This window comes from Tyto alba, unplaced genomic scaffold (assembly GCF_018691265.1).
Source record: "Tyto alba isolate M040663 unplaced genomic scaffold, T.alba_DEE_v4.0 Super-Scaffold_9, whole genome shotgun sequence".
Classification (NCBI taxonomy): Eukaryota; Metazoa; Chordata; class Aves; order Strigiformes; family Tytonidae; genus Tyto; species Tyto alba.
Window position 1 is genome coordinate 27,916,366 of NW_024881330.1, and position 71,810 is coordinate 27,988,175.

The 71,810-nt window shown below is 38.1% G+C and overlaps 3 protein-coding genes across 4 annotated transcripts in view; 1 reads left to right on the top strand and 2 right to left on the bottom strand.

The window, feature by feature from the left end:
* Window positions 1–2,060: 2,060 nt before the first annotated feature.
* DECR1 (2,4-dienoyl-CoA reductase 1) lies at window positions 2,061–16,487 on the bottom strand. Its single transcript, XM_042785870.1, has 10 exons — window positions 16,341–16,487; window positions 13,208–13,407; window positions 12,199–12,256; window positions 11,965–12,051; window positions 9,340–9,487; window positions 6,677–6,776; window positions 5,019–5,091; window positions 2,727–2,873; window positions 2,349–2,411; window positions 2,061–2,251 (listed from the first exon to the last, which is right to left on the bottom strand). The coding sequence occupies exons 1-10, from the start codon at window positions 16,413–16,415 to the stop codon at window positions 2,192–2,194; spliced, it is 1,011 nt and encodes a 336-aa protein (XP_042641804.1). The 5' UTR covers window positions 16,416–16,487; the 3' UTR covers window positions 2,061–2,191.
* Window positions 16,488–20,303: 3,816 nt separating this feature from the next.
* Window positions 20,304–45,430, top strand: NBN (nibrin). The gene is made up of 16 exons (XM_042785869.1): window positions 20,304–20,507; window positions 22,165–22,298; window positions 23,447–23,592; window positions 24,994–25,153; window positions 25,578–25,681; window positions 30,158–30,275; window positions 30,542–30,732; window positions 31,841–31,941; window positions 34,128–34,266; window positions 34,713–34,976; window positions 35,243–35,708; window positions 38,317–38,388; window positions 39,652–39,807; window positions 40,812–40,925; window positions 41,989–42,038; window positions 45,237–45,430. Exons 1-16 carry the CDS (start codon window positions 20,477–20,479, stop codon window positions 45,265–45,267), a joined length of 2,277 nt encoding a protein of 758 aa, XP_042641803.1. The 5' UTR covers window positions 20,304–20,476; the 3' UTR covers window positions 45,268–45,430.
* A 3,925-nt stretch (window positions 45,431–49,355) lies between these two features.
* Window positions 49,356–71,810, bottom strand: part of OSGIN2 (oxidative stress induced growth inhibitor family member 2) — a 24,936-nt gene continuing 2,481 nt past the window's right edge. The window contains exons 1-6 of one of the 2 annotated variants that reach the window (XM_042785998.1): window positions 71,551–71,810; window positions 68,389–68,543; window positions 62,569–62,705; window positions 60,373–60,564; window positions 59,663–59,754; window positions 49,356–57,640 (exon numbers count right to left, since the gene is read on the bottom strand). The exon at window positions 71,551–71,810 is cut by the window's right edge and continues 2,481 nt beyond it. In XM_042785998.1, the coding sequence (XP_042641932.1) occupies window positions 56,593–57,640; window positions 59,663–59,754; window positions 60,373–60,564; window positions 62,569–62,705; window positions 68,389–68,543; window positions 71,551–71,594 (1,668 nt within the window). In that variant the 5' untranslated portion in view covers window positions 71,595–71,810 and the 3' untranslated portion in view covers window positions 49,356–56,592. Of the gene's footprint in view, window positions 57,641–59,662; window positions 59,755–60,372; window positions 60,565–62,568; window positions 62,706–66,082; window positions 66,263–68,388; window positions 68,544–71,550 lie in introns of those variants that run through there. The other variant, XM_033005882.2, reaches the window with a different exon arrangement.

Consider the following 71,810-nt stretch of genomic DNA (forward strand, 5'->3'; position numbering starts at 1 on the left):
ATGGACCGTCTGGAACTTGGGTTAAACAATTTGAAAAGGCATGGATTTGGGGATGTAAAGGCCAGAACCTGTTGATTTATTTGAAGAACATCATTGTCCTGGGTTGAGTGAGTGGTGGAGTTTTTTGGTAGCAGGGGAGGGGGCTATCGGGGCGGCCCCCTGTGAGAAGCTTCTCGAAGCTCCCCCAGCTCCACGTCAGCTCCACTTCTGTTTGGGAAATTGAGCCAATCGGCTGCGCCTCTGCGATAACGTATTTAAGAAGGGACGTGGTGACGGGCAGTGGGACTTGTGAGGAGGAGTTGCTGCAGCTGCATGAACACCAAGGTCAGTGGAGGAACGGAGGAAGAAAGGAGGGGGGAGGTGTGCCGGAGCAGAGACCCCCCTGTATCCTGTGGGGAGACGGCAGGGCAGCCCCCCCGCCACCCATGAAGATCTACGGTGGAGCAGACATTGATTTACAGCCTGTCGTTCCTGCTCGACTGATCAAGGTTCTGTGCCCGAAGAAGGCCGGGGTCTCATGGAAAAAGGTAGCCCCACTGCTGTAATTCAGATCTGGGGGGATTGCAGCATGCGGGGGAGTCCCACGCCGGAGCAGCTCGGGAAGGGCTGCAGCCGTGGGAGGGAATCCAGTCAGAGGAAGTTAGTGACCCATGACGGAGCAGTGTGGGGAACGCTGCGGCCCGTGGGAGGAATTCAAGTCAGAGAAAGTTTGTGGAGGACTGTCTCCTGTGAGAGGGGGACCACGATGGAGCAGGGGGTAATAAGTTTTGGACACTCCCCTCACCGAAGATGAAGGAAGTGGCAGCACTGACTGCACCCCCCATTCCCTGCCCCTGCGCCACTGGGGGAGGAGGTAGAGATATCGGGAGCAGAGCTGAGCCCGGGAAGAAGGGAGGGGTGGGGGGAAGGTGTTCTCAAGATGTGGCAATGCTTCTCACTGTCCTACTCTGGTATGTGTTGTTAGTGTCTGTAATAAATGTATGTTCTTTTTTTTCCTTCCCCTAACGAGTCTGCCTTTTGCTCATGATCATAAAAGGGGGATTTTCCCCCATCCCAGTCCTATCTTGGACCCCAAGCCTGGCTCTCTGTCCCTTCTCATTGCCGGAGGGGAAGGGAGAGAGAGGTGCTGCATTGTGGTTGGCTGCCAACCAGGCCTAAACGACGACAATCATCTGTTGTTTGAAGCGGGGGGACAAACAACTGGCAACTCCCTAAACTGGAAAATGTAATAGTACTGAAAGAGGGACAGCAATAAACATTGTTTGTTTGGTTGTGTTTGTTTGTTTTGGCGGTTTTCTTAATCACCTGCTTATTTGGGATGGATAAACTGACTAGATTCAGAGGTAATGCCATCTTAAAGCTTCTTTAGTACCAGTCTGTGAATGCAAATGGAACCTACTGATTTCTGTAAATCTCAACCAATGAGTTTTCAAAGCTTTCAGTTCACATTTACTGATGTCTTTTACTAGTCTTAAGTAAAGCATTTTTTATGGAGATACTCCCCTAGTCACACACATGTTAATAGCAAATGATTTTTAGTTTCCCATTTTCAAGAACATTAACTTAATCATGACAAAGAGCGAGCCCCTTAGGAAGCCATTTCTAGTCCTTAAATGCCATTTTTAAAGTTCAGCATAAGATAATTAACAGACTGAAAATGTCAGCAAAAGACAAGACCAAGATGGTTGTGTATTTCAAGATTTTGTAAGTAACCAAGGGAGTTATATCCTATCCCACTGTACATAGTCCTGCTGATAATGAAACTTTGGTATTTGCAAGTTTAGGACAGTACTGCAGTATGAAGATTAGGACTTAATTTCTTAGTTTTTCCTCAGATTAACAATTATATTCAGTTATGACAGTCCTGAAGTGCTACTGGAATTACAGTATTGAGAGACACAAAAAAATCCTTTGAAATATTATTAAAAAAAGCTAACTGTAGACTGCAGAACGGCTATGTAAGACAACCTAAAGAAAACAAAATTTCAGTGAATAACTGTTGTTCACTATTGACAACAGATTAGATTGTAGATGGGAAAAATATATCTTATACTCAAAATACAATTTCAAAATATTTTATTGAAATTAGTATACAAAATATTTTGAAGGCTATTTCTCAATTGGTTATTTCTAAATATTCATGAAAAGTAGTGGTTCATTTCTGAAATTCTTCACCATACTGTTACACAGTTTAAGAGCCTTTTGTTTTTCTAATAATTGCTTCCATCACATCCCACTGCTCTTTGGTAACCTAATAAAAGAAAAGAGTTTTTTATTGGAATCCCATATAATAATTACATATCTAAGTATCTGTTTGAATGTAAAATAGCAAGCAAAGAATTTAATACCTTCCTCAATTCATTGAATTCTCCTGCCATAGAAACATACTCTCCACCATCCATTCTAATAACCTAGAAAAAGCAAAACCAGTACATTTAATAATAGTGGGTTTTCTGTAGCATTCCCTTGTTACGAACTGTGAAAGTAATTTTTATTGATTTGGATCAGAAAAACCCATGCTTAAAATAATGTAATTCAATCACTTTTAGAATTTCTTTTTAAAGGTACTAACTACCAAGCATAACAATCAAAAGGTTAATAATGCTTGTAAATAAATTCAAAATAACAGTTTTTGTTTAATTTCTGAAACCAAGGCTTTAAGAAATATCAGTGAAACTCAGACCAGCATCAAGTTAATTGTATGAACAAGAACAAACAAAACTCACTGCTCCATTAACCCAGCTTGCATAGTCACTGCAGAAATAGGCAGCCAGATTTGCAATTTCTTCTACAGTTCCCAGACGACCACAGGGAATCCTCTCAATCATTTTGCTCTCAAATGAGCCTGTTGGGTCAAGGCGGCTAAATGCACCCTGAGAATTAAGAGAAACATTTTAAAAATGTTATATCAGGAATTAAAATCCAAGAGAGATATGACTCTGTATAAACAATATGGAAGTTAACATTTGTGAGTAAACAGTCTACACCCTCTCTGTCACCAGGATGAAAAAGAAGAAGGTAGGTAACAGAAAACAATTTATCCCTGTTGCACTGATACGCATCTATTGAGAAGGATAAGCTGGAATTTAACATGTTTGGGATAGTCACCCAACATCTACCTATGAAAACCAAAAGTGGTAATCATTGTTTCCCAAACACCCTTGAGGAAATAAGCAAGACCAGGGAGAGGAGTAAGGGGAGGAGCTGGAAAGTGACAGAAATAAATTATACATAGTATCGAGTGAGTAAAACTGAACAGAAAAAAAAAGAAAAAAAAAAAGTTCAGTTAAATTACAACAATGGCTAGAACTAAACTAAGTCACTGGAAGTTTTAGTATTTGAATAGCTTAGAATGGCATGGGAAACAGAAGAGGTTTTTTTGTTCTTCCTGGCTCCTCCACAAGGAAACAACCTCCTCAGGCAAAATCATAAATGTATTACTAACAGTTATGTTAAGTTAGGGAAGTTATAAGAGTTGAAGTACATTCTAATTGATGTAATCATGGTTGCACTCACACCATTTAAGTCTTCTACTGCCATGTTTTTAAATGCCAGTTTATAAGATTAATGGTATTGCACTTGTACACTTTTTTCTTTTCCTATCATGACTTACAACAGTGTTTTTTAAAGACATGGATGTAGCCCCCTAAGGAAGAAAGACTTGATTTTGCAATATGCTGTTTTAAGTAAAGCCAGTCTGCCTTTTCATGCTTTCAGGGAAATTTTAACTTGGAACCAGTATGACAAATGTAGTACTTTATTAAGAACACACAGTACCTCAGGTGGGATATACACTATTAGTTTATATCAGAAACATTAATGGGAGGTAGAAATATTGACATTTAAGGATGTTAACTTGCCAAAAATTATAAGAATCTATAAATCAAAGTGATCTTGCCATGTGATAGAGTGGATGCCAAAACTTTATATGGATTCAGAGAGGAACAGGACAAACTAATGGAAATAAAAATCCAACAAGATTATTACAGTATGAAGATATCAAGTGTATCAAGCTCCCTGAGCCACAGATCAACAGAGGTTGGAGACATAAAGAAGTAGTATCATTAAATGTTTTTCTTCTACTCTTGCCTAGAAATCCACCAGATACAAGGACTGGAGGACTTCTGGTCTGATCCTGTAATGTTGTTTCAACATTCTTATAACCCTGCTGATACTGTCACTTATCTTTCTTTATAGTCAGAAAAGGTAAAACTGGAGTTGTCCAGTTGTCCAGTCTAATAATGACTAAAAAAAAAAAAAAAACAACAAAACCCAACCCCCCCAAAAAACAGCAACCCTGCACCCCTACCCCTGAAACAACAGCAAAACCAAGCATGAAACATTTTACAGGTATTAGTATTACCATTATTAGCTGTTACTGCTCATAATTATAATATTTTGATTCAATGTGAAACATCCCCTCCTCTTGCAAGACTGCTTTCTTTTTTCTTCTTGTTCCTGCTGCTCTGGATTACTTCCTTCAAATCCTCCAGTCCTCCTTTTCACTCATATCAAAGCTTCTCATTTCCTCACTGACTTTGTTTTTCTCTAATTTTGTGATTTTCAACAGAACTAGTGAGATTCTATTCTGATTTACCTAATAGAGATTCTGAAATTTTGGAATTGATTAAATGTTTTGTTTAAAACTTAGGAGTTCAGGCAGAAATAGGCACTTTTACTCCACCAAATGTAAGAATACGCTTCACTTGACAAACTAAGTATGTACAGTTGATAAGAATCAACATTAAATATTTTGATATATAATTTCTTTGAAAGACTAAAAAAAGGTTTCATTTATATTAGTGTAGTAGAAGAGACAGTGGCAGGTTTCAGAAGTTCAAGAAATTCTGTTTTACAGAAGAACTGAGAGATAGTGTGTTTTTAATATTCCAGCACAGTCTTGGCTCCCAAGGAACTAATACTTGAATTTAGCAATTACAGAAAAGGTTAGACTATCTTAAAGTTAAGTCTGTGCTACAAAGCATATTCAAAGCTGTGTTTCACTTCATGCTATGTACCTTTGTTTTTATTGGACCTGGTTGAATCACATTGAATCTCATGCCATATTTACCCCATTCAGCTGCAAGAGACCTAAAAATTCATTAACAGAATACATCAATATTTTTAACACAGTATTTTAATAAAGCTGTTCAGCAAAATAAAAATAATTAAAATTGAATCAAACATGGAAATACTAACATTTTCCTGAAACAGGCATTTCTACTCCAGAGGCTTTTTTGTTCTTAGCAAAAACATTTCAGAGAAGAAAAAAAAAAAATATTCACAAACAGAGGAATATTGATTTAATAGATGCATCATTGATATAGCAACATTAAGGAGCAATTCTTTCCCCCTCACAAATCTTACAGATGGTTTTGGCACTTAATCTCCTTGACAAACAACTATTAGGCCACCATCCTTCTCTGGTAATTTAGACTATCCCACAAGTATACATTTCTAACATTTTCAACATAGCTCTCACATTAGATGTTTTGAAAAAACACAAAACAGAGGTTACATTCTAAAATTGGACCAGCAGAATAATTTTGCTTGATGGCAACGTCTTCTCTGCATAAGCAGTAATTCAGATAGATCATCTCCTACGGTGAATGAGTTAGCTGGGTCAAAGTCTCTGAAAAGTACACACTGCACTTACAGATCTACAGAACAGAAATCACCATCATCACTCATTCCCTCTTTTTTTTTCCTTCTGCCTAAGTGCACTGGAGGCTCTATTTGCTATGAAGGACTGCCCTATAGTTAATAACAAATAGAAATCCTTCTGTTTGCTGAGTAACATGGATACGTCACATGATACTGTTGTGAATTAAGTACAACTACAGAACTTAAAAGTGACAGGAAACACATTTCTTTGTTAAACTAGAGAGATGAAGCTACAGTATGCTCCACCTAAATACATCTTTTCCTGAGACAAAAGAAAGTGGAACGCACCACAGACCTTGAAGAGTTCCCCTAATAGCTGGTTTTAAGTGCTGCTTCACCTATGAGAATGCAAGAGAATTTGATTATCGAAACTCTGTAAATGAAACTTTAGAACTTGCTATGACCAAAAGAAGTATAAAATCATAGCACACCAGGTTCGAAGGGACCTCCAAGGACCATCTGGTCCAACCTTTCTTGGAAAAAGCACAGTCTAGACAAAATGACCCAGCACCCTGTCCAGCCAAATCTTTAAAATGTCCAATGTTGGGATATCCACCACTTTCTTGGGGAGATTATTCCAGTGGCTGATCGTCCTCATTGTGAAAAACTTTCCTCTTGTGTCCAATCAGAATCTCCCCAGGAGTAACTTGTATCCATTATCCCTCATCTTTCCTATGTGACTCCTTGTAAGAAAGGGAGTCTCCATCTTCCTTGTAGCCATCCTTTAGATACCAGAACATGGTAGTACTGGAACAAGTAGTTCCACTTGTCCTTATGATAAAAATAATCCATCCCTCCTTGTGATAAAAATCACCATAACAATAGCAGATAAAACTTCCTTCTATAAGAAGCTGTCAGCATACTATTTTCTTCCTAGGATACTGGAGGCTGGAAGGTTCTCTTATGATACAATGGAATAGGATGCCTATACCAACTAGCTCCATTTTTATAGATCAATTACCCTATATCAAGGATGTGAAAAGCAAACCACACATTTTGCTGTATTACTTACTTGCTCATTGCTTCTACACCAGCTTTGGCAGAGGCACTCGGCAACACAAATCCTGAACCACTCTCTGCATAAATTGTTGTAATAGCAAGGAATGCAGCTCCTGGATGTTGCAAAAACATTTGAAAAAAACCCACATCAAACAAACAAAAAATGCATGAAGATCAAACTCTGAGCTTGAGGTAAAAGCAACCTCAGTGGTACAGAAATTTGCAGCCCAAGTGTTAGGGATGCCTTTTTACTCTGGGTTGTAAAGGTATTTTCAAAATCTGGTTTTGGAAGATTTGCCTTCAAGCCTTTTTATTTCGGTTCCCTCTTCCATGACTGTTAAGAGTAGTTCCATATAAGTGTAAATAGCTATTGATTAGACACCAAAGGTCTAAACCCTCAGACTTCTACTGATAATGAATTTCATGTATAAATCTGTCTATCCAGAGAGAAGGCCTAATATCTTACAGTGCCTTTTTAGCCTAGTAGTCACTAACAAGGTAATTTGTCTTAATTTTATCAATTCCTGGCTGAAAAAAAAAAAAAAAAAAATCAGCATTAAGAATTAGGTTTGCCATAACCTTAAAATTACACAGGTTAGGACTTGAATTATCATGCAGAAAAAAAATAAGGGTTTTTTTAAGAAATTTTTAAGTTTTTTCTGCAGTAGCACTTGTGACAAAGTTAGCCTGCACAACTTTTTTCCATTATTATCACAACAAACTGTATTATAAAAAGTCCACTTTCTTTTATCTATTTTATAACAGATTTAGCGAAAACATTATGGAAAATAATGGAAATTGCAACTGTTTATGTAATCTTTCTTTTACAGAAGCCTTCAAATTCTAATTGTCTAATCAATAATTAGCATGAACTTACTGTAACTGCAAAATGGAGGACAAGGGACGACAGTTCACTACTTATGCCACAGTAACTAAAATAACTGTTCTACTTACTGTATTTTAAAAATAAGTTAATTGGAATAGCTACCCAAGGGATGTTTCTAAAACAATATACATTACTGATAGAATGTATGACAAAGTGGAAACGTAGTTAAAAAAAAATACAGTAATATTATACAACAGAAACTAAAGAAAACCATAAATAAGCACTGACAGAAATGCTAGCAGATACTCAGAAACCATGGACCCTATTTCTAAAAACGTAATCTACAGTGAGAGACTTCAAAAAGAAAAAGCAACACAGGCAAAAAACACAGAACAACTTTGAAGTTACCTAGAGTTGACTGTTAATTATATATTTTACAGAATTAAACCACAGAATTTTTAAAATACAGGTTAAATAGAGGTAAGTTGGGTGAGCCTAACACAGAAGCAAAAATGACTGACAAGTTTACAGCTCTGAAGTTTAAAGTACGCTTCACTTCATACACAATTTTTATTTCAAGAGCCTATATTCATAAAATGGACAGTATCTAACCAATTAACTCCTCTCATTTTGAAAAACTTTAGTGCATAACTAACTAATGCACTAGTAGATTACAAACTCCTTTTAAATACCAGTACAAACATAAGAGTCTAAAGGCAGAACACTTTTATTGTTTACTAAATTAGGTTTAACATAGGTCACGCTGCAGACCTTAAGGATGTGCCAGTGTTCTAGTAACTGGCAAATGTATAGCATCCTCACAGACTCTTCTAAACTACTTGCACTGGATAGCATCTCCATCACTTCAGAAACGAAGGTCTCTGCTCAAACTTAAAAAAACAAGCAAGGAAAATGAAGGTGGAGAATGAGAGGGCAAACAGGTACACTTGATTTACTTGCAGGAACATATCTTAAAGAAAGCCTTAAATAAAAAGCCTTTCCTACAAATGGAATCCTCTAGAAAGAAGGCATGCATGTAAAAGCAGAAGAAAATCACATGTTTTGGAAGTTTAGATGTGAAAGGAAGAGAGACAACATGAAGGTAAATGACATCTGAATTTTGCAGAATTTGAGGGTGGAAGCAAGGAAAGTAGTTCTTCATTCAACAGCAGCAGAGACAAAGGCATTTTTAAAGCTATATTTCATAGGGAGACACTGCATGCATCCTGAAGGTCATGAAGCAAACTATTACAATAATTTGCTATAATGATATATTAAGTCAGAGTTTGGGATGGGTTTTTAATGTGAGAATATTAGCGCCAGAATAGTGAAAGGGATTTTTTCATGTGCTGTTAAAATGTATGTGGGAAATACCTCATCAACTGACCAAAACTGTTACAGACTTAATGAAACAACATTAACTTCACACTGTTACCATTAAACAGCATAAGCCCACTCAGCACTTTCTGGAGAGGAGTTTTGAAGAAATTCAACTAATTCAAGAGTTAGAGATACAGTGCATACAGTAAGAGCATATGTTTTAAACAAAGCCTTATTTTAAAAATTTTAGAAACACTTTACAGCTAGCACAAACTCTGCAATCAGATTTTTATATTCAACCTCATGGTCTATGGGTCCAATTTTAAGGGCAGATTCTACAATGAAGTAATTGATAGTCCTACTGTGTGGTATTTAAGTATGGTTTTACTGAAAATGAAGCTTCTTTCTAGAAAAGATGTAGAATGTTAAAACTTGTTTTTCAAACTCTCAAAACTGGCTATAATTCCAGTAAGGTGAGGAAAACAAGTAACAATACTATGTCACAATGCTTAGCTACCATCTAAAGATACCTTTTTGTGCTTTAATGAGCTCCTTTCCGATTTCCAGAGTTACAAAAGCAGTACCATTAAGTACAATATCAGTTATCGTTTTCCATGCGTTAGCAGAAAGTCGTTCAGAAGGGGAAATAAAGTTTCCAGCTGCGTTGTTTATCACAACCTGAAACACATGAAGGAAAACTTAACTAAAAATAACTCTTCCTGAGAAGAGCAAAGAAATTACAAGGAACTTCCTAGTGTTTCCAGGTAGAAAAGTAAAAATATCCTCATCAAATGAGGTACAGGGTGAAGGGTGGTGAGAGAGAGAAAATAATCCATCAGAAATTATAACATCTGCAGCATAGATATTTATCAGTAACAGAAAATGAGCTGTACTTCCAAAGTGCTGTAGTTACTAGTCCAGTACTGAGGAGCTGTAAATGGAGAGGATGAGTTACGTCGCTCTTTTCCATAGTGTCTGAAGTGCATTGTAACAGAAAAATCTGTCCCGACCACGTTCCAAGGTCACATACCATATCTGATGTAATGGATACATGGGACTAAAAGCAAAAGGCGTTCAGGTAACCTGATGACTCCAGTCTGGAGTAAAGACTGTTGCATAAGAAGAAGTGTAAGCAGTCATGACAGAGAGAATATTATGATTTAGCGAACTGCAAGCAACTAGTACAAAAGATTTTTCAAATAGATGTATATCTGTCACTTGTTGCCTTTCTTACAAACAATAATTATGCAGAGGATAGCTTTCATATATCATCTCCTTAGCCCCTCAAGCTAGCAAGTTAGATACACTTTTTTACGGGCACTAAGCATCACATAAGCAGTTTTTAAACAAAAAGTTATGTGGCCAGATCATGTGTATATAAAATAACACAATGTGCTGAAGCAGTAAAATGGTGTATTACTTATGAAACAGCACCTAGATTCACGTAGATTTGCACATAAAACAAAGTCTTCATCCTAAAGAACTTCTGGGCTAAAATAAGACATTAAAATCTTCTGTAATAAAACACAGCACATATTGCATGAATATAATACAAATAAAATACAACAGCCAGAAATCATACATATAGACGGCAAATACAATTTAAAGGCCTCCTTACAGTTTGAAGATAAAAAAAAAAAAAACAAAACAAAACCCAAATACCTCAAGATACTGAGTAGGTTACTTGAATCATCAAATAAATACAGCAAAGACACAAAAATAAAACTAGTGAACCAAGGACTGCATGAGATGATCTTTAAGGTATGCAGATATATATGACTGCCAAAACAATCCATCTGACAAAAGAACGATTGCTTTCTAATTGGAAGTAACAGTCTAGGGGACAGAATGAACAAAACAAAACTAGAAGGAATACAATACTGCCATTAACTTCCATCTTTGAGATCTCACCTCACACACACAATGGCAGTGATACCCAGGCTTGCAGTATTCATAAACTTACATGTCATGTCTATCACTAAGAGAAAAACTAGACAAAATGAACTGAATATTCAGTTTACTCTGCAGTCTCTCTTACACACACAGAATATGTGAAATTAAAGAGAAAGGAAATGCTTGTAAAGAACAAGTCATGGGAAGTATTTATTCATAAAACTACTGGTGCACTTAAAATGTAATATATAGGGAGAAAGCTCCTCCCTCTCTGCACACACTTAAAACCCGGTGATGTGCTTTGGCCAAAAACTGCAGTAACTAGTAGTCAAATTAATATCCAGAGTATCTCATCTACAAATCAGGCCAGTGATCCGTTGTATTTTATAGCACTGTTACAGCATACAGCTGTGAGAAATAGTTTCTCCACTTCTTACCACATTTAGAATTCAGTAGGTTCTCTTCCATGTCTACAGGAAGCTACTGGTGAACGCAAAGTGCCTACAATACACAGATGACAGTTTTAAATCCACAGTAGACAGTTTAAATCTCACCGACTAGCCTTTTCATTGATGTTAACACCCTCATCACACTTCCTATCAGCTAGCAGACACTGAGTTGTTTCTCTCATGATCAAATCGGGAGTTTGGTGCCTTATCATTGTTCAGACTCCACCAGACCACCCTTCTCAAAGCAACAGTCTGATGTAAAGTGCTCTGTGTTTTGTGACAAACTATTAAAAAACAGATGCTTAGTTTGACTGAAGATTTTTTTTCTTGATTTTATGACAACTTAACCAGAACCTTGGCTATTTTAATAAGCTAAACAAGGACCAAAGAAGATGTTTATGATTACCTTCATTTCTTATTTGTGAAACATTCTGTTAATAAGCAACAGGTGTAATTCTGTACCAACTCAGGTAAATCACCTTTTCAGGAGGATTTAAGGGCAATATTTTGTTCACTCAATGAATTCAAAGAGTCCCACTGTAACTGTCCCATGGTTTATAAATAAACTGTTAGTCCTTAGAGTAAGGACAACAACATTTCATCTGTTTGGCTGCTAAGTATTTTAAGAAGCACAGGAATAGAGTAATCAGTCTAACTGTGAATGTTAGCTTTATCTTGAAGTACGACCACCTTCTGTCGAGTGTCTCTGTAGATTCCATTAACTTTCTGTCATAGTAATTTTCTTCATACCTACCATGCAGAGTATTGTTAGCAATGAAGACTGAAGTTCTTTCCTTTTACTCGAACACTTACATCAGGATGTCCTGCCACTTGGATTACTTCGGCAACAGCATTCTTAACTGCAATCGGATCTTTTACATCACACTGGACGGCATGAACCTGTATGATAATGGAAAAGGCAGATGTAAGATTTCAAAACCTTATCACTCAAATTAAACAAGCCCACAGAAGCATATGAATGCATAAGAATCCTATCACCATTTAAAGTATAATAACTAACATATTCACAGTTCTGTAAAAATTTACCTTATTCCCTGTTTTAGAAGAAATTTCTTCTGCTGACCCTTTCAAAACATCAAGATTCCTAGAAATAAGTATAGAATGTCAATAATTTCAATTTAATTCAATTACAATTCAGATTAATAAAATTTGGTGGTTTTTATTGAGCAAATATGAGCTAAACCTTAAAACATAATTTATAATGTGTGTATGTGCATGTATGTTACCGATTTTCGTGAAAATTGAGCTTTAAGATAAAAACTGTATTTAGCCGCTAACTTTCTGAAAGAAAACTTTGTATCTAAGTAATCTCTGGCTATTACTACTTCAAAACAACTCAGAAGTGACTAAGCTAATCAAATACGGTAAGCTAGAAAAAATATTCTAAGTACTTAATCATAACAATCTTAGTTTTAGCTACTACTCCACTAGTATTTTAGAAGGGACATGCACATTCAGATTTAAAACTAAGTATCTAAACCACTACTTGGATGAATGTCACAACACTTTTGTTTAGCTTGATGAAAAATTAAATTGTTTTTCTAGTTTTTACTGTAGTGCTACTTAAGAGAACTGTATAAAGATCATCTTCACCAAGAGAAAATCAGGGCTGCTTTTAAAGTCATAAGAATTAAGAGGAATGGCTTTAATTCTTTACTGCAATTCAAATCTGTATCAGAACACGTGCATTCAAAATGTTCAAACAGCTATTTAAGTTTTGTGTTCTTTTTCAGGCTGTGGTTCAATTTAAGTCTAACATTCTGGGTTGTTTATTTTGTTGCTGCATTTCACGGAAACTCACTTAGTTTATTTCTCCCTGCTGGTCGTTACACCATTACACACTTGGAGGCAGATCTGCAAGTTTCTGGTATTTACAGTATGATATTATAATTTAAAAGCGCACTAAAATAGAGGAAGTATAATAAATCTATCTATTTTATTAAGAAGAAAACAAGATCCATTACGAAGAAGAAAACATATCTATTCAGCATTCAGTACCACATGAAAGTTCTGAAATGTCTTCGTTAGTATTTACCGGCTTGCTATAACACACTTGGCACCCAAACTGGATAAAGTTGTCGTCATCCCTTTGCCAAGCCCAGTACCTCCACCAGTTATAAAGGCCACTTTCCCTTGAAAGCTATTTGGTGGCAACATCACTTTTCGAAGAGGTGAAAAGAATGCTTGTGGTTCACTGTTGTCCTGATGCAGCACATTTGGCCCACGGCTGAAAAGCTGAAAGAAAAAAAGAGGAAAGTTATTTTTTTCTCATTTCTGCATACAGGACTGTTACACAAGATTAGATTTTCTCATGACAGTGAAGGTAACAATCATTACTGCTTTATTATAAGCTGAACGTAAGAACGATTAGATTGCATTACACTAAAACACACAAACCTTCACACAAATGCTAATACTAGATTAGGAAAGCAACTGAGCTATTTTTAGATGTTTAGATTTTTACAAGCAGCTAGAGAACTAATGAAAAAATACTTTAATAATGATTTTTATTATTTTGAAAGTCAGTTATTCTTATGTCTGTCTCTTTTACTAAATTGCGTGTAAAACCATTACCAATTAATTACAGACTCAGAGCAGGATTTGGGTTTCAGGTTCATATATGTACTGTAATTTATTCATAAGGAGTTTAGCCCTAACAAATCCATGTGATTTTGAGATTACATGTGTGTATATTCACAAATTCAAAAGTTTCATTAGTAGCTTCAAGGGTTTGATGCTTTACTACTGTAGTCAACAAAACATTCTTCTTTACTTGAGAATGAGGTAGAATCAAACTCCGTGACACCTGTCCCAATCATTACTGGAGCTGCTAAGCAAACCAATGCCATACCCCAGACAAAATTCCACAGTTTGGTTATCAGCATTACACTTTGTCCCAGCAGAAATACCATTCACAGTAAAACAGCCCTCAATGAACTGGTCCTTGCAAACAACACATGGTTCATGTACGTTTTTAAACACATACCAAAAGAGAAGAAAATTCAGTATTACGTCTAGTGATCCACATTAATAAGAAAACATCCCATTAATGCAATGAAAAATTTGTGATGTCGCCAAGAAAATCACAGCAAAACCAGCCAAGAGGATATTTCTAGCATGCTAAGACACTAAACTAACTCAAGCCCTAACCTAAATACAGAATTAAATACTTTCAGACAGCAGCATCACAGCAATAATTCAGAAATTCCCGAATTATTTAGAATACAAAAGTTACAAGACAACATTTGCAGTGGTAGCTGAATAATCTGTACATGCCATGGCAATAATGCACAGGGATGGGGGTTTCACAGAACTTAAAGCTGGCCTGAGAAAGTGCATGTGTGAATCTTCCTTTGTGATAATTCACTTGCGTATGAGTGACACAATTGAAAACAAGAGGGAATAATCATGGAATTACACTGCCGATTTAATGGAGCTCATGTTCCAAAGAAATGATGAAACAAAAACTATGAGTGAAGTAGAGTTGTGGACACTACATAGAACAAAATTAAGAAAGTAAAGCTCAAACTAAAGCTAGAATTATCATAGAAGTAAAGCAGTGCAGCAACTCCTACAGCATTTTTATTAAATGTGTACTTTAGGGATTCTTTCTGGAACTTGGACTCTTCAGCTACGCACAGATGCTTTTCAGAAAGAAAAAAAATTAATCAAAGGCAGTTCTAAGGAACACAAGCAGACCAAATGGAAAATACAAAGTATGGCACATTTTTTTCTGAAACAACAGAATTCTACAGATCAGATCTGCCACCAAATATCTGTAAAATACTGATTTTTTTTTTTTCAGTCTCCCAATGAAAATAGAATTTGCACATATTCACAGACTGCCAGAATACCAGTAAGCTTCCATGAAAGGGGAGTGTGAAGATTCTCTTTTGGGTCTTCCTTAGTAGCCCCCTACTGATCTCTCTTCAGGTACGCAGGGAGAAAAGGGCTCCTTCTGGAGAACTTCAGCTCACAACAGAGACTACAAATCAAGATGGCATTTGGACTCCCTTTCCCTTCAGTATAAGGAGATAACTGGATATAATCCCTGGACAGTACTGAGTCCCCCTAATCAGGTGCTCTGTTAGGGACGGACACAGCCCACTCCTCTTCCTCACCACTATAGAAACTGTGCAAGCAGCTCTCCTGCTTGGGGAGGAAAAGGAGGGAGCAGGCCACAGCAGGGGCAGGCTGGAAGACTGCACCAAGACTAGTAAAGTACTGTAACGATAGCAAGCAGCCAGTAAAGTTGGTATAATTCATCAGTCTTTTCATGAGACTGCTATTGTCTCATCACTAGTTTGCACAAGGGGCTTCTGTGACAGGAACCACTCAATTTAATCATTCCACTATTTAAGGTCAGGGTTTTAAATTAAACCTCAAGTGTAAACACAAAGAAGCCAGGAAACAGCTTTAAAAACAAAACAAAAAAAAAACCCAAAAACAAAACAAAAAAAAAATGCCCAAAACATGAATAAACCAAAAAATAACCCTCACCCAGGGGATGTAAGCGAATCATGGAATTACTGCAGCAGGCCCTCTCGGAGGCACACCAGCTGTGCCTGGCAAGCAGCGCTGTGCCCGGGAAGAATTCGCTGGAAAAGGCCTTCAGCAACTCCCACACAAACCAGGCAGACACAGCGCTGCTCGGACGGCACCATCCAAACCACTTCAACAGCGCTGCACAACTGTGCTACCGGGAGCAAAGGGCGATACCGACGCCTGCGCGGCCCGTACTGGAACGGGAGAGGAAGGGGAAGCCCCCCGCGGTGGGGCAGGGGCCGTGGCCCGGGGACCACAGCCCGCACCTCCGCGAGAGCTCCGCGACAGCGAGAGCGGAGCCGGGAGCCGAAGGGAACCGGGGACGTCCCCCTCCCCGGGAAATGTCACGGCCGTTTCCTCAAACCGCCGCGGCCGCAGCTCCGCTCAAGCGTGGGCCGCCGCTCGACGCCGCTTTGCCCGCGGCTGCGGGGGGGGGACGGGGACGGGGAGCCCGTGATGAGGCCGCCGGGCGCCGCGACGGGCAGCGCCGCCCGCAGAGACCCGCCGTGCTCCCTGAAGGGCCGCGGGCGCCCGGGGAGCCTCGGGGGGAGCAGGTCGCGGAGCCCCCCGCCGAGGCGCCGGCCGACTGCCCCTCGGCCCCACCAGCGCAGGGAGCGCCTTACCCGCACGCTGCCGGAGAAGCACGCCGCGACACCGCCACGGGCACCGCGCCGGGCCAGCCGCGCCGCCGCCGCCATCTCGCCCTGCCGGGGGACCGAGAATGGCGGGCGGCGAACCGTGCGCCTGCTCCGTGCCCGGGGCCAGCGCCCGCCCCGCGGCGGCGGGCGGGAGGCGGTCCGGCCGGCGGGCCTGCCCGGCTGAGCTGTGGGGTGCCGAGCGGGGTGGGTAACAGCCGGCCTGCTGTGGGGTGCGACGGCACTGACCGCTTCGGATTGCTCCCCGACGGCGGCGGCACCGCGGCGGCTACACCACACACACACCCCCCAACACCTTTTACCTTGCTGACTGCGGCCAGACGAGGTTTGCCGGAAAGACCGAGATTCGTCATTTCAAATTCAGCACTCAGTGGAGCTCAGAAAAGGCCTGAGCAGTCCATGAACATTAAACCATGCTAACCTACAGGGGATTAGGTTGAGATCACAAGATTTACCTATGTTGAGCACACAGACTGGTTGATCAAAAAGGTCATGACGGATATCCACCCTTTTGCACAGCCTGGGCAATAAGGAGCCTGCAGGGTCATATCTCGCTGTAAGGAATGGCAGGGTAAGGAAGTAAGAACAGTAGCTGTAATAACTTATGGATTTGACAAAGCTGCAGGCTTTGAGGAGGAGAGACCACACCGATGAATCTATGCAGTTACAAAGCTCAGCATGAGAAACAAACCTTGTCAGTGGGTCTGTACCATCAACTTTTGAATTAAGAATTCAGGGCAAACTGAATGCACACTGCTATGGGAGTTCAGAGGCATCAGAATTAAGATCCTATGGAGTAGTCATCAGCACCCTGTATAAAAATGATCAAACAGCTCAATGTTCAACTTTTAGATAAAAAAAAAAAAAAAAAAAAAAGTTGAAGCTCTTTTGGTACAGTAAGTTCTAGAGTACGTAATACCGTTATTAGTCCTGCATACTGTCTGGCAGCCAGTGAAGCAATAGTACCACACCACTAAGCAGTAGTTGCCACAGTATCATTAAAGCTGCATGTCAAATACCTGGTAGGTGTTAAAGAGTCACTGTAAGGTTTGGTTAGTAACATTTCATTAAAGTCAGTTAATTCAAAACACACCGAGCCTCGAGAGATATGTCATCACTGAACAAAAAAAAAAAAAAGAAAGTTGGAGAAAATGAGTGAATATAGTTCAAGAGATGTTTTAACAAATGCTACAGAATCTAGCAAGCTTCTCTGGAATGGAACTAATTGGCAAGAGGAAACAGCTACAAAAGCAAACCTTTTACGCATTGAAAGACACAAATGTGCCGAACAGCTACCTCTGAAAGAATCCTTGTATTGCCATGGTAAAAGTGAACAAGAAGACATGACCAAACTGAATTTCAGAAGATGTTTTTTGGCAACTTTAATTGGTGAGGTGCAATTCCTACACCAGACCTGATATTTTTTGATAATAATAAGAATGTGGTCTCCAAGACTAGGAAACAGACGAATTTAAAAACCTGCAGTAACATTTTCATGTCTCATGATCTAAAAATACAACTGAAGGCAGACTACCTGCACTTTACAAAGAAAATAAATTGGCTTAATAGGCTATTACTCCACTTTATAAAATCCTATTTCAGTTTGGGTGATGCTTATTTACAAGTTGAGGAAGAGTTTATGAGAATAGCTTAACTGAAATACTAAAGCACCCACTTTCTGGTTTAAAGTATGTCAGGAGGTTTAAAGTGCAGAAAATATCAGTGCTTTAAAAATCTTTTAGATGAACATGAGAAATTACAAGACTGTAAATCTAACATCTGTAGGGGAGAATAATTTAAAACCATAACACCTAGAAACGTATGATCTGAAAGTGTCTAACTAGCACTAGTCTTATGCAAAGATCATGTCTCAATAATCTCTTACAGAAATGCCAAAGAGGTAATGAATATGTAAGAGCCAGCAGGCATAATCTAGACCTTCAAATGTTTGGCCAAGTGGCATAACGTAGAGCTCAGCAGAAACCCAAGTCTTTGTAAACGTGCATGCCAGTGCTGTTTCTGCCACTCAAACTACCTTGCCGAGAGAAATGCATTGCACCTGACGATAAAGTTTAAAAATAGCCCAAGAGACTTTTGAGACAAAAGGCTACCAATAAAACAAAATCCTTGTTCAGGCATAGAATATCAAAATGGATATAACGCAGACCTACATCTCTGTTAAGGTCAAAAGTTTAAGGATAGAACACCTCAATATTCTGTTCAATAACTGTTTTGCAGGCATTAGTCAACTGTGGTACTATTTCACCAGTTATATGCAAGTTAAGCCTGCAGTCCATATGAATATCTGAAATGCCTCTTTCTGCTCTTAGTCTCTGAGTTTTGGGATCTGCAGAATCATTTATTTATGAACTGAAAAAAGGAACCAAAAAAAAAAAAAGGATAAATGCAGGGAAATTGAAAGCATAAACATGATAATGGGGTTTACAGGATTCATACAGTTCCTTATGATGATGATTTGTCATATGAGGTGATCACAAAAGTCAAGCCAATAGGATAAATAAGACATAGAATAATGACAGCAATACAGAGAATATTTAAGTACAGTCATACAAAGCTGAGAAATAGTCTTATTTAGAATATGGTCTATATTTCTGGTCACCATAGCTCAAAAACTGACTGAAATTGCAAAATTATGAGGGACTAAAAAAACATGCAAAGAAGATGAAGAAAACTCACAAGAAAATACTAAGGAGACTGGAATTATTTATCTTAGGAGAAGTGTAGGAGGGAAAATATAAAAAGGTATCTAAGTGAACATTTAAGGACAAAGGATGTTTTAAATCAGTCTTTCCCTAGTAGAAAAATGTTATCCTGAGTTTCCCCACTCCATTTCAACTCCACAGGTTTTCTGATGCTAAAACTTCTTAACTGTGGATATACCTCCAGAAGATTTTGGTGTTTTGCAAAGATAAAAGGCAAAGAATTACCAATATTCAGTACTTGAGAAGCAAGCTGACTGCCCAGTAGGAAGAAATTTGCTCTCCAACTGCTGGCTGATACCATTAGGGACATCAGGAGTTTAGACACCCTGCTCCTTATGAGCTGCACAGCACAAGTTGAAATGGGTATTTTGAGCCATCCATCAAGAGCGCGTGGCTGGAGTCATGCATGTATGGCTTCTCCATACCTGTCCTCTGCTATTCCTTTCCAGAAAGTTCTGTGTATACGAGTAGCAAGTTTTTGGTAACCTGCCAAATGGCCTTCCAACTCCCAGGCATTTTCTGCTTTACTTAAAATTCTATTAAGTTTATTTAAAAAAAAAAAAAAATCCCCATACTGTTATCAGTTATTTATCAAACACATATAAATTATATATATGTTTCTTTTCCGAGTTAAGTAAAGGTGGCCCGTCCACCTGGGTCCAAATTGGTGAAAATTTAGTCAAGTCCAATTATTAGTGTCAATTTCGGTTGAGACGCGTCATAAAAAGAACAAGTTCCCACCTACTATGTTGGAATCCCAATACTCTGATCGTCTTCTCACCTGATCTAACCCCCCCACGATCCTTCCGTGTCGGCTCTTGACAACATTTTATTTTATTATTTGAAAGTAATACAATGCACAGATATTACAACTACAATGTGATGATACAATTAAACATTTTCTACAATTCTTACTTTACTAATATGAATTTACTAATATGAATCTCTGTAGTATTCCCCGTTCCACACGCAGTACATTTTGTCGGGGATATTAGCGCACTACGAAGGGTAGGACAGAGGGACTCCGCTGTGGGGGGTGAGGGGGAGCCCCCACCTACTCCCTGCCGCTGGGCCCAGGCGCCCCGCCTCAGTTCCGCCTGGGGCTGCCAGTCCCGGGGCAGGGGGAGCACCGGCAGCTCCCGGGGGGCTGACACGCGCTCCCGGGCCGCGAACAGATAAAGCCGCGGTCGCTGAGGCGGGGGCGGGCGAGGGACCGGGGGGCTTCGCCAAGGCCGGGCAGGCGCGGGGCTCAGCACGCATGCGCGGCGGGGCGGGTTCCGGCTGCCCGCCCCCGGTAACCGGCGCTCCGTTGCGGCGGCCCCGTGGAGTGAGCGAAGGGTCTTCCCGTCCCGGGTCAGGGGCCCCGCGCCGCCCTCCAGGATGTGGAAGCTGGTGCCCGCTGCGGGAAACGGTGAGGGAGCGCCGGACCCCGCTGCCGCCGCTCCGGCAGGCCGGGCCCGGGCACCGCCGGCCTTTCCCAGCTCCAGCCCGCGTCTGCGCGGATCCCCGGGGCGGGGGCCGGCGCCTGACTTCGGGCTCGGGTCCCGCGGCGGCCCCTGAGGGCTGGCGGAGGGTGAGGCTGGGGCCTGCCGGCCCGGCCGATGCCTTGGAGTGCCGGGGCGAGCCGGCGTTTCGGCTTCCCCCGGGCTCTCCAGCCGGGCTTTCTTGGCCGTGCCTCTCGGGCAAAGCTGCATTGGGCCGGTGTGGACCAGCGGCGGCAGAAGTTCTGGCCGCTCCGGGTGCTGGCCTGCGGCCGAGCCCCCGTTCTTCCCTTGAGCACTGCAGGCCACAGCTCCTGTTAAATTTACTGGGGCTTTGCACTTTGCGAGCCCACGTGGGATCTGTGTAGGTCCTGCTACAGCCAGTGAAGCAGCTCAAGCAGCTCACAGAGTGCTGCTCTGAAATACTTGAAGAGTTGAGCTCTGAGGCAAATGTCAATCTCGGGAGACTCTCCTTTAAAAAAAAAAAAAGCCTAAATATTATGTTGATGTTTCAAGGACCAAGTGTTTAGCATAAGACGTGTTGTTTCTTCAATGAAGGGTTTTGAAGTTGAATTGTCACTGTACCTTCTTTCATCAGTTTCCTTATCCATGGGAGCTTTGATAACCATTATCAATGTTTTCAGTGTATCATAAGATAAAAATTTTTTCTTGACTTAAATGTTTTGTCTTTTATATAATGAGCAGTCCTAACACGACTGCATCTGCTCTTTATTTCCTAATTCATTGGGAGTGAATTTTGGAGGTTTGGATTATTTCCTAGTGGCAGCAGTACCTAATCCCATTGAAGTAAACTGAATTATCTCTTACTGCTTGGAAAACTCCTGAGCAAGAGCCGAAACACTGGTATTGTTGTATCCAAGATGTCAATTTCTGCACAGTTCATATTTGAAAAGTTGTTTGCCCAGGGTTGATAACCAGAATTTCATCTGCAGTTGTCTATTTTCATCAAGAAATATGTGTAGTTCTGTTGACCAGTAGGTAACACACACCTTTTGGATGTAGTCAGGCCATTCACTGAAAAGCCATTAAGTGGTCTAGCTGACAGATACCAAGAATTTGGTAAAGTACAGGTCAGAGACTGAAATTAACATCAGTTTGATTTACGTTACAGATCTTACATTCATTAAAAGGACATTTTGCTCTGAACCTCTTAAGTTATGTAAATAAATTGCGTAGCCTTAAAATTTGTGTTTTGGAAAAGCTATCTTACATTGTATTTTTTTTTTCTTCCCTTTTTATATGTAACACTTAATCTTCAAGAAGTAATACAAAAGAAGAGTTAAGAAACAATTAGTAGAAATACATTGTCCTTGATATGAGTATGTTGCCACTTTTGTAACTGCTTTGTTTATCATCAAATGTATCCTTTTATAAGGGACAAAGCAAAGGAGAGGGGAAGAAAGAGATACTGTCTATAAATGTGTAATTCTAGTTATCCTAATAAATGATGCGTGACAAAGTTGAATTTCAGTTATACTACGAACTGTTGAATGTTTCCTAAGAGGTTTGAGTACTTTGGAGTTTTTTGTAAATTGATATTTTCTGTCTCTTGTGTTTTTTTTTCAGGAGAGTCGTATCGGCTTTTAAGTGGTACAGAATATGTTGTTGGACGCAAAAACTGTGCAATTTTAATTCAGGCTGATCAGTCCATCAGTCGAAGTCATGCAGTTCTGAGAGTAATCTTTCCCGAAGCGACACCTGTAAGTAGCCAGCATTTTACTGCATTATCAGTATGCTGTGTGGGTAATTCAGTCTGCCGTGATCATAGATACTCTCATTTTATTCTCACTGGTGGTTTATGCTTGGAGTAGAACCACTGACCACCTGTCTTTTCTTAATCTTGGTGCTTGTTTTTTTTTTTTTTTCCCCTCCTCAGGGTTGCTGTCCTATCTTGAGAAATTTAGTGGCATAATTCTACTGGTCCAAGTTTTACTGGTTCTACTTTTATCCCAGAGTGAAGATGACTAGGAATTTGTATTAAAATAATCACAACAGGAAAATTATGGAATTAAATTTCATTACATAGGGAAGTTTTAGGTCTTGGTTCTGGAAAGTGTTTTATTTGTCTTACATCAGGCTTAGTTTGTGTTTCATTCCACTTCATTAATTCTGTGTTTGCTTAGGACTGAAAATAATAATGTTCCCAGGAGAACTAGCAGGCATCAATTTACTGTCACTTATGTGTTGCAGTGTTTACAGATATTCTGTAGCCAGTCAGCAGGAATTTCATTTCTGTAACTGTATATAGAATTTGAAATTAAATACATAAAATTGTTGTCCTTTTAATAATGCAAAAAGTACTATGTAGCAAAATTTAATGAAAACAGGCTGACTGTTCTCATTGGCTTGTGAACTGTTTGGGAAATATGACAGTGTCTAACCTTCTGAAGACGTACTGGTGAAGGCATGGTGAAGACACCATACCCTGCAGCTTGTTAAAGACTAGCTTGTGCTTGTGGAAGTGAGGGCAAGTGGCTTGGGCACCTATGCCAGGTCTCAGTAGTAGATAAAAGCATCAATATAATAGATTTCAGAGCCTTGCTGAATCACAGTAGCAGAGGCTTTGGTCCAGGGAATGTTTGCCCTGCACAGCCTTCAGAAAGACTGAGTGTAAGAAGCACTCAGGTTCTGAAGTGACATATGTTTTCTCTCATTCCATTACAGTGAAAACCAGAAGATGAATAATTACATGTAGCCAGCCTCACTGTCCAAAGTCTTTATTTAGGATGGTATTTTGTGGGCTTTTTCTTATTTATCTCCTGCTTTGATCCATAATAGTAGTAACCCATTTCTGATAAAACTATCTCATTCCGATAAACTATAATGGCTTATCTATGTTTATTTTCAGAGCCAGTCTCTCTCAGTCCCTATATTAACAGTAACAGATACATCTAAGTATGGTACCTTTGTTAATGGATCAAAACTCAGTGGCACTTCAGTGTCTTTGCAGTCTGGTGACAGAATCAACTTCGGAGTCTTTGAGAGCAAGTTTAGGTAAGTGCTTTGATTATAAAATACCAAGTAGAAAACTGCAATTTTTGGAAAAAAGTGTTTTAAGGACATCATAAAACTCAGCAACTTGAACAGCAATGATGAATTTTTAGAAAGCAAAGGAGATGAGTAGTATTTTGCCTATGTTCCACACCTGCTTCTGCAACAGTTTTCCATTAGATATATTTATTATATAATTTATTTTGACACCAGGAGATTAAAATTGTTCATAGTAAAGCATTGGCATTTTAGAAGATGATGTATCATGTATAGTGAGTGTTTTCAGGCTGTTTAGGCAAAGAACAAAAATCCTAAAACACAAATGGTTCTAAAGAAGGGAGGAGAGTTTAGGGTTGGAAGAGAGCTTGTCTGAGACTGTGGTAGCTGTTGATAATATAACGGGAAAAGAACTGACATAGCTGGAAAATGCTTTGTGCAGTACTAGCCATTGAATGCTTGTTGCTGTGATGTATGTCTGCATTCTCTTGAGTGAACCCAACTTGCTAATTTTTCAGATTTAACATGGTAGCCAGTGCTGTCTGAATATATGAAGCACTCTGAGGTAGAGTGGCAGGTAAATAGAAAATTCTGATGACCATCATAACCAACATTAAAGCAGTGAGAAGTTGGCTTTATTCCTTAAAATTTGACTCAGTTTTGTCACTGTAGCTGGTATTATTTGATAGAAGAAAAAAAGGCATTTTCATCCACTTATAATAAATAATTTTTGATATTTCAGATAAACATACCTGAAATGTGGTACAGGAATCTTGCCATGAGACCAGATTCATCATGACTGTTGTACCAGAAAGCTTACTTAAATTTCTTTCTGCTTTGCAGACTAAACAAAATCAAAGAATGGAATTTGATATGCTGTAATTCCATATGGAACAACCACAAATATAGATAGGCTTATGGTCAAGGATAATGGCAGTGTTAGGAAAAAGTTACTTGAACTTGCTTTCTACAACACTTATTTTTTAAACAGCAATCTGTTTATGGACTGTTCTGTTGAATATATTTTTGCCTTTGGAAGCCCATACTCAATTTCTTTTTATATTCCCTGACCTTGCAGTATTCTTAAAGCACTAATTCTATGTGATGTCTATGAAAGACCCAAAAGTCCTTAGAAATATTGCAGACACCAAGTCAAAAAGTCAAAATGTTAATTTTTTTGAATAAACGTCAGTGTTTACTTTCTTCAGGAAATTTTAAAGCACAGTCTTTTTCTGATCCAGGTAAAAGTATGGGTTGTTTTTGTTTTTGTTTTTGTTTTTTTTTTTTGTTGGTTTGGGGTTTTTTTTGTACCCTTCAGATTTCCCTGAGCTATAAACAGTCAGCTCTGTTCATCATAATGATTGGCTGAAATAACTAAAGCAATTCTCTGTTACTTGTTCTTTGCAGAGTGGAGTATGAGCCTTTGGTTGTCTGCTCCTCATGTTTAGATGTAGCTCAGAAAACGGCTTTAAATAAAGTCATCCAGCAGCTTGGAGGCCTTGTAGTGAATGAATGGACAAAAGAGTGTACTCACCTTGTAATGGTAACAGTAAAAGTTACTGTTAAGGTATGTTGAGCTTTTGCACATTGATAGCATTGATTTGCAGTTTTTCCACAAATGTGAATTAAATTCTAGATGTGCTCAAGATTTTCCTCTACAAAGCTATGAAGTCAATTCTTCCTTTTCCATGTTTACAAAGAGGTGTATGTTGATGGGAGGTTGGAGGGAAGGAAAATGAAAAAAGCTAATTTTGAAGACTGTTACTGATTTCCATTAGTTGCCTTTGATATTTACATAACTTTGGTTAAGATGGCAATTAAGAGCTAGCCTGTTAGAATCGAAACTATGCTGTGTTTTGGTAGTAAAATTCAGTATTGTTCTGTTTGAGTGATGTTTTCCACATCTAAGATCTTAAAAAGCTGATGTTAGTTAAACCATATTCCAGCTGAACTTTTTCCATACAGTAAATATATATTTTCTGTCATTTCAGACTATATGTGCTTTGATTTGTTGTCGACCAATTATAAAACCAGAGTTTTTTGTTGAACTAATCAAAGCTATTCAGTCCAGGCAACAGTTGCCAAATCATGAAAGGTCAGTATCATGTTTTCAATGTCACAGTTAAATTTATGGGAGCTAGATTGTCAAATAACTACACATTTATCTGATCACGTTAGACAGAATATGTGATTTACAGTAACTTCTTTTGTGGAAAAATGCTTAATATGACACGTATTTTAATATTCAGGCAATTTTCTTCCTCTCATCCCTAGAGTTATAAAATCAGCTCTTAGAATTGACTGTATGCTTAGAGATGTTACTAGCTCTAAATATGAACTTTTTTTAATTGATATGTTTGAAACAACATTTAAACTCTTTTGAGAGTTGATACATTAAAATAAAATTGTATTTTTAAAAAAGAAATTATATCCAGCTTATTCATTATGTAGACATATTTTCCCAGTACGCAGTTAGTTACTGAATTTACTGTAAACTTTGGTCAAAACAGAGCTAGCCTGACTACTGAATTCCCTGAAATAGCAGGGAAACTAATCTGCATGGGTCTTCACTATGTGAGAACAAAATACTCACTGTTTTCATGGTGAAATTAACTTGAAAAGGGAATTCTTACTTTGGAATAAATAAGTACTGCAGAATAGCCCTTGTGGTTATTTTCTCTATGTAGAAACGTGTAAAACAATCCCATTACTGTATGCGAGAATTTCATCTGAGCCTGTATTGCTGCTGTTTGGTTTGTTTGTGGGGGGTTTTATATGAACACCTGATTTATGGAGGTGAGAAATGTCCATCGTGTGTTGGTTTTGTTTTTTGTTTTTTTTTTTTTTTTTTTAAAAAGGTAAACTGCGTATGTTCCTGTGTTTTTTAATTGTTTATATTCTTTAAATGCTTTGGTAGATACTGTGAAATGAAATATATAGTGTATGGAAATTCTAGGAGTAATTGGCATTTGAAAAGTAACACTGAACTTTTAATGTCAGTTAACAGAATAATTTGTGAAACTACTTTAACTTATGATCTTTCTGGATGTGTTATTTTAACCAGGTGGATGTTGGTCACCAGACATTTGTGTTAGGGGAAGTAAATGATGAAGAAGAGTGAAAGTCACTGTTGGTTTTACATATGTATGGCTATACATACCCACATATGTGTTAGGATGTAGAAATTTGATTTGTTTTCTTTAGTGGGTCTGATGATAGCCATTGGTAGAATAGTTTGAAGAGCAGGAGTGGACGGGAGAGGGCAGCTAAACAAACCTCAGTGGTGCACACGTGGTAAATGAAGCAAAACTGCAGAGGTTTCACAGTAAGCTGCGCTTGCTATGTGGTAAAATATATTTCACAGAATCTGACAGTACCTTGTTAAAACAATACAGGTGCCAATCGAGCAATTGGTAGCAAATACTTTTTAGTTTCTATATGCTGTTTTAAATTTGCAGGGGTTTATGTAATATGTCAAATCAGTCACTGAAATCAGGTCTGTGAGTTGTTTAAAGCCCGTTTGGTCTTCAGTTGCAGAAGGAAGGGGGAATCTTCATGAATTTTAACTTTTCCTTCTACATTGTTTTATAAGGACATGATAAAACTAAACCAGCTATTTAGTCCTCTCTGAAATACTGGATCTAAGTTTTTCTGGTGGATTTTTTTTTTTTAGTAGAGGTAGTACAAGCCATGAAAAGCTAGCAATTGGTTGTGCAACCTGAAATTTGCTTGGTCTAATGTTATCTAGCTGTCAGACTGCTGTCCCTGTCTGTTACAGTAACAAGCAAACAGTGGCTTGGGCTCTGGAAACTGGGGTGCTTTAATATAGAAGTGATAGTACAATTGAGCTGTTAAGTGTTCCCTAAAATGGAACTAGATGGATATGTTTCCCTTTCTTAAATATTTTTGTGAACTATTAAGATCTTCATAGGAATTGAGCTGACTAAATGTTAGTGACACTAGCAGTATATCCATTATGTAGCTTTCAAAGAGAATTCTGCATCAAGCTAAATGAGACAGCTGGTAAAATACTCAGATCTATATTTAAAATAATTACAGTTTTTTAAATAGGTGTTATTTTTAAGATGTAGCTTGTGGGAAGATCTTGAAAATTTACTTAGCAGCTGTTTGCATTCAGTTTCCAAAAATAATTCTAACTTTCACAGGGAATCTACATTGTGCATTGTAGCTAGAGCTGACCTGAGCTGGTACATCTGTAAGACACTAAACAACTTGAGGCAATACTAGTTTGGATATGAAATAAGAAAGGTCCATTGATGTGGTAATACAGGGTGACACTGTTAATTAAATCTTGATTACTACTATAGATCTGATCCCCAAAAAGTCTTGGGCAAATGCAGTCTTAAAGTTCCAAAAATTTAAAACTTCTTTTTGTTTATACTAAGATTTCACAGAATTGCAAACCTGCAGTTCACATACAGCTGTGGGGCTTCTTACTTGAGTCTTTTTATCTGAAGTATATTACTTCTGGTACTCTCTGATAACCTACGCAAGGAAGAACAGTAACTGAAGATTTCTCTAATGGCTATGTAAGTGCAGTCCTGTATGAAATAACATGTTGTATTACAGCAGTCCAGTATAAATAGTGCAGGGCTTTGAAGAAGTAGGAAAGTAACTGAGCCTTTAACAGAATCTCATCAAGAATCAAAATCCATTTATTGAAACATTCAAGACTGTAGAGGGTCTTTTCTGGATAATGCTGTTATTGTTCAGAGCTTATGGGGAGAGAGTACAAGGAGCACTTCAGAATTCTAAGATGCAAAAGGATTATGTTGCCTTTTGAGCTTAGCTCAGCACTGGATAAGAGTTTCAAAGGAAAATCAAAGGTTTCTTTGAGGAGAAGATCATCAGTTGGAGCTTCCTGCTGAAGTTAAAAAACAGAGGTTTGAAATGTATTTATAGAGAAACTATAGTCCAGTTACAAAGTAATGGCAACTGCTGTTTCCCCCTTTTACTCATCCTTTTCTCTCTAAAGGTGACTTTTTACCCTGTATTTATCTTAGGTTAATAACTGTCTTTACAGGACTCTGTATCAGAAGTCTTCTAGCCTGGTAACTAAAATCTGACTTGCCCTGTTTCTTACTAGTAGACTTTATCATATCTATTTCAATTTCAGTGCAAACGTATTTTTGTAAACAGACTTGAAAAAGTTGCTGAAACATCAAATACTCATTTTTCAAAACATGATGGTTTCAGACTGGTTAATTTCCATTGTGTACATAAAGCTTTACAAATTGATTGTGATGAACACAAAAGAACAAAGATTATTGAAAAATAACTGTAATTATATAGTACATTTTAGCCTATCATAATTGAATTACATATTTAGATGCACTATGAAATTTGCATGATTATTCTTGTGTTCAGATGTAAGTATGCGAATGTTCACAGTGACTGAAGAATGTTTATGTTTACAGATGGTGCATTTTTTTCAGAAACTTAAATATTTCAGCATTTCATGGAGTATGTTTCTTGCTTAGAGTCTGCTAATCTTTGCATAAATTAGGGAAAAAAATTAAAAACATATCCCTGTGTGTGTGCATATGTAATTTATTATTCTGTTAAACCAGATTGTGGGAGTGTGTTACAGCATCTGTTTTTCTTGCCTAGTAGTATGAGAAGGATGTATAATCAGCAGAGTTCTAAGATAAGTAGTTCTATGATCAGCCAGAGTATGTACATAAACTGCTGTTTGGGTACAGACATAGTGTAGTATGGTTAAAATTGACCTGTAGTTTCCCATCTTTCTAGCATGTGCCTTCACCTTGTTCTGTCAGAACTGCTGTAGTAGTGAATATGTGGCTCAAAGATCCTGTAAATACTATGCTGAAATTGTAAGTTAGATGCTTGTTTTAACTCCAGAGGCTTTTTACGACATGGGGATGCCATAATTAACTGGACCTGAGATCACAGGCTGTGACAAAAGAGAGCCTCAGGGTAGAATTTCTCTTCTGCCTAATCTCTTCCCCAGCTGAACTCCTGGTCAGTTTTCTTGTATTGGACAAAACAATTGAGAATCTGCAGGGTGAATCAGTTCGGTTCTCTATCCCACCAGCAAGAAGAGTGTACTTACTTTGTCACATTAGTAGGCTGTCCTGTAGTGTGGTGGTACACTATTTCTTGATCCAATAGAAGAGGAGGGGTGGCTGTCCCCACCGGAAGGGTAGAGGAAGCAAGATGACTAATTTTGTGTGGAGTTACACTATTAGCTAGAGCAAGTGGAGAATGAGGTTGAAGTCTCATTTGTAGTATTGTTAGTGGAGAATGTGGATATGTGTACAACAGATGCTTAAGGTGGATAGGTTGAACGCATTCTTAAAAGTGTTGTCCTCTTAGTTACTGAAGTAGAAAGTCTTGGTCTTAGCTTAGATGTTGAGAAATTAGAGACTGTTTCTTCATAACAAGCTCTTGAAAAATATTTTTATAAATAGTTTTAACAGAGCAATATAGTATTATAACTTCAGAGCTTTACTCTAAAGCAGAAAGAACCATGAGTCAGTACTGATAGGTAAATCTGAATTTTTTAACTTCAATTTTGATGTTCTTGCAGATTTTATCCTCCAGTTGATGAGCCTTCCATTGGCACTGAAAAACTGGATTTATCTGAGCATCACGAAAGGAAAAAAATATTTAGTGGAAAAACTTTTGTGTTTCTAACTGCCAAGCAGGTAAACAGTCTTTATATTGCAAAAATTTTGGAGGGGTAGTTAAGCACAGTTTCTGTTCTCTGTGAATTCACACTCATTCTGGGTTCATTAGGAAAGAAGGATTTCTGTGTATTTGTCGTCTTAGAATACAATGGCATAAGTACAGGGTGAAAAATAGAACACATCGTATCTGCATTAATGTATCAGTGATAAGCATTATGCTGATAGTTCTAAACTGACTGTATTTTAAGATATTTTTTTTTTTTGTATTTGCATTCTCTTTTTAGCACAAGAAACTGGGTCCAGCAGTTATTCTTGGAGGAGGGGAAGCAAAGTTGATGATGGAAGGAAGGAAAGAAACATCTCTTCTAGTTTCTCCTGAAATTTGTGTTGTTGATGTGGGCTTGACAAACTCGCAGATCCCAGGATCTGACTCCATGAGAAACTGGACTGATTCTGTTCTGACTGTCTTGCAAAGGTGCAGAACTGTTCTCTTGTACAGCGGTAGGGTAATTTCAGAATTTCTGCAGAGATTTGTTATGGTATTTGCATACATATTTAATCAGTGGGATGCTTGTAAAGAGGGTATTTTCTTCATTGCTTTAAGTATTTAGCATAGTAACTAAAATTTCTTGAAGCAGGAAAGAAAGGACTTGGCAGTTCTGTGAGGATTTGATGGAGTTGTTTTTTGTTTGGTTGGGGTTTTTTTCCCTTTTTTTTTTGGAGGATCCACTTCAACCAAAATTCATTTTAATGAAGCTGCTTTGAAGTTACAGACAGCAAGTGTTTTTTCCTCTAGTCTTTAAAAGAAGTTAAAAATTAATATAATTTAGGAATGAAAAAGAGAATATCTATGATTTTTCAATATACAGACTTATTTCAGGGAAAACTCATGAAATGGCACCTTGAGATCATGTGATTCATTGCTATCTAATTATTTGCAGACAAATGCAAATGCAATTTTATGAAGAGCAGCTTCTATTTAATGAAAATGTCTTTGTTTTGGTGGTAGGTTTTGTCTGAGAGGGCAGACGGCATATTTTATAAATGTTAGGATTTTCATGATGTCATTTTATGAAAACATGTAAAGAAAACAAAATCTGAGTCCTTAACCTAATACATAAACCTACTTCCCCTGAATTTTCCTGCTAAATAGATAAAACTGTACTCAAGCTGTTCTCATGGCTGTAGTACGGAAGAGGTGTGTGTGCCTCACTGACGTTTAAGTGCTCAAATCTTTCCAGTCACTCTTCCATTCACACACATTTTTAAATTGGAGGTAGAGCACAGTTAATTAAATGCCCAGAAATCGGATAGAGAGAAGGTGCATTGGCCAGATTACTGGGACTAGACAGTGGCTACAGCAGCAGGAAACATGGAATTTTGTACATATAGGACACGGGTGTAATGATGGATAATTATGCTGACTTACTGTATTGTGAAAAATTGTACTTTAGACCGATGTTTTTTGAAAGGAGGAATGGAACATTTTGTACTTTGTCATATCTGTGCCCATTTGCCTATTCATCTTTGAATCTGTACTGAGAAACTTTTTTTTGGTCTTTATTTTAATTGTATATTAACAGCAAGGATCTCAGAGCGATTCCTGAGGCAGAAATTGGTTTGGCAGTTATCTTCATGTCTACGGAAAAATATTGCAACCCTCAAAAGCAGCCTGGTGACAAAGGTAATTGGAAGAATAGTAGTAATAAGTTAACAGCATTAGAGTGGCAGTATTTCATTTTGTACATGGGCATGAACGCTAATGTTCTTTTTGTTTTGCAAGACCACTGAAATAGAATGACACTGTATGAAAAATGTATACAAGGCTGAAGAGGTAATTGGTTTTTAATGGTCTTGTGATAAATTGCAATGAAATTTATAACTCTGAGATGTAAATAAAGTAGCGTATCTAAAATTAGCATAAAAAGCAGACACATAATACATTAATCTTTAGAGGAAAGGTACTTTAAAACAGTCTTCTGAAGTTCACATTTTTAGTGGCTGCTGAATTAATATGTTTGGTAGTTTGAATTCCATGCTACTCTATCTTTTATGGAAAGACTGGCGTAATAGGGAGGTAAAAGATGAATGTTAGAAATTGAGAGAATAAGAATGGAATTAATTTGTAAAGGCTTGTTTCTTTTTGCACAAAAAAGGAATTTGCTTTAGGAAATGTCAGCTGCCTCCCACCCAGTTCAAAACCAAACATAATCTTGACATAAGAAGTAAAAACAGTGAGACATGATTGCCACATTTGCTAAAGGAATAGTTTGAGGGTAGAGATTCCAAGTCTCAACTTGAAACTTAAATTTTATTTGCTAATACAGTAGTAATAAAAATCTTTGAGACAAGAGTTTTTGTTTGTCTAGTTCTCTTTTCATGCCTCTTCCAAAACTGGTAGTCTAAATTTTGTTTCTATAAAATTGTCAGAGTTGTGTGTAAAGTTTTAGGTTCTCTTCTGTTCTACAAAGTGTTGCATTGGGTAGCAAATACTACAGTTTTTAAAAAAAATCAAACAAAACACCCATAAACTTGTTTTTACATATAGGAACATTACTTACTCAAAAATATATTTTGGAGAGAAGGATATACATGCAGTACTAGAAGACCTCTGAAAAATATTTTGGTTGACTGGTATTCTTGTAATTGATCTGTTGTCTATCCAGTTTAGAAAACAATACAAAATAAATTCTCAGATTAAATAAAAAATACTGCAGACATCTGAATAAATCAGAAATGGTGATTGTTGTTTCCAGTCTGAATGATTCAACTGGATAAAAATTGTCTGATTGAATTGTGTAAATGGACTGTATATTAGGCTTTTGAAGGTAGCTATGTTTACAATTTATTTGCTAAGAGGGAACAAATGATACTATTTGGGAGTTATAAAAACTTTCATGTACGTGTTGCAAATCAAAGCAATTGTAAACAAGACTTCGTCTGATCTTGTCTCAGAACAATGAATAGGAACGTATATAAGATGTAGTTCCTCAAGGAGGAGACTTGGGTGTGTCTGTAGGTTATTCCTCTCTAGGTTACAATAGTAGGAAAAAATTAAGGAATGGATAAAGAATAGGTTACCTGAAAGGTTAATACTGTCATCACAGTCTCAATCAGTATGAAATGCAGGAAGAATGTAAAAGTCTGAGATGAGTAGTATTTAAAAAAAAACGTATCTAGAAGCATGAGGAGACATCTGTTAAAATAGTAGATGTTAGTATCCTTTGATACGGCGAAGTCCTGAGTATATTCAGACAAGGGCAAGTGAAAGGACAGACAACGTAAAAGACATTGTATATGCCGCTCTTTGTGTTCTACAGATAAATAATGTGAGTAACCAAAGAGAGCAGTGAAGGATGTTTTAAGGCAATTCCCTTGTTCTAGGGATTACGAGAAATTGGCTGTAAAGACATTTATTCCAAGGTTTTTTTGATAGCAAATATTGGTTCTATATTAGTGGAAATAATCCCAAATATAATAATCACGTTAGAGATCATCATAAAGCAGTAAATTTAAGGACTTTTGTGCTCTGGCAGTTTTGCATAAAATATATACTGTATGATTTATTAATTACATTATACCCATATTAATATATGATTTCCCATTATGCTTCATTTTTATTTAAGCAAAGTTCCATGACTTAATTTAGTGGAATATTTAACTAAAACTGAATCCCAGAATATGGTTCTTGAGAACTGTTCATTTTGTTTTTTTTTTAATTAGTAAATCTGCTTAATTTTTTGATTGAAATTGCTTTAAGACCATTTTACAAAAATCTCACCTGATCAGTTACTGATGTGTGATAACACACACAAGGAAACAGAGATTTGATACTAGCCTTTTAATTCTTCTCTTGTGTTGATCTCCCAGCTGTAACTAGAGGTACTGCACCAGCTGTTGTAGGGCGACCCATTTCTCAGAGTTTGGCCATGGATGAAACCGTAATGCCAACTGCTGCAGACAGGAGCACATTATATGTAGCTGATACAGAAATAGAAGAGCAGACATGGTAAAGTATTCATGGAAATGGTTTCTAAGCTAATGCTTGCAAATAACGCAGTCTTTTGTGGTGGAGGAACTGCATCGTTGCTGTGGACAAAGATATACCGTGTTAGAAATGGCACTTAGTCAATTGCTGCCACTTGTCTGCAGTGTGATAATTTCTGCTTTTGAGTCGTAGATAACAGAAAACATCACATAGCACTTACATGGCTCTTACAAATGTAGATACTGTATATCTGATTTGACTGTCTTAACTACTACAAATTTTCAAGCCATTTCACAATTATAAAAATACATTTATCATAGTGGATTTTGCAATTTATTTTTATTATACATACATTATAAGTATACTCAAAGTACAGGTACAGCTTTTTAAAAAAAGTGATATTCTACAATGTATGTCTGTGGTAACTTCTTGTGTGGTCACTTAATATATTTTTCTCTCTAACATAGTATGGAGATAGAAAATACTCCCCAGATGGATAGACGAGAGCAAATGGCTTTCCAGGATACAACTGCTGTAAAGAAAAACCCAAGCACGAGTGGCAGTGTAAATGAAGGAACATCGATACCTAGAGTGAACAGAACATCTGGGTTTAGTCAAAAAAGTAATCCTGTCTCACCATCTAAAATTTCAGAAGCTGCTAAACCTAGTGAGCGTGCTTCACGTCACCAGTCTAACTCAATTACAAATTACTTCCAGGTAGCCAGAAAAAGGTATGTTGAAATGTTCTTGACATTGGCTCCCTTATGTTGGTGCTGTTTCTGGAAAATAATTTTAACTCAAGGGATGTAAATTTAATTCAAAGCATCCTTAAAAAGGTAATTTTTAGATCAGCTTCCTAGAATGGCAAGGGTACTTATGTTCAAATTTCACAATGCAGTCACTAAAAGCCCAGGAAGCTGTTATGTTGCAGATGCAGCTAATCGTATTCAAAAATGCAATTGTAATTCCTTTCTTTTGTAATTACTTTCTGGTTAAGGGAGAGAGCTGAAGAAGAAGAAACATCTGTACCAAAACTGTCAAAACGGGAGGAAAGGTCATCACCTGTTTCCAAGTGCACTGAACCCACAGGTTTATCAGTGTGGAACAGTGAAGTGGAACAGCATCAAAAGGAAAATAACGTTCTGGACCCAAATGTTGCATTAGAAGACACAGGTATAAAACTTATGAGGGAAAGTGACAAATTAGCAAGTGATAAAACAGACACTAAAACTGCTTCTAGTGAAAAGCATGCCCCAAAGAAGAGAAAGGAGTTAGAGGATTTATCTGAAGATACAGAGGCACTAGAAATTGTGTTTGGAAGCAGAAACCTAGACTGGAAAGATCAAATGGCAGATTGTGACCAGGAAGCTCAAGGGAATGCACGAAAAAAAAGGTGTTTAGAAGCCAAAGCAAGCTGGATTCAAGCAGTAAATGTAAAGCAGAGAGAGGAGAATAAAATATTGGTAAGTTATATTCTTCTCATGTGCCTAACGTGGAAATTTACAACTAGAAGGATGCAGGTGCTTCTTCAGGGATGAGACTGCTTGCATACAGAAAGTGGCTTTGTAAAGTTTGTTTGCTTAAACCTCTCAAATTGCTCTGAACTAAAATAGACATCATGCATTTATTGCATGTGAACATTGCACTGTTTCACATATCTAAATGTGTTTTCATTCTTTAGGGCTTTATTTCTTTGGGAATTGAAAGCTGCTTGTATTCTGAAAGTTTTCCACTTTTGCTTGAAGTACTGTAGGTAGAACAGGAGGATAAATCCCCGGTCCAAGAAAAACTTCCTATATTGTATATTGTTGTTAATTATAATGTTTATTCTCAGTTATATTGTTTTTACGTTTTTCTGAAGAAAGCTTTAGTTGACCCCTTTTGTTGAATACCACAGTAGTGTCCAACATCTTTCAAGTCAGAATCTCTAGATGTCATGTGAAAGATTATTAAAATGTCTGTATGAGGCAATCCAGATCACTAATGTCCTCTTAAAAAACAAACAAACAAAAAACAGCAAAAAGACCAAACAAAACCAAAACACAGCTTGTGATTAGTTTCCTTGATTTTTTTTTTTTTTTTTTCCCCTCTGGTTTTGATTTTGAGAATAAGGCAGTTTTCTAAGAGAAATGAAGAAGGGAATGGATTTTGAGTTTACAATAGCAACTTAACTGAAAAAAAAAAAAAAGCAGGTTTGTAGAGGAAAACAATGTTGAGAGCTCTAGCGAAGTAGACTATTAACAATGCAGAGGGGAATAAGAGAAGGAATGGGTTTAATTTTTGTTTATTTTTTAAAAAATATAAAAGCTTACTGTCCAGTCAGTTCTTACATAGTGTAGGCAGTGTTTAAATGCTGTAATAATTAAGTTTGAAAACATGATTGAGAAACTGGAACTTGCAAGCTACCTTGGATTAGATGAGACTTAGTAATTGTCTGTGCATCCTTAGCTCAGACCAGCTTAGCATTCTTCTCTTGACACTTTACTGGAGCTTGTTTCTGGTAAAGTGTGAATTTTGAACTTCGTTATAATGCTGGGGTGTTTCTTATGTTACTAACAGGCAAATTTTAAAAGACAAGTCTTGTATAGAATTTGTTGCTTGCTCTTTAGAATGTAAGAGAGGAGGTACTTTCTATCAGGTTTGTCTGTACTGAGAGTCTAAAACAGCTGCTTGGAATAGACCTTTGAATTTTGTTGTGGCCTGGAAAGTTTTTCTAGTCTAGCTTCTTGTCAGGATCACGAAGGAGAACAAATTCTTATGTATAACTAAACTGTTATTTTGAGATGCGTGCTTAAAGATTTTGCTGATAAAAAGACTTCTAATAGTTTAATAAAATGGGTCATTATTAATGAATGTAAATTATATTTCCAGTGGAACAGGAAAGAGATTTCATGATATCATCTTCACATATAGATGCATCTTTTTTTATCTGGCAAGATGGAGACTGTAATTGACTCAAAACCTACAGGGTGCATAACAGTGATCTGATATTTTTTCAACCACTGAAAATAATTTATGCAAGACGGTGTGCTGCAGCAGCAAAGAAAGCAGGGGGATGCTGAGTTGCATCATCAAGGGCATCACCATCAGAGAGAAGTCATTATCTCACTACTCAGTGCTTGTCAGGCTACACCTGGAATACTGTGTTCAGCTTTGGTCCCTGCTATGCAAAAAAGGAGTGGACAGGCTGGAGCAGGTCCAGAGAAGGGCCACAAAGATGATCAAACTGGGAAGCCTGACATACGAGGAAAGGCTGAGAGAATTAGTTTGTTCAGCCTTGAGAAAATAGGCTTAGGAGACCTTATTACCATGTTCTGGTATTTAAAGGGTGGTTACGAAGAAGGTGGAGACTCCCTTTTTACAAGGAGTCACTTGGAAAAGATGAGGGGTAATGGATACCAGTTACTCCTGGGGAGATTCCGATTGGGCACAGGAAGAAAATTTTTCACAGTGAAAACAATCAGCCACTGGAATAATCTCCCCCGGGAAAGCAGTGATCCCCCAACATTGGACACTTTAAGATTTGGTTGGACAAAGTGGTGGGCCATTTTGTTTAGACTGTGCTTTTTCCAAGAAAGGTCAGACCAAATGATCCTCGAGGTCCCTTTCAACCTGGTATTCTATGATTCTATGAAACCTGGTTTTAAACTATGGGAGGAAAGCAACCTGCAGAATACTTTTGTATCCTAGAAATGAAATGTCCTTTCTGCACACATGTACACTTAATATATGAAACTGAAAATGCTGCTTTTTATGTTCAAAAGGTTTTACAGTATTTTACAGACTCTGTTAGGACTTTGAAGATTGTACGCACGGGCAAAACTTGCTACTGGTGTAAGAAAAAAAAAAAGTGAGAAAATAATGATTTTTTTTTTAATTGAAAAACCCCAACAGTTGTTATAGTGTACATATTATCATAAAAATTTGGAAGTACAGTGCAGTTTCTTTTCTGTCTAAATATTTACATGGATTTGAAATGCTTATTCCACTCTAGGGAGAAGAAGAAAAGTTTATTAATTAAATTTGCATTTAATTTCAGTGTTACATTTTAAATAATTTTTAATCAAATAGAAAGAACAACAACTTGGATCAGTTCTAACTTCGGAAATGAAAAATGAGGTCAAGCAAGAGTCATCAGTCTTGGTAAGTAACCCGTTAATTGAAAGTTTGAACAGCAAACTCTGAGGAGCATTAAGAAAATGCATCAGAATTTTGCTTTTAAGAACATCGCATTTGTGATCCTATTTCAGAGTAAAGGAGGTTCTGAAGATTGTACTCCTTAAAATAATCATATAAATTTGAATAGTACAGTCCAGCTTACTGACTGTGAAAAGACAGAGTGAACTGTAGAAAATAGATGTAACGTACACTGACTAACAGTAAATAGCATGCTAACTTTGTTACAAGTGAGATCAGTGATGGAAGGGAGAGGGAAACTTGCTGTGAGAGGCAGTGAGGCAGAGGAAAAGCAGACTAGGCTAAATGAAACTGAAATGGAAAGATTCTGAAGAGGTAAAGGAGAGCAGCCAGTCAACAAGGGACAAGATAAAACCTTTTCACGTGCATAGAGGAAACAGTCTAAAAAGAGGGGATGCTGTGCACGTACACCAAAGTGCAAGTCAGCTCAGGTTAAGGGACTGCTAATTTATACTTTGCTATAAAACAACTGTACTGCATCTGGGCTGGAGCTGTTCATGAAGGTAATTTAACGTTGCTTGTGAAATTGTCCTGTACCCACATGTCCTTTTTAATCCATGTAGATCTAGCCTGAAGCAACAAAGTGTGCATGCAAACTTGCTGGCATATGAGCGTTCTCATGTACAGGAAAATGTTGCTTCATTGTTCAGATCCAGTTTACAGCCCTAAAGTTGGCCTGAATGTAAATCTGTAGTCAAGAATTTTGCTGAAGATGTTCAACTTTGTCTTCCATGGAGTTATCTGGAGTTCCCAGTAGAGTAAGCATACTTGATTAAGTTAGTCCAGGTTAAGAGGCAAGGTGAAGGGAAGTAATTCTTGGATATTAGCTGAATTGGAGGAAAAAAAAAAAAAAAAAAAAAAAAGAAAAATCTTACTTGAATTTCTATCTTGAAGTGAAATCCTGATGAAATGAGGTACACCGACTTCATTATTATTACTTCAGTTCCTAATGTTCCTGTCTTTTTAACAGATGTAAATGAGAGAAATCTACTGAGCTCCCAGCAATACTGGTAGTATATAAGGAGGCTGAGAAATACATCCATCTGCTTGGCTTTTACCACTATTTCTGCTTCCCATTGCCCATTGTATTCTTAACTTCTGCCTCAGCTGTGCTAATGATAATTTCTTTCTTTAAAGTTTATGTTGTTAAATATGCTGTATGTCTGTTTATACACTTGAAATGCTCCTTCCCTTTTCTTCCCACATAAGAACCACAACAAACTGCAAGATGACTCCAGCAATCTTCCTAGCAGACTTCTGTTGACTGAGTTTAGATCACTAGTTGTCAGCCATCCAAGACACAACAGTCAGCTTACTGGAAATACCAGCTATGGGGGAAAGAAAAATTTCAAAATGTTCAAAAAGGTTAGTGTGTATTTGAAATGGTCACAAGATGGCACTATTTAAAAATACTAAAAAGTATTGCCTTCAGATTGTAGAAATATATTATGAAAGATTTTTTTTTTTTTAATTGTTAGCAACTACAGGAAAGAAACAAATACCGTATTATACTGTTGACAAAAATACTTGGCTAATTGACTGAAGAAGTACCAGGCTGACAAAGACTCACCTCATGCTAGATAATTTAGATACTTGTACTCTCTGTTCCAAGCTGTTACTTGGAAAAAGTCATTAAGTAATGCCTACCGTAACTTCCAGTTGTACCTCCAAAAGCTAACAGTTTGACTTCTCCAAAGACCTACGTACAAAGCATAGGCTGATTCAGAATCTTGCATTTTATGTAATAAATCTTGGATTTCTAAATAGAACTAAATCTGGTAGCTTAAAAGTAAGATTACTTGTTTGAATACTGAAGATAACTTCAAGAAGATTCTTAGTGTTCAGCTCATGTTATATATATATATATCTATATATAGTATAAGACTACTAGAAATGCATTTCAGTAAAACATTACGTAGAGAGTGAGTCACATAATGCAACTTCCAGTTTTCTGGAAGTATGCTTTCATTTTTAGGTAACATTTTAAATTTCTGATAGTATTTTCTTTTCCACTGTTTTGTAAATCTATTACAGAATTCTTATGCATTCTGATGATAACATAGAATCTATCAGTAAAAATCAGTTTAAAATGTTTTCAAATTCAATTTAATGTACTATCAGACTGACTTAGCATATGTAATTTGCCAGCTATTTTTTTTTTCTTTCGGTAAAAGGAGGGAGTTAATATCTTTCTGTAAATGCTTTTTTCACTTTAGTCTCTCAAATACGATCTCTGATAAATGTTATTCAAAGGCAGACTGACTATCTTCTGTGATATCTGAATAGACTTTACGAATTTGTTAAAACAGGCCTTTTACTTGCAGTGTGCTTGCCTTGTATTGTAATTGTAAGAATTTATTGTCCAACAGGTAGCTTATCCAGGGGTGGGACAACTTCCATACATTATTGGAGGATCAGATTTGATTGCTCATCATGCTAAAAAGAATTCAGAGCTAGAAGACTGGTTAAGGCAAGAAATAGAGGTAAGGAATTATTTCTTAAAGATGGTCAAACAAAACTAGACTTACATAAGTGATTATAGCAGCCTGTGGTCATTACTGAAATACCTCACAATTTTATTTTTGAAATAAAACCTCATCCAATTATCTGTCAACACATGCTCATAGCAACATATGCACTAGAAAAGTTACTGAAAGTCAGAGGTCAGTGATAAGGCTCATGTTTTTACTGATTATTTGAATTCATTTTACATGCAACATTCATACTATCAGAAATATTGATTTAAAGCAAAATCAGTAACCTAAAAGAGAATATTTTTAATAAAATAAGCATTATGGAAACTTGTGACTTCTAAAATGCGACAAAGAGCTAGGAAGAACTTCCATATGTTTAGTTGTGTTCAATTTGTTATACAGTACAACTGATACTCTACTCTTGAACAGAACAGAAAATATCTGAGAAAAATTCTCATGGAGTATATTGAAGAGATATAGTAAGAATAAATTTAATATTTTTTCTATCGTAAAAATCTTCAACTTTGTATGTGAAAGTTCTGAAAAATATTGTATTTTATCATAACAGTTCTCTAGCACTTTCGTTTTCCAAGTTTCTTTAAAAATACTTGCTGATGAGTCATACTGTTTCCACAGCCTGATGATGATCCTATTGCATCAGCGCTTTTTGATTATCTCTTTTTTTTTTTTTTTTTTTAATCCTTTGGTATAGATAACACTAATTGAAACTCTTTTGATGCACCAATAATCAGATAAAAATTTCCCTATTTCTATAATGATGCTTAAAAGACAAAAAAAAAAAAAAAAAAAAAAAACCAAACCAAAAAACAAACAACATTTTTCTGACCAACCTTGATACCTTGCACAAACTACTCCATTACATTAGTTGGTAGCAGTAGTCAGATGTGAGTAGTGAAGTATTTTATCTAATGTGAATATGCACCGAATGGAATACTTAAAGAAAACTTATTTCTTCAGGAAAAAGTGCTTTAGTGCAGGGATATATTGTTTTTCTGTGTTGTTCATTAGCTTCATCCTTAACATCAAATATTGAATAAACTTATTTCCTCAGGAACAGAACCGATATGCAAGAGAGGAATCACTTGCTGATGATCTCTTTAGGTAAGAGTTTTTTGTTTGTACTTAGAAAATGTGTAATTTTGCATCACATCATTTTTTTTGGACAAATTCCAATTTTGTAAAGGACTACTTTACATGGAATTTTGAAAAAAATAGTCATTCCCATGTATGGAATATACCCAACATGACTCAACTTGTCTCAATTTTTTTTATGCCTTAAATTTTAAATTTCATTCAATCTTCCTACAATTTTTTAATAAGAACATTCTCAAACAAAAATGTCGCCGTTTCCTGTCTCATATGTACAAGCTTGATTGTTCACAAAGGCTTGAAGAGATTCTGGGGCCAGGCTTTCCACCATTAGTGTTTGCTAGAACCTAATGAAGTGATTTGATCTTATAATTAAGTCGGTCGTCTGAACTGCGAATAAAAAGTGATGGGATCTGCTCCTTTTTCATTCTGGCCATGGTGCTCGTCTGTCCCTGTGCTGAGGCACTTGAGGGATCTAAAGCAACGGGACACTAGTTCTGTGAAAAGGTGATTGGCAGGACTGCTTTCTTTTTCTGGATCTTTGAAGTAAGGATTCCCAGAATTTAAAACAAAAATTAAAAGAAAAAAACAACCCCAAAACTAAGTAAATCCTTCAGTATGGCCCCTCTTTGTTGCTTATCTTTGAGACCTTGAGCTGCTTTCCAACCCAATCGCAATGAATAACCTCTACCTTTTTTTCACTTGTTAGAAACTCCCTCAGTGCCTTACTATCTTTCCAGTTTTCAGGCTGAGGTGGCATTTTTACACTGATGATTCTGTGTTCATGACAGCGTAGTAGAGTCATTAATTCTGTCTTAATCAGTGCTTATGTGACAGGAGTTTGAGAGATTTTTTTGGTAGGTCCAGGTTCACCTTGGCTGTTTGCCATTGCTTTTTGCCATAACTCACTACATTTGCCTCTAAAACACAGCCTGTTTCAGCAGTTTTCTTTCAATAACCCTCACTTCAGTTGTCTACTGCTTTCCCTAATCTCTTTTGAAAGAGAGAATCATCCTATTCAGTTGGTTTCCTGTCCAGTTACTTTCAACTGCAATCCTACTTTAATGATTTATAACCACTTTCTAATCAAAAAGTGTCCCAAGCCAAGGTTGCCGTGTTATCCAGTTTTCACATCTGCAGTACAGCCTTGAAATATACGTCAGTCATGAAGACATCTATAAGAACATGGTGTAGCTTGATTGCTGTACTGGAATATTAACTGGCTTAAAAAACCTTGATTGATTTTAGCCTTTCAAAACACAGCAGTGGAAATCTATATAATTTGCACGCATCTGTGCTTAGAGAAGTTTTTACCTCAGCTCCCAGTTTATTTAGGATAGTTGTACTTAGGAAGCTTCCACAGTCAAAAACACTAAAACACACATTTTAATGTTCAGCAGTGTGTAACTTACTTCTAATTTTGTCCTTAATCCTGAGTAAAACTACTTGGCTTAATGCTAATGTTAACAGATGCTATTTCCCATGAAAATGGCATTTCCAGATGCCATTAGGAAGAGTTGTGCAGTACTCCAAGGTAAAGATGTGCTAGAAAGAAAAGCTGTGCCCTCAACTGCTGCTGAGTACGTACTGAGATAGAGGAGGAAGGGAAGGCATATCATACTATCTGTTAAGAGTACAGATAGCCCTCTGTATCCTTCACTCCCTGTTCCCAGCAAGGTCTTTTGTTTCTTTATGCATTCACTTACAGCAGTGCAATCTCTGTAGTCCTTCTCTCATGTTGTTTGGTTTTCTGTCTGGAACAGATCGTCCAGGCTTCATTTAATATGGAAAATGGCTGGAGGTGAGGTGGGGGAAGATTACATAAAAAGATGTTCATGACTGTCAGTGTCAGCATCTCCATAAACAGTCACAGACAGGGTTGGAGGTGTTGGTGTCATGATGGCAGATTCCCATCATGTATCATCTGCTTCTCCTAGCTTTTATCTTACCACCACCATCCCACCACTGCTCCAAAATACGATTTGATGTCCAGGACATACTATGTGTTATAACACTATAACAATAAATACAAAGAAATGCTTTGAGACTTAGTACAAGGATCTTATTTTGTTTAGCAAAGATTTCATTATTTTTTTAGTTTTTTGAAGAAACAAGGAACTACAGTTTGACTTCTCACCTGCAATGCATTTGACTAACACTGAAAATCTGCATTTAGGTAGAAAAATGCATATGGTGAAGAAGGATGTTTTTGTCCAAATCACTATCAAAGGAACATACACATATCAACATGAACATGTGTAAGAGCCATTCAAAAAATCTTACTGCATTAGCAGCTTGCTCTGTTAATTAACAGTTAATGGTAGATCATTGCTTTCAAAGGGTACACATTTCATTTTTGCCAGAAGTCTGAGTTTTATGGCAACAGCAGTGACTTCTAAAACCTTTCTAGTTATGTGGTGATGTAATTTGGCTCAGTAGTTGTCACATTTTCCTGTCTAAGCAAAAAAAAGTCTTGATGAATGAGAGTAGAATTAGTGGAAGTAAAACTGCCTGATAACTCAGTTGTTTCCATAAGTTATTCATGCATGAATACAAAACACATCAGAATTTCGAAGAAGTGACACAGGATTTGGGGAGATGAATCACAAATGGAGAGAAATAGGCAGCCAAGGGATAGCAGTGTTAAGCAGAGACAAACTATAAGCATATTGCCGTAAATCCGATAACAACTAGTATAGCCAGAGAGTATATCTAAATTACTAAAAATCAATTAGAAGCTGTGTAAAGGGGAGGTGAGGCAAGGAACTGCTTTCTGTGGGAGAATGAAGCAGCAGGAGGGGTTTGTGTGAATGAATCACAACCAAATGTTGTATATTTGCTGTGAATATACAGTACTCCTTTCTCCTCCCTCCTCTCTTGTTGTTTTGTTTTTTATTTTTAGTAAGGAACTTAATGTTGGGACATTAAAGACTTGGAGAAACTTGTTCATGCATCAGATTTAAAGATTTTAAGTAGCTAAGAAGTCAGTGAAGACTTTAGTAAGAGTTATCTCTAGTTCATGCACAGGTTCTAGTTTATGCATCCTTCGATCAAACTGTAGCTAATGTTATAGAAATGCAGTCAAGGAAGGGACTGAACACTGACTAATCCCTGGTTACAAATATGTAATATAGCTATTTACATCACATTGCTAACTTTGAGTATCAGTAAGTTTTACTTATTTGTGACAAAATTTCTTTTTTGTTGCAGGTATGATCCTAATGTGAAAAGGAGAAGATAAATTGTGACCTGAATTTGCAGTGATTCTCTATCAAAAATCTGCTTTCTGTTCCTTAAGTTTGCTGGTTACAGGGTGTAATACATACCTATGTATGACCACTTGAGCTATCGATTACTGTAAGACTTGGTTTTAAGTCTTGCCTTTATTAAAGAAAAAAAGAGTTTTTTCCGCTTCTTTGTACTTACAGAATGTACATTTTCAAGACCTTAACATTATTTGCTTCAGAGTAATGCTCAGTGAAATACCATAGACATTTTAAGCTGTTTATTGCTAATATTTGCTTATCAGTACTATTCTGGGAAAAAAAGGAAGTTAGCCAGCATCAGGCTTTTTTCTTTACAAAAAGGCTTTGTTAATTAGATTTTTTTTTTTTTTTATTGTCAATTTTGTCTCTGTGGAGCTTTTTGAAGACCAAACTTTACATTTCTATCTGAGTAAACAAGAAGTTTTTAATACTGATAAGGTCAAGCTTCTTCCTATTTTTGAAGTTGGTGACATCAAATTATTTTTAGCCAGCCACCACTTTTGTGTGATGGCAGATTTGAAAGAAATGTTTAAATTCTAAAATGCAGTGATTTTTGCCCTATTATGTCTTCAAATCTTCAATATTTGTTTGAACAGCCTACAGTTACACCTAGAAACACTCTTATAAATTCAGAAAAAGATAGTAAAAAATTTTGTAACAGCACCAAGCATTTTAATTTTGGTTTCTTTGGAAGGGAGAGAGATGCAAGTGCAGTTTCTTTCTCTGAATATTTCCTTTCCTTTGCAAATAGAAGAGAGCTGTGTTTGACAGTTTAAGAACTAACAATGTATATGGAAAGCCCAAAAGCTGCATGATGAGAACCATCAGATCACGAGAGTCTGTGTACTTCCCTGAAGTGAGAAATAACCTTGTACATTCCTCAGAAAATTATGATGATGTCTCATTGTGTAATTGGTTTTATTTGTAATGAGACTCAAGTTGAAGGGGGAAGAAAACTGAATTTGATAGTTTCCAGGAGTTAAGTGTGTGTGTGGGAACCCCACCCCCCAAAATAAGACTTAATAAATTAAAAAAAAAAAAAAAAAAACCACCAAAACACAAGCAAAACAAACTGGTTAGAGGGTAAAGGGAGTTTCTCTGGAAAATAAAAGATAAAAACTTGAAAGCTCTGGCCTAGTGGCAAAGAACCCAAATTAATGCTCTTGCTATTGCAAATCATATCCGTTATTTGGTTGTGAAGATTCAGGCCAAGAGAAATCAATTAGCTTTTCTCTGGAAAGGAGAAAAGGAAGTTAAGTGAGCTACTTCAGCACAATTTCATGGGTATTGTCTTAAGAATTGGGAATCTATTGAGAGAGACATGAATGCAGCTGATACCTGATCACGATAGCCTTCTCTGTGGTTCGTTATATAGAGCAAATAATATTGTTACTGTTCCAGGTGATCTTGGAGCTGAAAAAAAAAAACAAAAACACACATTTTTTTTCTCTTGCTTAAACGTATTTTCATTTGCAGCTTTAAATCAATTTGTTTGAATGTTCATTTGTTAAAAGCTACTTCCAGGCCAGAGAAAATCTTAGAGCTATTGCACTCCAATTTGAGATTTTAGATTTTGACCTGCTTCTTCCTCTCATGCGTTTACTTTTTGCAATCACTGTGTAAAAATCTGCCCTTCAAAATAATTCCATCATCTATATCAACAGTGAAACTTATGAAACAGCTACCCATTCGTGTTTTAGGAGAGCTCACTTTAGTGGTCTGAGAATTTGGAATTTGAGGGATTCCCCTGGAAGTACAGTGAGAAAAGCCTTTCAGACTTTCTGCTCAGTTGTATGAAGCTGTTACATAGAGATGAAGATGGACAGTAGTGCCGTCGCATCCTGTTTCAAGAGGTGGCATGGTAGGACCTCCTTCCTCGTGTGAGGAAGTAATCTGGTTGATGTAATTGACTTTAAGTACTCATTAACAAAACTCTTTCCACTGGTGAGAGCTCAGACCACGCAAGCAAGATGAGCTGAGCTGCTTAAAGCCACTCTGTTGTGTATCAGATTTGAAGAACAGCATCGTCAGACCTGTGTGTATCAAGATAGTAGATGTGTTGAAATTAGTGTGGTTGCATGCTCTCAGAAAATATTTGGTCTTCAAAAACCAGTGTTTCCTTAGATCTGTCTTGGCATCTTCTTGATCGCTTGGTCAGGGATGTTCAGAATAGACAAGAGTGCAAGACCAATAGCTCTGAGTTCAGCAATAGCTGTGAGCGTGTTTTGGCGTTGTATCAGGGCACATCAAATCTTGTCCACCACATACCTTTAAAAAGACTGTTAGTCAGCTGTTGAAATCCTTGCTGGAAGAGATGTACCGACTGCTGTTTGTTGCACCCTCAGGTGAGTTTTTTTACAATCACAGTGAGAACCTCTAGGTTTTCTTGTTAAAGACCCACCAGTTCAACAGGGCAGCTCTTGTAAACTGCTGGGGGTGACCTTTTTGATTGCTGTTACTAAATTCAAGCAAATGGCTTGGCAGAGTATCAATGGACAAGATCCTTCAGAAAGGTTGTGTTTACAGTTGGAAAAAAAACAACTTGCCATTTCACTGTAGAATTTCTACAAAGATATGAGTAAATGCTAAGTCCTTTCCTGTTCAGACTGCAGTCTGCTAGGGTTCAAGCAACCCTGGTGGCACATCTGACATCACACTTCTGTTCACATTAGATGACTTTACAGCTCTTCAAATCCAGTTCCTCAGACAGTTGAATTTAGCAGCTTTGATACTACATTTTTTAGTCATTTACTGTCCTAGGACTGATAGACTCCCCTACCATGTGGCTGAGGGAGCACTCACAGACAAACACCTGGAGATTACTTTGTAGATCTTGTTTGAGATGTCTTTTCTGTATCAACACTTCCAACATCATCTTCAGGTTTCTTTGCAGTCTTTCACAGGCAGCTCTCCGTGCTCTCGAGGTGAGGGCATTGTGGGGATTTCCACAGTAGAGTCAAGAGAAAAAACAGAGCTAGGATCAGCAGTTGACTAAAGATACACCCAGTGCATGTTCTGTTTTGGGTCCAACTTGGGTGTGCCTAATAGGCAATAGTTTTCTTCTGATTCAGTTGCATCTGCTGTGTGGTTGATGAGAAGCCTGTACCCTTTTGTTATTTCAACATGAACTTATGCTTGCATTGAAAAAAGCTTAGACATCTAAACCTCTACCCCTTAGCCATGGCTTGAATTGTAATCCCAAATTCATGTGATAAATCCTATTTATGATACTGATGCTTTCCTTCTATTTGAGCCTAATTTTGTCAGGATTTTTGGCTCCAGACATTAGTGGATGTACACTTGTTGGCTTTCCGGTTTGGGCCTTCTCTTACTGAAGTTTCTGAGGTAGATGATGAAGGATGTGATTATGTGATCCAAGTCTTGGGAGCCTGAACATGTAATAAATTACATCAGTATTTGCCTTACCCCTAGAATTATTACATTAACTTGACCTGATATTTCCTTTGTGTTTTATAAAACACACAGTGGTAGGCTAACCCCAGTAGGCAGCTAAGCCCCCTGCAGCTGCTTACTTGCTTTCCTTCTTCCCCCCCCTCCCTACCCCAGCAGCATGGGGGAAGAGAACCAGGGTAAAAGTGGGAAAACGGGTTGAAATAAAGACCGTTTTATAGGTAAAGCAAAAGCTGTGAGCACAAGCAAGGGCAGTTAACTTTGCGTTCTGCAGTTCAGAACTTTTGCTGCATGCTCCATTTCTGTTCTGTGGGGCTCGTGTCCTGTGGTTTCAGCATTCAGTTCACCAGTTTTCTGACAGAACGTGTGTGATGTTGATAATCTTCAAAAGGTTAAAACAAGTTCACTAACTCAGATGTGTCATCTAAGGCTTCTCTGATCTACCTCAAACCACAGTCTGCAAGCATATCCTGCCTTTTGACAACATAATGCTCTTCACCTAAAAGTACATCTAAGCAGAAACTTATCTTCAGATCTCATTTCTTGCCTGTTTCTGTGTAACACAAAGTTTGAAGGTTTGCTGGGATTGCTTTTTTATACAGTGCATTATCTTTGTTCACCATGCTCAGAGGAAGGAGATGCACACAGTACATAAACTAAATATACGTTTTATTAGCAAGGCTTTTAAAATACAGTCTTGTGTTCAGCACCTTAGCTGAACACAGTTTAAAGCAGATTGAATTACTCCATGCACCACTAAAATAGAGGCTGGGTGCTGTATCCCTGGAGGAACAAAATGCTTAATTTTCAGTTTAATTCACACCAGTTTCAGCTGACTTCCCACCTTTCCTACATCAGGTGGGAAAGCCACTGCCTTTTTTGGCCAGACTACCATGATACTATCTCGCCTGAAGTTTGCTTTCTATTTCTGGCCTTTCACACCTGTGAGTCTGCGCCTTTTTCTCCTACCCTTACATCCTATCTTCCCCCAGAATGGGGGGCTGGTGCAGCAGGGCTGGCCCCTGCTGTATCACTGCACCAGTTCCTATGTGCTGGAAGTGTGCTTGCAGTCAGCTTCGGTTTCCTCCATCCACCGACCTCCCCATTGACTTCCTCTGGAGCACTAAGCCGCTGTCATTACCTCCATTCCTGATGTGTCCAAGAGGCTCTAGCCCACATGTTTACCACCAAACTTCAGTCTATAACTGTTGCTGGTCTCTGCTGTAGACCTACCTCCAATCCCCTCCCGGCTCTCCTACTACCAGTCCATTTTGTATAGGTCACTTCTCAGACCTATTCTTACCCTGTCTTCCCCCCCAAACTAGCTCTTCTCTTCCTCTGTTTTCATTTCTTGAATCTATCTTCAGTCACATTTGGCCACATCTGGTGTTTGATTCACAAACTCCAATTGTGTTCTGGTATCTCCTTAGAACTCAGGCCAACCATGGCGAAACCTGGACTGTCTACCTCACCGTTATTCCTCACTCTTCCAATGTTTTGATAAACACCATCACCACATTCCAGTGAGATAATTTAGTTATAAAAATGCTAGACAAAATCAGATTTCCCTAACTAGCAACTTTCCCTGCCACTTGCTTAGCGCTCTGCCCCGGCTTTGACTATCAGAATCTCAAGCACTGGCTACAGCACTTGTCTACACGCAAACCAACACCACTTCCTCTTGCTGAGCACTACAGCGCTCTGACTTCCCCGTCCTCCCCAGTTTATTTTCCTTTAAGTTCCCCACTTCTCCAAACCAAAATAATCGGCTTCTAGGTGAAACTGGTTTTAATATTACTCCTTTAGCCGTCAGTCCATCATCAGTTTTCACACACGAAGATAAAACAAGCTTAGCATGCAAACCTCAGGTAGGTTTTTCATCTAACCAAAGCTGAGGTTTTGCTCACAAGTTGCTTGCAGCTCAGGAGGAGAATATATTTCAGCTCAGAGCAGATATTCTGTACACATTTACATTGCTCATCTAAATAAAAAGGCTAAGACCCAAGCATACTCCAGCAAAAGCTGAAAACCAAGGCATGACACACAGAAATGACATTTACACAGTATCTCCAAATCTGGGTATATCATGGGTGTGGACAAACATATAGTTAGATTAATAGAAGCCTTTATCTCATTCAGAACTGGAATTCCACAAACAGCATACCAGACCTATCAGAGAAACAGGCAAGATCAGACTTTCCAAATTGTGCCAGCTAGAGGGAAGGCAGGAGGATCAGTTCTCAAACAGCAGTAACTCCGTGTTCACATAGAAGCTGGTCCTATAATCCAAACTGATGAAAAATTGACTATTTCACTCTCCTCAGAGCATCCCCTGGAACTGTATCAAATCTCTGATCACCTTGTCTCTAGCTTTGTATTTGTGGACAACTATTTTTTATACACCTAGATAAAAAAAAGAACCTAAAAATGCCAGAATTCTGTAATACTTTGTGAATATGTAACAAACCTAGTCATTCATTTTCTTTATGCTGGCATGCAAGTCTACAGAGGTTGTCCAGGAACATGAAGCTGAATTTTAGTTTACTGAAGCATCCACTGTAGGCAGCGCAGGCTGATACTTTGCCAGTGATCTCAGAATAAAGAGATGGAGGAGGAAAGTGCAAATTAGATTAACATAGTCTCCAGAACCAGTAGTTTCAAAAGGATAGGAAAGCTAAGAATAGGAAGTATATTTTTTTCCCAGTTTTGATGACTACTGATGCCCACTATGTTTTAAGAGTTGGCTTAATATGCCCTGTAAGTACAAAAGTATCATTGCTAGAAAGTCAGCTAGCACGCAGACAGGTGTAATGTGAACTCAAGTTCTGAGTTTGCTTGAGCTGACATGTTCTAGTGTCTGCAAAGAGAAAACCATCATTAAAACAGTGCTTAGCCTCACTACAATTACTAAATTACACTATAAATGCTTTTTTCCCCATAATTCATGTTCCTTACCCCAAATTCACCCTTGACCTCACAATTCCTTGTGTAATTCAGACTTCAAGAATTGGCTAAACTGAAACACCATCAGTGTACCACATTCCCCAAAATGTGGTCTTTTTCAGAAAATGTTTATAATTCAATATCCTCACCTCAGATTTGTACCCGTAATGTCACCAAAGCCTTCCTTTCTCTGTCAAAGAATGTTTCAATTTCCATTGTTCCTGCTAAATAGAATTAGGTATTATGGTTATTTGAAACAAAGCATGACTTTTCCTTCAGGCTGGGCAAGCAGAAATGGGGCAAGTAAATGTCCAAAAAGCTCTCACATCAGCTGAGGTACTGTGCTCCCACCTTGCTCTCACCTCAAAAAATAATCCAAAAGGATGACAGAACGTTGTTAATGTAAGGTTCTAAAATATTATCTACACTAAAATGTAGCAGTATAAATCTTCGAGTGTTTTTTTGTTCCGTAACTTCTTCCAAATGAAATCATTACTATATGGACAATAGGAAAATCGAATAATCAGCTGCCTTTAAGGCACACATAGGCTACCTCTTGCTGTTTAGAAATGTTTGGGAGTTAGCACTGTTACAGCACAGATTCTTCTGTTACATGAAAATACCTGCTTGCTTTCTCAAAATTAGAAAATATGGTACCAGAACAACCAAGGCTCATTTCTAGGCACACCATCCAACTGATCTAGTCCTACAACTTCTGGAGTTGCTTCTATTTCATACATATCTGTTGCACTTTGGTGTAACTTCAGTTAACAGCCAATTAAATATATCTGGTAACATCTTAGAGTAATAGCTCCAGCACAGATCTCTAAAGTTACAGTATGAACATCTTGACAGAAGAGGATGGGAGGCCACCAGCCTATCAATGCTTCATGGATTCACTTCAGCACCTGTAGGTTTGCAGTTCATATTGCTCAGATTCTTTGCTGCGTTCCCCCCATCATTCCTCACTGGTCATCACTTGTTATCAGTGGGGACTCACTAGAAGTTTGCAAATTTTACACCCCTTCTTTCTCTCTCAAGAGCAGTTTGCCCCAAAATGGCCTTTTCTTCCTTTCAACTGGACATGCAGGTCAGGCCTGCCTCAAAGTTTGGATCTTAATTTCCTCTAGCTTTGAATAAGTACTCTGGATTTTGGGTTCTAGCCTTCTTTTCACAGTTCTCGAGCTGTCAGAGAAAGAAGATACAGCCACCTCCTTCTATAAAATTAGTATTTTTCATTATGCAACCATCACTTATGAAATTAATCATTAAAAAAAAGGTGCCTACACTCACCAGGCTGGAAGGAAAATACAGTATACTCCAACAACTCTCTAAGTGTTGAGGACTAGAGACCTACAGCTATGGGATTCACGTTGGTGTCACTTACTCAATGCACAGGCACTGCTTCTGGGAGCTATACTTTTTCCATGCACTCATGGGCAAGCCCATGCTGCTAGCCCAAGGCAATGCATTTTCCTGAGAGAGAATACAGTGTTATTGTCACCACTCTCTGGATTACTCGCAGAAAGAATTTCTACATTTTCTCACCAGGGTAAAACTTAGCCTTACTCTTTTGTGGAAAATCTTCTAAGCAGAAGTCAATCATCTACTGGAAACCAAAAGAAAAGCTGTGCCGTTTCCTACTGCCCCATCAGGTACCTTCATTAACAAGCACGCACTGCTAAACAGTACCACGTGTGAGGCAGACTGCTAGGGAAATCTACTATGAAAAATCTTAATCCCAGTTCAACAGCTGGATACTACTGAAACTCTTAGCAGTAATTTAGCTGGGAGCCACATCCAGCATTAAGAACCAAAACCAAATGTAAGAGACACTTTCCCATTAGCCTATTATAAAATACACAGTATGGATTAACATACCTTTACAAATTCTATAAATCCAAATTAAATTTCTTTAGTTAAAAATTATATTCTTCCTGTCTGCATTTGAGTAATTAAGCTTAAGTAGTAAGCATCCTTTTTAAATCCATGATGTTTAAAAGCTTATCTATCTGACTGAAAGAAGAGCCAAAAGAAGCAAAGTCTCCCTTCTGGGAATTATTATAACATACAGGAAATTCAAATGGTATTTTTTTTTTAAATCTGAGAAACGAAGTATTTTCCCAAAAGGCAACTGTTCAATGACAACGTCTAATCCAGACTAAATGCAGTATGACACAGTGCTTTAGGTAAAATTATCCCAAGGCAAAGCTTGAATTTTTACATCTCTTATTCTCTCAAAATAGCAAAGAGTAGAGAAACGAACTTCTCTCAAAATCCAAAACCCAAAAGCGAGGAAGTGCTGCTACAACTTTAAACCTATCAACTCCTAGAAGAAACTCATGATTTTTTAGTAAAGCTTTGGTTGAAAAAAGTATTTTTATACTGACTCAATAAATACGACCACTGCGAAAATTTCTCTGCCCAACTAAGGGGTCTCGCATGAGATGTTTTTAATCTCCAAAATACTGGCACGATTAAAAAAAAAAAAAAAAAAAAAAAAAAAAAGGCAGTTAAACCTCAAAAGGTGCTGCAATACTGCAGTGAAAGACACCTGTGCAAGAACAGGACAAAAATCTCTGCTACAAATTTGTCACTGCAACACACATAGCTTGTAAGTAGCTGCAGCAGCTGAGACTAGAGATTTGGCTGTTTGAAGCTTTTTTCTCCTTTTTGCAAAATAACTGTTTAAGTGAATTGCTTCCTTTGTTTTGCTGGCATTTTAAATATTTAACGTGACAAATGAAAAAGCAGTAACATGCCATGATATGTTGCATTTGGACATCTATATTGACACAAAACTGAAGGAATTTAATCACAGCGCAGATGTATTCCCAATATATTAACTACAATAAAGTTCTATAATCAAGTATTTAGCACTTCTAACACTGATTTTCAGTTAAAATTATTAGGTAACACAGGTTTAGGATAGTTTTATATATACACGCAGTTTCTGCCAAAGAAGGCAAATTACAGAATCTTAATTCAATTATGAAGAAAATAAGCCTAGAATTTAGCGTAATTTAAACCAGCTCAAATATCAGTATAAAAATGTATCTTAACTAGTATTGACAGTGCATGGTTAAATCCAACCGTGTAGGCAATGCAGAAATTAATATAAATGTTGCTTCATTGGTGTTTATTTTTATGCTATTAAATTTGCTCTATGCTAAAATTTATTATTAGTAGTGGCATCATTTCATAAATTACTTTGGACTTCCATTGAAAATACACTCATTTTAATCCTTGCATACTCTACCCTTTAAACTTCTGTGTCCAAAGTCTGAGTAACTTACTCAGCTGCATAAAGGCCTGCAGTAGCCACAGAACCTCGTAATTCAGTAGGCACAGAGAACACGCATTTATTGCATATAGGTAACTACAATTCATGAAAGTTAGACAGCTGGGCAACCAGCAAGCACTAGCAGTTTCACAAAGTCTAAGCCTAATTTCCTTTTTAAAATCCGTTCAAGTTCTAATATGGAGATTTTAATCATGCAAATACAATACCTTAAACTAACACAACATTCTTCAACACAACAAAGTCCAAAACAAAAAATTAAATTAAATTAAATAACATCTATTCCATCACATTGGACCTGAATTAAAATGTTTGGTAATAAATCAGTTAAAACCAAGCACTTCTGACTATTGAGAGTTCTGGAAAATAGATTAGGTTTTCTAACTAGCTTTTGCTTACCTCACTATGGTGAATAACCCATGAGTGTGTTTAGGTAAACTAGCTACTCTAAAACCCAGAAAAGGAAACCCAGGTCTTACATTATGGAGTAGAAAGGTGAAGCTTCAATTCAGAGGTAGGTACAAGTTAAGTCTTTGTCTTTAATAACAAGCTTTAAGATTTACATGAACTACGGCATGTTTGTTTTAAGTTTGGTTTGTTTATAATTTAGCTGGCTGTGACATATAACCCTTTTTCAAGTTTCAAAATCTGTAGGCTAAAATAGTATTAGTGTTATGTGCTGCTCTAGAAAAAAAAAAAGATAAATAACCAATACTTGGTCAAATGGGAGACGAGAGTATCTATCACCCACCTTCATCAGTCAAGTGATCCCATTCTGTCTTCCTGAGCTAGGAAGCAAAAAAACCTCAAGTTTTCTCTGTACCTAATGTTTCAGTAGTACACTAGATATTCATTATATTGACACTGTAATAAGAGCACTTACATCAGTACTTTATTGTTTATGTTACTGAGTATTCTCATAAATGTACATATCACTGTAGGGGAACATCTCATGTTAGTCTTTCTGCACTCACCCAACTCGAGGCACAGTGTAAAAAAACATTAATGGACTGTGTCAAATCATGTGTTAAAGATTAAATGAGAATGCTTATTCTTTTATTCCAATTATCAAATAGCATAATTTATAATGTTTGAGGAATAATTCTTGCTTACAGAAATCCTTCTTTTAGTAAAAACCGTTTTACTAAGTGCTCATTCCAAGTATTACTGTGGTAAATAAGTAAATCCCTGTTTCAAGCAGAAGGCTCCAAATTTGCTTTGGGACCAAGAATCACTTGGTACTAAGCAAGCTTTCTGCTTTTAGAAGTTATTTTAATTCATGGTAAGAATATTTTGTCACATCTGACACTAAAATGTAAAGCCACTCTGGTAGGAATTGCTTTTTCCAGAGGAAGTCTGCTCTTTTAGCTGAGCAAGAGATGACAGGCAAGTCAATGTAAGTTAGTCTCATTTTCTGTTCATCTGGAAGTAATTCCAGCTGAGTAGAGATCAGTTGTAATAGCAGATCAATTTTTTTGTATTTTGAAAACGTGAAGTATTGTAATATCAGCATTCTTTACCAAGCAATACAAGCGCGGGTTACTTGTATACAACAGAAATGTGACTGCTACCAACTTCGGCTGTCAGTGAGTGTTCTGTTAGACTACACCTGTAATTCTGTATGTGAAAGTTTCTAATGTCTCACTTATGGTACCCCATCACCTCCTCCATCCCCACTTTCAATCAATTCATGTTTCTTCTTTTGTCTTATTGCCAAGCATCGTGCAATGCCCAACGCACCTCCTTTTAAAAACCGTACAAAGTTGTCTCCCACCAGAGGACCTAAAGCAAAGAGGTTCGCTTCTTTAGTGCATTCGTAAGTGTACGGATCAATCTCTATAGGATTCCCCTTGCATGTGATGGGCTGGTTAGAGTGATGACCTATGCTATGTCCTTGGTCCTTTAGAAAGAAAAGGTTTGGGTGAGAACCTATGAGAACTAAGGCTACAGAAAACTTCAAAATTTTCTTCAGTCCAGAGGCACTCTGAAGAACACATTTCATTTCAGGCTTGAAGGACAGTACATTGTGCTCAGGGAAACTAGTGTAAGCAGAATGCAGATTAGAGTCCACAGTATGGGACTGAGTACACATCATATGATAGACCTTATGGTATTCAGGGTAAAGCTTTTTAGGTAACTGTTTGAAAATTAGACTTGTATCGGTAACTCTTCTGCGAAACACATGGATTACTGGGATGTTGTTGTTGTAGGCACACAGAACTGCATCAGCTGCTGTAAGTCCGGCACCCACAATTAACACAGGGTCTGCCTTCCCACGTAACTTTCCTTTGCTGATAGCAGCTCCGAAGTCAGACATGGAATGAAGCACAAAAGGAAAGTCTTCTCCTTCAACTTGTAGTCGGCCCGGAGAATCAAAGGTTCCTGTGGCAAGCGCCACGTTCTCAGCAAAGAGGCAGAAGGGTACATGAGAACCATCTGCTGCTCGCTGATAACCTCTGACTTCCCAGTTTCTCTTAATCAGTGACTTTTGTCCATCTTCCACCTCCAAATGCTGTGTTGAAATACTTTCATTTAGTTGACTTCTATCTTCATCATCCTTTCCTCGACAGAGCCTGGATACTGATGTGATGTAAACATTGTCTCTGAAATTCTTTTGGAGGCCCATGACTTTGACATAGTGTTTATAATAACAAGCTATTTCTTCTGGCATTACTCGATCACTCTTTATATTTCTGAAATGAAATCGCGTAATTAATATTTAGTTAATATTTAGACTTTATCAGGAATCTGAATATCATATGTGACATACCACATGAGAGCACAATATAAGAGGATTGAATCTGCTCAGTGTAACTGACACAGAGTTCCATATCTTTAAATGCATTCAAGTTGTTTTATTTGTTCTCTTGATTCCTGACATACAAGACAAGCTAACTTTTTTTTTAACAGTTATAAATCTTTACAATGTAAAGTGGTAATTAAAGTGTTATAATTAACAAATTAAGTGTAACAACACCCTGCAGTATCAAGGTAGGTCTGGATGGAAGTGTTTTACAAAGCCAGTTTAGCATCACAACCGTCAACAATACAATACTGGCTAAACTTGTATTTGGTGAGAATACACTTACTTGGGCTATAAGTAAGCAAGTATCATAGTAATTGTTAAGTGCTAATTTTGAAACTCTAGGTTCATTACATTACTCAAGTCAAGTATTCTTCATTATACTTTGCAAAGACCTCTCCCTTGGGTACAGGGAAATTCAGTAAATATCAAATTAAGTAGTTCCATATCACAGGAATGAACAAAGCAAGTATGACACAGAACCTTAACGCAACTATGTAAACAGGATTATGATTTCCAAGTGTCCAATAAAAAACATTTTTGCACTGCAATCCTGGTATTGCAGCTATGCTTTTCTCATGTTTATTAAATTCTCATTTACAAAAAAATATGCTGAAAATGCAATTATTCTGAACCAGTGCATGAATTTTGCTGCTTCTTTAGAAGAAAGCTCTAGGAAAAAGGCAAAAGACACAATAGTGAACATCAGGATTGCCACTGAATTACACTTAAAAGCATATTTAAAGGAAATCAGGCTACTCCTTCTCATAGATTAACAAGATAATAGCATATGTACTTTTAAATGTTCAAGTTACTACTCTGAAAATCCTGATATTTATTAAAGAGGATAATGAGACGTGTGTGACACCTGCTACAGTGAAACTTAGGAAACTATATTACATGACTAGAAGTTTTCATTATCATCAATAATTTTAAATATGTTTGTTTAGTTGTGGTATAACAGGTCAGCGTTTCTGTTTTTAGTATTGTTGAAAACTACAATATAAACAAATTAGCTTCAGATAATAAGCAGCTTATGGGATTTCAGTTAATAAGGAGGCAAGATTACTGTGGTTATCTAAGAAAGCGATTAAAGAACAAAGGTACAGTTTCTTCACTATAAGTGTTGTCCTGAAATAAGTCTGCCCTTAAACACATATGCCCAAGTAATTCTATTTCTTCTTTTGCCATACCTGGTACAAGAGCAACTTCCTTTAATTTTTCTAGAACAAAGTCAGGAGACGTAAAATTTTAGAAAAAGCTTACATGGAGTGTTCCTAGATTCTTCTGCTGACACAGACCTTTATGAACTGTGTAACTGAAGTAAAAACAGTAAGCTTGTACAAGACAGTAATTTTTCTTCTCTAAAATTTATCCAAGAAACTTACTACTAGAAAATAACATTGCGAAATACTGAACTGTGCTCTTAAAATTCAAATTCATAGATAGCAACATTTCATATGCTGCAGCTTTGCCTGTAGAATACTGAAATATACAATTTCCTGAATTACAAGAAAGCTAGTGGGCGCAGCAACTTAAGCTGCATCCGTGTTGAAAAAGGAACTTCCAATATTTCTGTAGATTTTAAATTCCTCCCTCAACCTTCCCTCAACTCTGATCAAAACCGCTTACAGTAACAGTGCTTCTTTGTGAAATGCAGCTAGAACACCACTGCTAGTATGTGTGCTTTCGGTGCACTCAAAGCAATTCCTCTGGCTAACCATTGTCCATTTTTTTCCCATCAGAGTACACACAGCAGAATAATTTCCAGTTGCCATCAGGCAATTGAATAAACAAGACAAGAAGCTGTCCTGTGAACAATGACGTTCGAATGCTTTCTAGTTCTCAAAATAATGTTATCTAGATTCTTATAGCAACTAGGTTTCCCAGATACATTATACAATACCTTTACCTGCGTTTGCTAGCTGCCCACTCCTTAAAGGTGAGGCCAGGCAATTCCATCCAGTCTCCAAAACTGATTGTTAGCATAGAGCCTTCCATGGACTACAGAGAAAAACCCAAGAGGCGTGACTAAATACATTTCAAATAGATACATTTATGTAAAACACAGTGAAGTTCTTCTCATTGTACCCATTTAGAGCAATAAAATACCAGAACATAACATAATACCCAGACGTTACATGAAGTGCTGAACTATTTTCTTGTTACAGTGAGGTACTATTTTAATGAGCAACTACATGATATAATGAAGCAGAAGGTGAAGAGAGAGCAAGCAAAATTAAAAGCAAGTTATTTAAAATACAAAACAAGAAGGAAAAAATGTGAAACCAACAGAATATGAACACTAAGATTTGTGTATAACAGCACCTGGAAACAATGCAAAGAAGAGAAAAAGTCGTAGAAAATACTCTTCGTTATAATTCATTAAATTTAAACTAATTTAAAAAAACAAACATGCAAGACAGCAGTCAGGGTCACAAATCCCCAAATGAAGGAACCTTTTCCTTCCTTTCTCACCTCCCCAACATATGTGGGCTTTGGTAACTGAGCAGTTGAAACTGCAATTGCCATTACCATCTAAATCAGCCTTAGACAGTAAGAAAAAACCCAAACCACAAAATTATCAAGTTATCCTAGAAGTGATATGAAATTTTTACTCACATGCCAGGCCCCACCAGGTGGTCCTTTACCAAGCACTATATGGGGAATATAATGATGTTGTTCTAGCTTCCAGTGCAGAACTGGCGGGTAGTCATACCCAAAGTCAGCATCAGGATGAAGCAATGTATCAAAAAGCACTGCAACTGGGTTTGAAGAGCGTCCTTCGAGACCTTCAGACAGGTACTCTAGATCCTAAAGTATGAAGAAAAGTGGTATGTTCATGCCACTTTTACTGTTCATCGTGCTATTCTGATGTACAGAAGTTGAATTTCAACAAAAACCACAATTAGTTCAAGTTGCATTTTAAGTAGAGATAACTACTTAATGTAGATATTCAATCAAAACACTTTTCAGAAATAACTGCCATGATTCAGTTCTTCCGTAATTCTGAATAATACATTTCACTCATTTAAAAATGACATGTTAATAACACAGTAATATTGGGGCAGGTCAGTATTTGAAATTCATTGCAGAAAAAGAAATATGGAGACAAATATTCAGAGATCAGAACAACTTAGTAACATCTATATTTATAGATAGCAGACAGCTTTTAACAAAGAATTGCAAGGTTTTCTTGGAGCCCCATTTTGATAAAGCAAAATTGGAATCTAAAAAAATTAAGTTTTAAAGACAAAGTAGAAAAAGGTCCTTTGACAGTTCTTAGGTAGTTCCAACACTATTATATTTTGAAATAATGGAGGTATTACAAGTATTCTTTTTAAAAATTAATTAAAACTAAGATTATTTTACAAAGCAGTTAATGTTGAAAACAGTTTCTAGAACTTTGTAAAATGTTCACATTTCAGCATCTATTAACCAGCTGTGTTCTAAAAACTTCATGATGCAATAGCAAATATTTGAAGAGAGAATAGATATTTGAAGAAAGAATTAGCCATAAGGCCATTTTTTGCTGACAAAGACAGAACAGTTTAGCTTCCTAAACTGGGAAAATATCAGGGGGTCGGGCAAAGATGAAGTACATGAAACATCTGTGGCCAAAAGCTTAGGCAGCTTAATATCCTACTAAAAAAATAAATCTTGAGACTTAAGGTCAACATTACATGCAAACAGAACAGCACTAAAACAAAATCCAAAAAAGCCCAAACCCCAAAGCCAAAGAACCCCTGCTTCCCCACTACAAACACACATGCATGTTTGTATTTCAAATAAATTAGTCACACAGGCAACACAGAGATAGCATTGTGAGTAATCCATCAGGAGTTCAGCGGGGTGAGTAGAAAACAATGATAACATGGCAAACAAATGGACAAGTGGGGAAAAAAATAATGGAGAAGATTTAACTAATCTTTAACTAATTAACTAAACAGACAGAAAATTTGGATGTCTATGAGGATAAATACAGCACATTCAATTGAAAGTGCAACACAAACACTGAAGGTTTCATACTGTTCAGAAAAGAAAAATGGGTTGTATTTATAGAGGATATATTCCCCTAATGTTACTAAAAATGAAGTCTTAATGAGAATTGTACTATTTAGGAAGATTTTAACTTGAAGTATGTCAGCAGCGTGTGTTCTTTGATGACAGTGCGAAAAAAATCCTAGGACATGAAAGCTGGAATTCCTGCATCAGCTACCTACTAACCAAGTGGTATTTTAGATGCTTTTGGCAAGTAATAAGAACATGACAAAGGGCAGAGTATAAAACCAAAAAACACCACAAACAAAAAGCCCTGAACAACCACAAAAACCACCACATGGCCCAGGATTTTATCTAATGGTCATGAGTTGATTCTATTTAAATGAACAGAATAACAAAATAGCTTATTAAGGCATTAGAAATACAATTAGGTAAATAGGCTGGTTCTTCACAATGCAATCTGCAGATTTTTTTGGGATAAGCAGTTCTTAAAATTCATTGCTTTTCATATGAAGGGCCCTACATATAATTTGTTACAAGCCACTAAGGAAAGTATATGCTGCTCTTGAATTTACAGGTAGGAAAAAAAAAAGAGGCAAAGAGATAAAGCTAGTTGTTTGAGGCCACACTGTTATACCAAGCTTTACTGTGGTCTAATTCTTTGTGGGGTGAGAATATTAAGCCTTTTACTTGTCTATGGCACTACTTATGTAAGTTGCAAAAGCATTTTAAACAGGATCATTAAAGAAAGCCTACTGTTTCATAATCCAGTTTGCAGTAGGAAAAGAGCTAGACAAGATGGCAACCAAAGCTTACTTGATCAACAATGGAAAGATGTCGAGCTTCTTCTAATTTTGTATGTAGAATGGGGTTTGGGTGTATAGCTTCAGGGGATAAATATGGCCTGTATCCAGACAGCAGGTAAGAAAGACAAATTCCCGAAGGTCCATTTCCTATTAAAGAAAGAAGTTACTGCTTTAGTAAAAATATCAATAATCTAAGGTGTGTAAGTCACTAATTAAGCATCAACAAAATAATACTAAAGTAGTATAATGTGATACTTTCCTGATTCAAAGCAGCTTATAAACTTCACAGTAAAATAACGCCTACCATAGGAACTTCCTCCAAATAAATCGTGCAAAATCTTTTTCAGGTAACAAGAAACATGTATAACTGTTTACACCATAAAACAACATACGTATAAAGGACTTTCATAATTTAGTACGTCAAATTCACTATTCTTGTGTGAAAATGGTCTGATGGATAATATCAGGTCTGCTTGTCAATCGCAGTGATACTGAATATTACGGTCATCTTACAGTTTTGCATTCCCATTTACACTGGGTACTGTAAAACACAGAACAGAAAGACAATCTAGAGCATATGCTCTTCAGGTCTGCCCATAAAATAAACAGAAGAAAGGGACAAGCAGAAAGCTAAAGAATGCAAGTCAGATGAGAAGTCAGAGACACAGCTCAACAGCAACATAAAAGCTGAGTGAACAACATCAATTCAAACATCTTTCCATACCTTTTTTGTAGCATTTTATAATTCAGCTATTCCAAATTTAATAGACTAACTTATTTTCAAAAAGTTACTAAAGGTGTGAAATGGATGGGACCAAAACTTTACCATAAGGTCATTATTTCTATTTATTTAACTAGTATTAAACACAGCAGGGAACCATACTTACAATATGCAAATACAGAAGTAATGTTCATGTTGCAAAGTCAGATATCAAAAGCTAGGGAAAGCTACAGTCCGAAAAGTACGTGCTATGATACAGAATTTAAATGTGATTATGCACCGCTTTTTCTATAGCTCCTCTTCCTCATTAACTGAATGAAAAGCACAGTGTTCTCCTAATGAGGCACTATTCGGTATTTTGTCTTTGTTTTGCATCTAGAGTGGCACACATGGTATTTACCACACAGTATTCAAATTCTGGGCTAAAAATAAAGTTACTAATTTATTCATGGTTTTATATAGCACTCATTGCTAGGATGTTAGCTCTTACTTCCTACTGTCTCAACTCTTGATCTCAAGAGCTCACCTGTAGATTCCTGTTCCCCATCACCTTTGCGCACATTATTTCCACCACCTGTTAACAATCCCATTTCTCCAATGCCTGTCTCGTCTCCCTTTTCTGACTTCCCAGTCCCTAAATGTCCCATCAGTTTGCTGAGACCCTGTTCATTCCCAGTCTCTTCATATATTGGATCTCTTTTTCCTCCTCCAACAGGCTATGCTTATCACTCTGGTCCCCAGTGGCAGTATATGCCATACTTTATTACAATGCTGTGTGCATAGACATGTTATAGCTATGGGCTACAAGAAAATCATGCAGGCTTACTGCACATGAGTTCTTCAAAGGCCAAGACTGCTAAGTTATAAGGAATCTTCAGTAAGCATGTTTTCTTTGAAGGCCTAGAACCCCAAAAAGTATGTGAGACTGCACAATGGCTCCTACCAAACAGTCTAGTTTTTTGCACCTGAATATGCAGGAAAAAATAAAGGCATTAGAGTGCCTGTGTACTTCTAGGACCATAAGGCACTGAAAAAACTGTCTAGGAAAGCTGTGGATTTCCAGCTGTCTTGGGTTGAGTGAGTGGTGGGTTTTTTTTTTGGTAGCAGGGGAGGGGGCTATAGGGGTTGTCCCCTGTGAGAAGCTTCTCGAAGCTCCCCCAGCTCCAAGTCAGCTCCACCTCTATTTGGAGCCTGAGACCATCAGCTGCGCCTCTGCGATAACGTATTTAAGAAGGGACGTGGTGACGGGCAGTGGGACTTGTGAGGAGGAGTTGCTGCAGCTGCGTGAACACCAAGGTCAGTGGAGGAACGGAGGAAGAAAGGAGGGGGGAGGTGTGCTGGAGCAGAGACCCCCCTGTATCCTGTGCTGAGACAGCAGGGCGGCCCCCCCTGCCACCCATGAAGATCTACGGTGGAGCAGACATTGATTTATGGCCTGTGGCTTCTGCCTGGATGAGCAAGCTGCTGTGCCCGAAGAAGGCCGGGATCTTGTGGGAAAAGGTAGCCCCGCTGCTGTAATTCAGTGCTGGGAGGATTGCAGCATGCGGGGGAGTCCCACGCCAGAGCAGCTCGGGAAGGGCTGCAGCCGTGGGAGGGAATCCAGTTGGAGAAAGTTAGTGACCCATGACGGAGCAGTGTGGGGAATGCTGCGGCCCATGGGAGGGACTCATGTCAGAGAAAGTTTGTGGAGGACTGTCTCCTGTGAGAGGGGGACCACGATGGAGCAGGGGGAACAAGTTCCAGAAGCTCCCCCCACCGAAGATGATGAAAGTGGCAGCACTGACTGCACCCCCCATTCCCTGCCCCTGAGCTGCAGGAGGAGGAGGTAGAGATATCGGGAGCAGAGCTGAGCCCAGGAAGAAGGGAGGGGTGGGGGGAAGGTGTTCTCAAGATGTGGCACTGCTTCTCACTGTCCTACTCTGTTACGTGCTGTGAGTGTCTGTAATAAATGCATGCTCTTTTTTTCATCCCCTAACAAGTCTGCCTTTTGCTCGTGACCATAAAGGGGGATTTTTTCCCCATCCCAGTTCTAACTCGAACCCCAAGCCTGGCCCTCTGTCACTTCTTATTGCTGGAAGGGAAGGGAGAGAGAGTGGCTGTTGGCTGCTGACCAGGCTCAAACCACGATACCAGCATTGGAATCTTCAAGACAGATAAATCAAAAAGTCTGTAATAAAAGGTTTAAATAATGATGATCCTGCCTATATTATTTCCCAAACCACTTTGATTCCTATTTTGCCATTTACAAAAAAGACCATCGAGAATCTTTTAGACAGCGAAAACACTCTTCCTTACTCTCACAGTGTTCTACCCTCCCACAAACAGATCAGCATGAGATAGCTGGGTATGTTTCAGTCCAGGAATTTCAAGCTTAAAACAGCTGCAAGCCCCTCCTGTCACCCACTTGCCACATGAGATGGATGTGAGAGAAGACCTTAATGATACACTGAAACCACCCATAACAAAATCATGCCAAGTTGTGAAAACACTCTAATCATACTAATAGCTCACAAGCATTCCCATGACTAAGTTCTTAACTATTTTTAGAATTATATCTTGTCCACAGTAAAGAATTTTGTTTCTTTTTACAAGTGCATAGCTAGATTTTTTTCCTACTGGGGTATAAAGGAAGCTAGTCCATCATGTAAAGAGAAAAATCTGTGCCATATCCAATGATGCTGTGCTAAAGATTATTCCTACTGGATAAGACTAAAAAGAACCAAACGGGTAACAAGTTGCCAAAACAAAGGCTGGCAAGGGCCAAGGAAATTACTGAGGATTGGATTATGTTAAGGTGAATTACCATCACTGAGCTCCCTAGACATTCCTCTGAGACCATCCAGAGAGTCGATTCAAACCCAGTTCCTATTCTTTGAGCAGACTGAGTCCAAGGGAAAGGAATTCCCCTGTGGATATCCTCTCAAGAACACACAAGATGAAGGTTCAGCTGCAAGGTCTGCAATTAGAATTGCTATGATTTTCTCAGAAAATCCCTGGGGGAAAGAAGAAAACAACAACAACCACCTTTTTGAAATGAGAAACTTATACTGAGGAGTTTGCTCTTTATTTACACACAATGCCTCCTCCAATAACAGCTCTGTTCACAACTGGAAGATATTACTATTATACAAATTTTAGATATACAATTGATTGTATATCTAAATAATAAGTTTGTATAATCCCACAGCCCTGTTCATTTAAGGAGCAGTTAATATTTTGTTTGAATAGAAGCATAAGCTTCTCCTGATCACAGTAAAGCCTTGCTTTTTGGTTGAAAATTTAAAACATTTTTTTAACACAGTAATGATCAAAACTAGTGCAGAAGATGAAAGCATTTAGCACAGAACATCCTCTAGACATAGAGCTCCAGCATGAAATTCTTCAATCCCAGATCATTCAAATGGAATATATCCATTTCCTTCCAATTTCTTGAAGACAGGTACAGCACAGAAGTTACTATTACCCCAGAGGCTTAGTACTCTATTGCAGAACTGCAGTACAATATGCAGCACAAGCTTAGAATCAAATCTGAAATTGGGCATCATACATGGAAAAAGGGGGTGGTGAAGTTAAAGAAAGGGGATATAAGTTATTGCTCCATCATTAAGTTAACTGTTTACACATGTGCCATCTTTTTCTTTCTGATTAATAAAATAGCACAATGAGAAAACAGTAGTACTAGGAAGCTAAAAGTATACTTAACAGGAATCACATGGAGACGATTAAACCTGTAGAGTACGTATGGGGGAGGGATGACAACTATTTTTGTATTCTTCTACTACTTTATTAAATCATTTTAGATCCCTTTTAAGGCTCTTCAGACAGCCAATGAATTAGTGATAATAGACTGCCAATGGAGAAGATCAGCTTGTGAAGCATCTCAAACATATCCGTGAAAAAGCATTTGGGTAACGAATTTGTTTTTCAAGGAGAAATAGACAAGGCAGCTGTGTTTAGTGTCAGCACATAGAAAGGCGCTCTAGACAAAATGAGTATTGAGCACAGGTATTTGCATAATGCATATTTGCAATATAAACAGTGAAAACTGAGTCATTAACCATATGGCAAACCTATACGCAGGTTGACAAAATGCCAGAAAACTGTTGCTCTTCAACTATGATGCAGAACTCAGCAAGTGATTCACGTCTGTCACATCCACGTAAGTCTATTACATGAGCACTATTTTAAGATATCATGAAAACAGCTTTAAGGATAGGCACCATACAAACATCAGTCTTTCAAAGTTTTCACTATTTACTGGGAGCACATTACATTGAAACATCATTATCTGGGATCTATGTTTGTTTGCAGGTACAGTTAAAGCTGTTGGTTTGCTGTAGTCCCAAAATCTTTGGACTAGATTACTGAAAACATCCTTTATTCCAGATCTTTTCTTTATTCCCTCATCAAGTCATGGCAGTAAGGAGCTGGTGACCAGCTGTTGCTGAAAAACCTTGGCCCAAAACAAATCATCCTGGCACTCTTAATTAGGGTGTCTATCTAAGGAGCCTGCTCCCTCTGCTATCCTGTCATTCAGTAAGATTTTACAAGTATGAGCCTTTAACTGTTTAATCAAGACTACAATTTATTGTTTTAAACTGGTTTAATTGACTTGGATTCATTCTGGAAAAGATGGGGCAATATTCAGATGTTAGTGACGGATGCAACAAAGTAAAAGGCAATTAATGAGAGTTTAGCAGCTGAACAACATACAGCACACGTTTTACATTATGCTTTACACTGTCCCATCTGACCCCACAAACTTCTACTGGTTCACTATCAACAACCTCCATGCAACCTGAAGTAGACATATCACATTAATCAAAACCTAAGTGATCAACACTAGATTCAAAACAGTTCTTCCATTAAGAATCACGTATCTGATGCCAAAAGATGTGGCTCATTTTGTCAAAGCACAATTTGAATTCAAATATACTCCAATGGCAAGTCCCTTAACATAACTTTACAGTACTGTTGTTAATCGTAACAACTGTATTACTCTAATACAGGATGCTAAGCATTAGTTACTTAATGATAAATGACTTCATGCAGCAGGTCTATAAGGGCAATGGCAGTGAGAGAGAATCTTAAAAAAGTGAAAAAACTCACCTATTATTACAACAGGCAGAGTAAGGAGGGAGTCCCCAGGCAGAACAGTTTCTTCGATTAAAGGCATTCTTTTAATCCTCTTCCCAAGGCTGTCACCAAAATACTGGACGAATGAATTCAAAAGCTGTCCTTCAGTTTCAGGGCCGCTGTAACTTCTAATTAAGAAGGACAGATGGGAGAAAATGAAACAGTTCAACTGTCATCAGAACAGTCTCTTCAAAAATAAAGCTGCTTTTGATGCTTTAAGAGCTCTGAAACTGGCAAAACTGAGACCAAAACAGATATTCTTCATCCAATCTACAAAATGTTACTCTTGAGCACAGCTTTTCCACAGAAGATTTTTAAAGTCCACTCTCTCCCAAAAAGTCTACAGAATAATAACAAAAAGGCACAGATGGTTCTGCAGAGATGCAGATTTCTCATTTCAGTTTATACAAAGCCAAAGTATAACCAATAAGCATTATTCTGATCCCACACACAGCAGAACTCATTCCTCATTATCTTTATCAAATGAGGAGAGAAACACACTCCCTAGCTGACTGAGAACACTAAGGCCAGCCAAAGGCTGCAGCAGCAGCCCTTCGCATCCCTTCCTACCTGCTGAGCAGTACACAGGACTTCACCTCAACAAATTTCTGTTCTGATAGAAGCCAGGCTGGTTAAAGCTGGCAGTGGTGTGAAGATGGAGAAAAGCGTGACCCCTGTAAGCCCTAGACAAAGCCCCTTTTACTATTGCTAAAAGAAAAATTTTTATGACAGGAATTGCCATGCAGTCGGGTCTGCTACTGCGCAGCAGACTGCTTTCACCCCTAGCCATTTTCCTGGATTTCTCAGTCCTTTCTCTGCAACATCTACTTAGGTTCCTCTCACAACCCTTCACCATCTAAATGTGCTTCTAGACTACAAAGACTTAGTTTACATTGTTTGCTGTTTAATTATTTAGGAGCCCTTTCTGAAACCTTTCCAGGTCAGTGAAGAAGCACGCACTATCATTTTAGCTAGAAAGCCAGGGCAAATTAAAAATGGTCTGCTATTGGCAGTTATGTTATTAAGTCTTCAAAATAAAGACTTAACAACTTTTTAATTAAAAATACTCCGGCAACTGATCTAAACATTCTTCTCTTTACAAACACAGTTTTAATTATTAACTTAATAAATATCAGTACTCTTACTTATATCCTAAGTGTCTGCATATCTTAAAGCTATTCTAGTATTTCAGGACTTACTTTCTACACAGGACCAAAACAGTCAGACACTGATCCAACTCCCACAGCTTTCAAGAAGCCACGTATGCTATGTGCCACTTCAACTCCCACAACACCAAAGGTTCTGCTACATATTTCAAAAGCCTTTCCTCAATGGGGAAGTCTGAAGTAAACTAGAGACAGAGCTGTACAGTAATAACAGCACTAGCCCACACTGTAATACTTCTCTCTCTGGTGGTTATTTCCTTGTTAAAAAAAAAAGGGGGGGGGGGGGAGGTGTGTGTGTGTGCTATTCTAAGGTTGTATTTATTTCAAAAAGCAAGTACTTGATACCTGTATTCCCTGCACTACAACACAAAAAGTTTGTAAATTAAGTGCTGCTTGATTACAGCTGCACATTACATACAAACAGCATGAGTTAGATAAAGACTAACTGAAGGCTGAGAGAGGATATCTAATTATCACACTGCTTTTTTCCCCTCTGCTTTTAGATAGGCACGGGCAGACTATATTATTTTCCGGCCTTTGGTCAAAGTTAACTAAAGCAATACTGCCCTATGCTGCGCCAAAGACAGGCTTACAGGGAGCATGCACGTTTTAGGGTGGTTTGAATATACTTGCTGTGCTAGACGGAAGATAAAACCCAAAAGAAACATTTCAAAACCTCTTTTTATAGGATATATGCACAGTGCTATAGGCTACAAAAGAATCTTTAACAATAAAAATGTTGCTTCTGTGCAGCTTAGTCTATCACAAACTACCCAACTGGTTTAGTGCAGAATCTAATTTTGCATAGAAACATCTGCATACAACACAGTTTCTCAGCTACTGTGGATATGAAGCCGATGAAGGACAATTGTGGGGAGCATGTTCTTCCTTTGAGAGAACATCACATCAGAATTCAGTAAGATCTTAAATCAGGGGTCACCATCTCCCTAACCTCTGAGCAACACTGAAAGCCACCAAGTACCCGAAGTTTTTATCTTGATAAAAACTCATGGTAGAGAGCTTTGCAGTGGTGGGGATTTGGCAAAAATATCTATGGCTCTAGTCCTGCAGAGATGCAAGCAGGCACAAAGATGAATCAGTTCCAAAGCTAGTGCTTAGTTCACCTTGTGCTTGTCATACCAAATAACCTCAAGAAATACATTCTGCCAAACACCTAGATTCTAAACACGTTCATCTTCTTTGCTTTTTAGTGCTTTTCAGTTAATTATTTATGTTTTTAATTGATGTGAAAAAAACAGTAAGATAAAAAAACTGCACATACATAAACATTTTTTTTTCCCTCTGACAAAGAAAATAGTAATTCTTTCATAATTACTGTCTTCGTTTACTGCAAGTTACTGAAATAAGAGCTGCCTTTTTCAGGTAGCACTTCTGAAAGATCCTAGAATTTCCTGCATACTTTTAGCAAAAATATTAAGTAAACTGACTGTAGTGGGCGGTTAACAGAAAGCTTGTTATATAAAAGGAATTTAAATTTGGTCTCGAGTCGACACTTCGGGAAACAAATTTATCAGAGTCAGATTGCTGGGGTTTGTTTTTTTTTTTTTTTTTTTTTTCAAGCAACCGGGAGGAGCGATGCCCATCGGGACCGGGATCCCCGCCGGTGCAGCGCTATGATCCCGGAGGCGAAAGCGAGCATCAGCGGGCGGCGGTTCCCCCCCCGCCCCCCGCCCAGGCTGCTGCCCAAGGTGAGGGCGCGGCCCGCCGGGGCCCCGCCAGCCCCCCGCCATCCCACCCCCACCCCCCGGCGCCCCGGAGGCGGCGTGCGGGCCCGGGCAGCGCCGCGGAGGCCGCAGCAGCGGGGCGGCGGCCGCGCTCCCCGTCCTCACCGGCACCCCCCCCCCACCCCACCCCGGACCTCCCCTCACCCGGCTCCCGCCGCGCCGGGGAGGGGGCGGCCCGCAGCCGCTCTGCCCCCACGCCGCCCGCTCTGCCCCCGCCGCCTCACCTGAAGTGACCGGCCAAGGAGCAGCGGCAGCACCACACGGGCATGGGGAGCGCCGGCGGGGCCCAGCGATGAGGCTGCGGGGAGGACGCCGCGCCGCCGCTCCCGCTCCTCCTCCTGCCGCCGCCGCCACGCTGGGGCCGTCCCTCCTCCGCGCTCACATGCGGCAGCGGGTCACAGGCGGGAGGAGGAGCCGCCGCCAGCACCGGGAGAGAGGGACGGGGAGGGCGCCGCTTCCTCCTCTCGGCCCCGCCGCCTCCCCC

Coding starts and splice junctions, on each gene's coding strand:
- DECR1 (XM_042785870.1), bottom strand. CDS start 16,415: ATGGCGGCGGCGGCGCGGCTGGCCCGGCGCGGTGCCCGTGGCGGTGTC. Junction 13,408..16,340: donor GCTTCTCCGGCAGCGTGCGG/GTAAGGCGCTCC, acceptor TTTTTCTTTCAG/CTTTTCAGCCGTGGGCCAAA. Junction 5,092..6,676: donor GGTGTAGAAGCAATGAGCAA/GTAAGTAATACA, acceptor ATGAATTTTTAG/GTCTCTTGCAGCTGAATGGG.
- NBN (XM_042785869.1), top strand. CDS start 20,477: ATGTGGAAGCTGGTGCCCGCTGCGGGAAACG. Junction 23,593..24,993: donor GTCTTTGAGAGCAAGTTTAG/GTAAGTGCTTTG, acceptor TGTTCTTTGCAG/AGTGGAGTATGAGCCTTTGG. Junction 42,039..45,236: donor CTTGCTGATGATCTCTTTAG/GTAAGAGTTTTT, acceptor TTTTTGTTGCAG/GTATGATCCTAATGTGAAAA.